The 71740-nt window shown below is 40.5% G+C and overlaps 2 protein-coding genes and 1 non-coding gene across 6 annotated transcripts; all 3 read right to left on the minus strand.

Moving 5' to 3' along the window:
- Positions 1-16945: 16945 nt before the first annotated feature.
- Positions 16946-17052, minus strand: LOC132542758 (U6 spliceosomal RNA). The gene has a single exon (XR_009553733.1). It is a non-coding gene; the product is annotated as a U6 spliceosomal RNA (small nuclear RNA).
- Positions 17053-17859: 807 nt separating this feature from the next.
- On the minus strand, positions 17860-45138 carry KAT14 (lysine acetyltransferase 14). Of its 2 annotated transcripts, XR_009548424.1 has the most exons (11): positions 44862-45138; positions 43165-43283; positions 38190-38311; positions 33885-34060; positions 32680-33096; positions 31999-32567; positions 23985-24121; positions 22876-23051; positions 20960-21150; positions 20428-20529; positions 18431-18560 (listed from the first exon to the last, which is right to left on the minus strand). XR_009548424.1 is itself a non-coding variant. In XM_007525636.3 (10 exons), the coding sequence occupies exons 1-10, from the start codon at positions 45118-45120 to the stop codon at positions 18387-18389; spliced, it is 2340 nt and encodes a 779-aa protein (XP_007525698.1). In that variant the 5' UTR covers positions 45121-45138; the 3' UTR covers positions 17860-18386. The 2 variants fall into 2 exon arrangements, 1 of the variants encoding a protein (XP_007525698.1); XM_007525636.3 differs by lacking the exon at positions 20428-20529 and having other exon boundaries at positions 17860-18560.
- Positions 45139-45454: 316 nt separating this feature from the next.
- On the minus strand, positions 45455-51506 carry LOC103115798 (protein PET117 homolog, mitochondrial). Of its 3 annotated transcripts, XR_009548426.1 has the most exons (4): positions 51319-51455; positions 49130-49236; positions 46396-46445; positions 45467-45604 (listed from the first exon to the last, which is right to left on the minus strand). XR_009548426.1 is itself a non-coding variant. In XM_007525644.3 (2 exons), exons 1-2 carry the CDS (start codon positions 51412-51414, stop codon positions 45458-45460), a joined length of 243 nt encoding a protein of 80 aa, XP_007525706.1. In that variant the 5' UTR covers positions 51415-51506; the 3' UTR covers positions 45455-45457. The 3 variants fall into 3 exon arrangements, 1 of the variants encoding a protein (XP_007525706.1); XR_009548425.1 differs by lacking the exon at positions 49130-49236 and having other exon boundaries at positions 51319-51450; XM_007525644.3 differs by lacking the exons at positions 46396-46445; positions 49130-49236 and having other exon boundaries at positions 45455-45604; positions 51319-51506.
- Positions 51507-71740: the final 20234 nt, after the last annotated feature.

Raw genomic sequence — 71740 nt, forward strand, 5'->3', positions numbered from 1 at the left:
TGATTCAGGGATCAGTGACACAGTTCACGGGGTAGTGCGCTTGCTTAGTCATACATGCAACCCAAGTTCAAGCCTGGCACCCACTGCATTGGGAGTAAACAAGTGCCATGATGTCTTTCCCTCTCTCTTGCTTTCTATCTGAAGAAATTAGCCCAGAGCGATGAAACTCAGACAGTAAAACAAATAAACACCTAGATAATTCAGGCTGTTTTTGTCTTTTCCTTATCCCAGTTGTGGGGTAGGGGCATAAATTATTGCTATCTAATTAATAATAAGCAATCTAATTATTGATAACTGCATGATAAAGCTAAAATAATATCCCATATTTCTACAACACAACCATTTTTAAAATTTACTTTTGTTTTATTTATTTTCCCTTTTGTTACCCTTGTTTTTATTGTTGTTGTAGTTATTATTGTTGTCGTTGTTGTTAGATAGGACAGAGAGAAATGGAGAAAGGAGGGGAAGACAGAGAGGGGCAGAGAAAGACAGACACCTGCAGACTTGCTTCACCACTTGTGAAACAACTCCCCTGCAGGTGGGGAGCCAGGGGCTCGAACCGGGATCCTTAGGCTGGTCCTTGAGCTTTGTGCCATGTGCGCTTAACCCGCTGCACTACCGCCTGACTCCCTACAACACAAACATTTAAAAACCTGCAATTGGATTAGCCATGGTTTTATTTTGCTTTATTATTCATTTAAGTAACACCTAGGACAGTATGTCCTAACAGTATGTGTTAACATTCATTAGGTGATCAATAAATATATGTGGAATAAATAACAACTTTATTCCAGATGCTGTGTTATCCAAGAACATGATTGAAGTTCAGTAAGAAAAAACTCCCACAGAACTTGACCAAGAGAAACATTTCTGAGAGTACATGTTCAATGCTAACATTTTTTCTCTCTAAGCCTCAAAGAAATTATCCATTTGGCTGAATATGGGTTTCTTTTCTTAGGAGACACTATAGAAAATGTTTGGATCATATTCTGCTCATTTCAGACTGCATGGTCAATTCTGGATCTTAGTTGTAGAATTCAAGGTGGGAAAGGTAATGGAACAAGATGGCAGGACACAGGTAAGGTTCCAGTGAAAGTAAAAAAGTCTGTAGCTAGAAGTTAGGCGGTAGCGCAGCAGGTTAAGCGCAGGTGGTGCAAAGCACAAGGACTGGCATTAGGATCCTGGTTCAAGCGCCCGGCTCCCCACTTGCAGGAGAGTCGCTTCACAGGCCGTGAAACAGGTCTGCAGGTGTCTGTCTTTCTCTCCCCGTCTTCCCCTCCTGTCTCCATTTCTCTCTGTCCTATCCAACAACGATGACACCGATAGCAACAACAATAGTAACTATACAACAATAAAAAACAACAGGGGCAACAAAAGGGAAAATAAATAAATTTTTTTAAAAAAGGCCCCCATCCCTGCCAACTCAGCCAGTAGGACTTGCCAGCTCATTTTTCAGGTTGTTGTTCCTATTGTTTTTTCTAGGATCTGCTTAATCTCAGTCCTTCCAGCACCATTTAAATCTTAATGAGAAGGAACAAGAAAGCAGCAGTTGGAGAAAGGTCTCAACCAGTAAGATAACTGGACTTGAATGCCCTGAAGTTCCTGGTTTGATAGCCAGCACTGCATGTACCAGAGTATGTTCTGGCTTCTTTCTCTCCCTCTCTCTGTATGTGAAATATGTGAAATAAACTAAAGCTTAAAAAAAAAAAAAAAAAAGGAGGAGAGGGAAGTGAGGGAGGGTAAGAAGAAAAAGGAGAAAGAGAAAGAGAAGCAGAGCAGCAGCAGGAGAAGAAAGAGAAAGCAAAGTGAAAAAACAGAGATTTTTCTCTGCAAGTGTTTCCTTAGTGAATTGGCTTGGACATGCAGCCAAGAAAAGGATACAGGATCCAAGAAATGTCACACTCCATCAAGACCTGTCACCCTTCAACTAAGACATTTTCTTCTTTTGCAGGCAGTGTTGGGGAAGAAGTTAGAAGCAGGTTTAATCTCAGTCCTAAAGTCCTCAGCTGGTAATTCTGTCTTCATGCATTGTAAACTGCTCCAAAGCATGAGACAGGGAGCTGCTGGGCATGTTTCCCATGGGAACTAGAAGAAAAAACAGGTGGTGTTCAGCAAGAAGCAAAACAAAAGTTCCAGTACTTTCTCCATGAGTCAGCTTGCAACTCAGAGAAAGCATTAAAGCAAGTGTGATGCAAATCCACAACCTACTCTTTGGCTGAAACTGTTTGAATTCTACCAGCCCATAAGGAATTGCATAACAAAAAAGGAATTCCTAGGATCATGCCAGGTTTAAAAATCAACTTGAACGTGGAACTTTTGCTATGCACTTAATTTTTTCAGCCATTGAAAGAGCTTGCTGCAGAAGAAGTATTGTTATAATATATTTTTTAAAAAGAATGCAAGAGACCTCTTGTGCATTTTTTTGTTTTGTATAATCTTTTATGTCTCTGTTTCTGGGAAACCATACACCATATGAATGAATGTACTTAAAAAAAATGGAATTGTGGGTCAGGCGGTAGTGTAGCGGGTTAAGCGCACTTGGCACAAAGCTCAAGGGACTGGCGTAAGGATCCTGGTTCCAGCCCCAGGCTCCCCACCTGCAGGGGGAGTCGCTTCACAGGTGGTGAAGCAGATCTATCTTTCTCTCCTCCTCTCTGTCTTACCCTCCTCTCTCCGTTTCTCTCTGTCCTATCCAACAACAACAATAACTACAGCAACAATAAAACAACAAGGGCAACAAAAGGGAAAATAAATAATTTTTAAAAAAAATGGAATTACAGCCCAGGGTGGTAGCACAGTGGAGACAATGTTGAACTCTCACGTGAGCTCCTCAGTTTGATCCCAGACATGGTCTATGCCAGAGTGATATTCTGGTTCTCTTCCTCTATCACCAATGAATATTAAAAAAAAAAAAAAGACAAAAAAACAAAAACATGACGGGGGGGGGAGCGGTAACGCAGCAGGTTAAGCGCACATGGCACGAAGCACAAGGACCAACATAAGCATCCGGGTTCAAGTCCCTGGCTCTCTACCTGCAGGGGGTCACCTCACAAGCGGTGAAGCAGGTCTGCAGGTGTCTGTCTATCTTTCTCTTCCTCTCTCTGTCTTCCCCTCCTCTCTCCATTTCTCTCTGTCCTATCCAAGAACAATGACATCAGTAATAACAACAATGATAACCACAACAATGATAAAACAACAAGGGTAACAAAAGGGAAAAAATAAAGCCTCCAGGAGCAATGGATTCAAGATGCAGGAACCGAGCCCCAGCAATAACCCTGGAGGCAAAAAGAAAAGAAGAGAAAAGAAAAGAAAAGAAAAAAAGCCAACCAACAAACAAAAAACAATGGTCCAGGAGGTGGAGCAGTAGACTCCAGAATTTTGGACTTTAAAGCATGCAGTCCTGAGTTGGATTCCTGGCATCGAATGTGCCAGAGTGATGCTCTGGTTCTTTCTCCGCTCGCCCACGTTAATAAAGAAATCTTTTTTTTTTTTTCCCTCCAGGGTTATTGCTGGGGCTCGGTGCCTGCACTACAAATCCACTGCTCCTGGAGTCTATTTTTCCCATTTTGTTGCCCTTGTTGAGCTTCTTGTAGTTGTTATTGTTATTGTTGTCATAGCTGTTGTTGCTGAATAGGACAGAGAGAAATGGAGAGATGAGGGGAAGACAGGGGGAGAGAAAGGTAGACACCTACAGACCTGCTTCACCGCTTGCAAAGCGACCCCCTGCAGGTGGGGAGCCGGGGGCTTCAACCGGAATCCTTGCGCTTTGCGCCATATGCTCCATTTGCGCTTAACCCGCTGTGCTACCGCCCAGTCCCCAATAAAGAAATCTTTAAAAGAAGAAGGAAGAGGTAGAGGGGGAAGGGGACAGCACAGGAGGAGGAGGGAGAAGAATTAGAAGTATAGACAGTTGGGAATCAGGCGGTGGCGCAGCAGGTTAAGCACAGGCAGAAATATCCTGTTTCAAGACCCTGGCTTCCCACCTATTGGGGAGTCACTTCACAGGCGGTGAAGAAGGTCTGCAGGTGTCTATCTTTCTCTCCTTCTCTCTGTCTTCCCCTCCTCTCTCCATTTCTCTCTGTCCTATCCAACAACGACACCAGTAACAACAACAATAAGAACTACAACAATAAAACAAGGGCGACAAAAGGGAATAAATAAATAAATATTTTTTTAAAGTATAGACAGTTGATATGGGTTAAATTATGTCCTTCTCTCATGCCATCCACAAAATATGCTAAAATTCTAACCCCTATATCTCAGATGTGTCCTAATTTGGAGGTAGTCTGTGTATTTATTGAAGTTGAGGTCATTAGTATTTTTATAAAAAGAGAGAACTTGCACACAAACACATACAGAGGGAAAATGACAACCCATACACACAGAGCATGCCATGGGAAGATGAAGGCAAAGACTAGAAGAATGCAGCTATAAGCCACAGAACACCTGAGGCTACCAGAAACTAGTAGACATGGACAATTCCTCTCTAAAGTTTCATGGGGAGCACAGCCCTGCCAGCACCTTGACTGCAGACTTTTGGTCTCCAGGACTGTGAGACAAGAAATACTTGTTGTTCTAAACACTCAGTTTGTGGCATTTTGTTATGGCAACTCTAGCAGCACTGTTAGGCCATGAGTTCACCACTGGAAAATTATGCTAACAAAACAGACTATAGGCTCTCTGAGGATCCCATAACAATCATCTACCTCCCAAGCCAGTACTCAGGGAGACAGACACACGTGTGTACAGATACAAGCTGCGTTATTTTATTTAGCTTTGTGACCTTTGGCATTTCCCCTAAATCTCTCTGAAGCTCTTCACCCTAAAAATGAAGCTTACAAAATCTTCTTCTAATTTAAAGACTAATTAAAATAATTTAAAAAAATTTGCAGGGCAGGATATAGCTCACCTGCTCAAGCGTGTGCTTTATCAAGCATGAGGTCCTGAGTTCAAGCCCCAGCACCACAAGGCAGCACTAAGAACGGTACCAGAGTCACTCCACAACCATGGAAAGTTATTAAGTCTCACCAAATACACTTTAAAAACATTTATTTATTGGGGCTAGCAGTAAAGCACACATATTATAATGCGCAAAGACCCCGGTTAGAGCTCCCACCTGCAGGGGTAGGTGCTCTGTTTCTCTCCCTCTCTATTTCTCTTTCCTTGTCAGTTTCTCTCTATCCTAGCCAATAAAGTAGAAAAGAAAAAAAAAGGGGGGGGGGAGTCAGGTGTTAGTGCAGTAGGTTAAGCACAGGTGGCGCAAAGTGCAAGGACCGACGTAAAGATCCTGGTTTGAGCCCCCCGCTCGCCACCTGCAGGGGTTTCCCTTCACAGGCAGTGAAGCATGTCTTTCTCTCCCCCTCTCTGTCTTCCCCTCCTCTCTCCATTTCTCTCTGTCCTATCCAACAATGACCACATCAATAACAACAGCAATAATAACTACAACAATAAAACAAGGGCAACAAAAAGGAATAAATAATTTTTTTTTAAAAAAAAGAGGAAAATAGCCATGGGGACAGGTAGTGGCACACCTGATTGAGTCCACATATTACAATGCACAAGGACTCAGGTTCAAGCTCCCGGTCCCCAGCCTACAGGGGGAAAGCTTTGCAAGCAGTGAAGCAGTGCTGTAGGAGTCCCTCTGCTTCTCTCCCTCTCTATCTCCCCGTTCATCTCAATTTATCTCTGTCTCTATCCAGTAAATAAATAAAGATAACAAAATTAAAAACAAATAGCCACTAGGAGTGGTGGATTCGTTGTGCTGGCACCCAGCCCCCATGATAACTCTGGTGGCAATAAAAGAAAATAAATAAATATTTATTTATTTAATGAAAGAGAGATATAGAACAAAAGATACAGTGTGGTCCGGGAGGTGGCGCAGTGGATAAAGCATTGGACTCTCAAGCATGAGGTCCTATGTTCGGTCCCTGGCAGCACATGTACCAGAGTGATGTCTGGTTCTTTCTCTCCTCCTCTCTTTCTCATAAATAAATAAATAAAATCTTTAAAAAAAAAAAAAAAAAAGATACAGAGCGACCAGAACATTGATCAGCTCTGGTTTGTGCATGTACTGGAGATTGAACCTGGGGTCTCAGAGCCTTAGGCATGAAAGTCTTTTATATAATCACTAAGTATCTCCTACACCCTAGTTGAGACATTTAAACAGGTGTTATTCACAGAAGAAATTCCCCCCTTGCTCACAACAATTTGCATTAAAGATTCAGCCTCATTTTCACAGAAGAGATTATTTCACAGATCATAGCAATTTGCATTAAAGGTACAGTCTCATTTTGAAGGGATTTTCTTTTTTTTTTAATTGTACTTTTTTTTTTTTTAAGATTTTATGTATTTATAAGATAGGAAGAGAGAGAAAGAACCAGACATCACTCTGGCACATGTACTGTCAGGGATCGAACTCTGGACCTCATGCTTGAGAGTCCAAAGCTTTACCACTGTGCCACCTCTCAGACCACTGAAGGGATTTTCTAAACATTCCAAGAAGAGTGGGGGGTCAGGTGGTGGTGCATCTGGTTGATAGCATACATTATCATGCACACTCCCTACCTGCAGAGGGGACACTACATGAACAGTGAAGCAGGTTTCCCTCTCTACCTCCCCCTCCTCTCTCAATTTCTCTCTGGTCTATCAAATAAAGAGAATTTAATATATATATATATATATCTTCCAGGAGGGGTGGATTTGTTGAGCAGGCACCGAGCCACAGTAATAAACATGGTAGTAATTTTTAAAAAGAAAGAAAGAAAATTCAGAGCAAAGGTCAGTAAACTTATTCTGAAAAAGGCCAAGCCTAACTGTTTTAGGCTTAGCAGATCATATGGCTTCTGTTGCAATCGCTTAACTCTGCCACTGTAGTGTGATCGAAGTCACAGATGATACATAAACCAATGGGTGTAGCCATCCATTGATAAAACCTTAAAGAAACATGACAACTAGGCAGTAATTTGAAAACACCCTGCTACAAAAGAAATTCATTACTATGGAAGGGTTTTTTAAAAAACATTTATTTATTTATGTATTTCCTTTTTGTTGCCTTTTTTATTGTTGTTGTAGTTATTGTTGTTGTTATTGATGTTGTTGTTGGATAGGACAGAGAGAAATGGGGAGAGGAGGGGAAGACAGAGAGGGGGAGAGAAAGACACTTGCAGACCTGCTTCACCGCCTGTGAAGCGACTATCCTCTAGGTTGGGATGGGGGCTCTAATCGGGATCCTTTTGCCAGTCCTTGCGCTTTGCATGCTTGATTGGCTAATCAAGGGCCACTATTTATTTATTTGTCTGTTTATTTATTTATTTCACTTAGAGAAGTGAAGAAAAGAGAGCAGTCTGGAGGTGGATAAAGCCTTGGGCTTTCAAGCATTTGGTTCTGAGTTTGAGCACCAGCAATTTTTTTTTTTTTTTGCCCCCAGGGTTATTGCTGTGGCTGTGCGGTCTCTATGAATCCACTGGTCCTAGTGGCCAATTTTCCATTTTATTGGATAGGACAGAGAGAAGTTGAGGGAGATGGGGGAGACAGAAAAGGAAAGAGATAAACACCTGCTCATGAACCCCGTCAAACGTCTCCTCATGAACCATCACCACTAGTGAAACGTCCTCCCTGAAGGCGGGTAGGAGGGGCTTGAACCCTGATCCTTGGGTGGATCTTTGCGCTTAGTAATTAATATGTGCGTTTGATCGGGTGTGCCACCGCCTTGCCCACAGAGCACCAGCATTTCATGTGCCAGAGTGATGTTCTGGTTCTTACTGTGTATTTCATTAACAAGTAAATCCTGTTTGGGGTGGGGGGGAGAATGCCACAGCACCAGTACCACTTCTGGTGCTCTGACACTCCTAGGTGGTGATGGGACTCAGCTGGGCTGTGTGTATATTAAAGGCAGGTGCCCCACCTAGTGAGTTATTCCTCTGGCTCAGTACTAACCAAACCTGCCACTGCTTAGCTTCCAAGATCAGATAATATTGGGCCCATTCAGGGTGGTATGGTTTAGATTATGTAACTCTTTTAAACGTCTATCTTTTAATCAGGAGGGATCTTAATGTATCGAGAAAAAAAACAACAAGATGTATAATAATATACAAAGAGTAATTCTATTTTTATAAAACAACAAGACCCTATACCAATTCGTATATGTCTGAGTATGGAGAAGGCATAGAAGGATACACACCTGGAGGAACAGAGTATGGGGAAGAAGTTATAAGTTTTTCCTTTTTTATCTGCTGAGTGATTTATGTTCACACCTCCATCCCTTACTCTTTCATTCTTTCTCTCACTCACTATTTCTCCGTGTATAGAGTCTCCTGATCCATTTGCGAGTAAGGCACATATACTGTGGAAATTTACTACTAAATACTTCAGACCGTTCTATTACATAATCACAGTACAGTATCCCTTCAAAAATTTAATACTTAGAGTCTGGCCCCCACATATTGAAAGAAGCTTTTGTGCTGTAGTCTCTTTCACAATACAAAGCATGTTTTCTGATCACAATAGAATTAAGCCAGATAGATGCATATCTTCCCAAGATAAAGAAATTAAAGAGATCATTACTAAATAAACTATATATTAGAGGTAATCATGAAGAAATTGTAATAGATTTTAAAGGAAGTGAAGGCAGGACCATGGGAAAAAACAAGAAAAAATATATGTATAGAGATAAACAGATATTGATAGATATGAAACCAACCCATACCTGTGACCTTGGGAGAATTACTTAGTTTCCAAGGGAAGGATTGGGGACACAGAATTCTGGTGGTGGAACAGTGTGAAATTATACCCCTATTATCTTGTAATCCTGTAAAACAATATTAAATCACTAATAAAATCATAAAAACATAGAAAAAATAAATTAAGATTTTTAGTGTAATGTTATACAGTAATGACAAGTCAATATAGTACCTATATAAAACACTTTCTGTTAGGGTTTGATGTAAAACCTTTACTTATAAGCTCATTGTACACTCATCCTTTTAAAAATATTTTTGTTTTTTAAATTTTGGATAGAGAAAGAAGTTGAGAGAGAAGGGGGAGAGAGAGGAGACACACACCTGCATCACTGTTTTACCACTCGTGTGCTTAACCAGATGTACCACCACCTGGCACCGTTCCACCACTTGGGAAACTTCCACCCTGCAAGTAGGGACTGGGTGCTTGAACTTGGGTCCTTGCACATTGTAATTTGTGTGTTCAACCAGGTGTGCCACCAGCTGGACCCCAACATCCTTTCCATAGATGAGGAAACTGAGTTTGTTACTTGCCCAAGGGCACATGGTTAATAAGCTATTAGGTTCTGTGACTTTGGACATGTTGCCTTTGGATTTCTGCCTAGATGAGACTATAACTGGTGTTGGTGGTGGTTTGAGCCAGTTTGAGTTGGAGCTTGTCTTACTTGCAGCTTTAAAATTCCTTGCCTAATCAACCTGCTGTTGATTTTCCAGTCCCTGGAAATCTCTGAGGAGCTTGAACCTTGAGCCTTACGTTTAAAAACAACACAACAACAAAAAACATTTTATATACAGACTGCTTCCAAGGTGGCCAAAGTGTTTAGACTTTTGGAGTTCAAAGGTGAAAAGAATAAATACTATTATTAAACAAAAGGAAAAATGATTGTAAAAATAAGATGCAGGGTGAGGGTGGATGTTTGTCTTCACGGGGCAGGGGTAGGGGGAGGATGGGTTGGGACAGTCTTCTGGTGGTGGGAATAGTGTTTATGTACACTCCTATTAATTTGTAGTCATATAAATCACTATTTAATTCATAGGAGAGGGAAAAATTGATTAAAAAAAGATGCAATCAGCCAGCTTCTACCTAAAGAAAAGAGAGTTCTGTTTGATTCAAAGTGGGCTAGTTATCAAATTCAGACAGGTTTGGAGAAGGAACACATTTCAGAAAATGAAATGAGGACCTCATACCTGGGAGCTGACTGAGGGTGTGTGTGTTTAGGAATGGTGTGAAATAAACTATACCCATTTGGGGGCTGGGCAGTGGCTCAGCTGGTTAAGTGCACGTTACCATGAGCAAGGACCCTATTCGAACCCTCACTAGCCACTGCAGGGGGAGGGGAGGTGAGACACTTCACCAGTGGTAAAAGAGCGCTTCAGGTGTCTTTCCTTCTAACCCTCTGTCTCCCACCCCTTCTCAATTTCTCTCTGCCCTATCAAATAAAGAAGAAGAAGAAAAAAAAAAAAGCTGGCAGGACCGGTGGATTTGTCATAGGCACTAATAGCCAGTGACAACTCTGGTGGCAAATAAATCAATACAGTATACAAGTTTCCATCCAGTCTATGAATGTTAGCCTTGACCATCAGTTAGAATCACCTGGCATATGAAGTTTTAAAAATAATTCATGTACCCAGGCTGTTTCTCAGGTCAACTTAATCAAACTCTCTTGGGGATGGAATCTGGATAAAGGGTTTTTTTTTTTTAACTTTTAAAAAATATTTATTTATTGTGCTGCCAAGAACATATGTGTACACAGATCTTTTTGGATGGATGTGTTGGGTTCCTTAGGATATATCCCCAGGAGAGGAATTGCAGGATCAGAGGGTAGGTCCATTTCTAGCCTTCTGAGAGTTCTCCAGACTGTTCTCCACAGAGGTTAGACCAATTGAAATTCCCACCAGCAGTGCAGGAGGGTTCCTTTGACCCCACACCCTCTTCAGCATTTGCTGCTGTTACCTTTTCTGATGTATGACATTCTCACAGGAGTGAAGTGATACCTCATTGTTGCCCTGATTTGCATTTCTCTGACAATCAGAGACTTGGAACATTTTTTCATGTGTTTCTCAGCCTTTTGGATCTCTTCTGTGGTGAATATTCTGTCCAAGTCCTCCCCCCATTTTTGGATATTCTTGGATATTTGGATTTTTGTAATAGCCAAAACCTGGAAGCAACCCAGGTGTCCAAAAACAGATGAGTGGCTGAGCAAGTTGTGGTATATATACACAATGGAATACTACTCAGCTGTAAAAAAATGGTGACTTCACCGTTTTCAGCCGATCTTGGATGGACCTTGAAAAAATCATGTTGAGTGAAATAAGTCAGAAACAGAAGGATGAATATGGGATGATCTCACTCTCAGGCCAAAGTTGAAAAACAAGATTAGAAAAGAAAACACAAGTAGAACCTGAAATGGAATTGGCGTATTGCACCAAAGTAAAAGACTCTGGGGTGGGTGGGTGGGTGGGTGGGGAGAATACAGGTCCATGAAAGATGATGAATGACATAGTGGGGGTTGTATTGTTAAATGGGAATCTGGGGAATGTTATGCATGTACAAACTATTGTATTTACTGTTGAATGTAAAACATTAATTCCCCAGTAAAGAAATAAATTATAAAAAAAATATTTATTTTCCCTTTTGTTGCCCTTGTTGTTTTATTGTTGTGGCTATTATTGTTGATATTGATGTTGTCGTTGTTGGATAGGACAGAGAGTAATGGAGAGAGGAGGGGAAGACAGAGAGGGGGAGAGAAAGACAGACACCTGCAAACCTGCTTCACCACCTGTGAAGGGACTCCCCTGCAGGTGGGGAGCCGGGGGCTCGAAGTGGGATCCTTACTCCAGTCCTTGGTGCTTTAACCCGCTGTGCTACCACCCAACTCCTGGATAAAGGGTTTTTGTACAGCTGAAGCACCAATACAATTGGGGCTTTACAAGTTTGGTTGTAGTGGAAGAAGAACAAACAAACAAACAAACACCATGAACTGCCAGAACCATTAATGTGGGAATGGTTGAAGGAAATGTGATATTGTCCACATGTGAAATATACAATAATAACAATAATGCCAGTCACCCCTAGGGAAATGGAGGAAACCTTAGTTTAAAAGCACTTGGGACTTTTTTTTTGTTTTGTTTTATTACAGTCATTCTAGTAAGTATAATTAGAATGTCCCTTATGACTGTGTGCCTATTTGCCATCTGTGTAGTATCTCCTTTGGAAAACAATCTATTCAAATCGTGATTCCATTTTTCACTTGGATTGTTTTTTTTTAATCTTTTTGTTTATTACTGGATAGAGCAGAGAAAATTCGAGAGAGAAGGTAGAGAGAAAAAGAGAGACAGAGAGACACCTGCAGTCCTGCTTCACCACTCGTGAAGCTTTGCCCCTGCTGGTGGGGATCAGGGGTTTGAACCCCTGTCCTTGCACACTGTAATGTGTGTGCTACTGCCTGCCCCCCTGAACTTTTTTTTTTTAAATATATTTATTTTATTTATTTTTTCCCTTTTGTTGCCATTGTTGTTTTATTGTTGTAGTTGTTGTTGGATAGGACAGAGAGAAATGTAGAGAGGAGGGGAAGACAGAAAGGGGGATAGAAAGATAGATACCTGCAGACCTGCTTCACCGCTTGTGAAGCGACTCCCCTGCAGGTGGGGAGCCAGGGCTCCAACTGGGATCCTTACATCAGTCCTTGTGCTTTGCGCCACCTGCACTTAACCTGCTGCACTACAGCCTGACTCCCCTGAACTGTATTTTTTAACAGAGTATTTTTAGAGCTGTTTACATCAAAATTGACCTGATTTTGATTGATAGCAATTTCCCATATATAACTACTGTCCCCCATATAGAGTCCCTATCCCTCTGTTATCAATATCCTACACCACAGATATTTGTTATACATTGACACTTTATTATGATCCAAAACATTATTAGAGTGCATTCTTGGTGCTGTGCATTATGGGACTGAACAAATGATCTACTCATCATTATGCTATCACACTAAGTATTTCACTATACTAAAAATCTTCTGTACTATGCCTATAATTCTTCCCTCCCTCTCAATAATCTCCAGAAACCACTCACTCATTTACTGTCTTCAGTTTTGCTTTTGCCAGAATATCATAGAATTAATGTATTATCTAATGCTTTTAGAATAGATTATTTCATTTAGTAATATACATTTAGTTTCTTTCATGTCTTTTTATGCTTGGTAGCCTTTTAGTGTGAGAATAAATTCCATTGTCTGAATGTAGCACATCTTATCAGTTTATCCACTAAAGGGTACTTGAGTATTTAGATTCCCCTGCTCCCCTCCCCAAGTTTTGGTGTTATGAATAAAGGTTCATGTGCAAGCTTTTGTGTGAATATGTTTTCAACTCATTCATGTAAATACTTGGGACAGAATGTAATGTAAATATTTGATGACAGAATTGTATCATAATTTGTCTATTTAAAAATTATGTTTTATTTATTTATTAGGTAGAAACAGTCAGAAATCGAGAGGGAAGGGTGTGATAGACAGGAAGAGAGGCAAAGAGACACCTGCAACACTATTTTACCACTTACAAAGCTTTCCCACTGCAGGTGGGGACAGAGGCTCAAACCTGGGTCCTTGTGCATTGTAACATGTGCACTCAACCAGGTGCGCCATCACCAGGTCCCATTTGTTTACTTTTATAAGAAGTCTTCCTTCCTTCCTTTTCTCTCTCTTCTTTCTTTTTTTTTTTTAAATTATCTTTATTTATTTATTGGCTAGAGACAGGTAGAAATCGAGAGGGAAGGGGATGATAGGGAGGGAGAGAGACACCAGCAGCCCTGCTTCACCACTTGTGAAGCTTTCCCCCTGCAGGTGGGAACCAGGGGATCCTTGTGCATTGTAACATGTGCGCTCATGTGTGCCCCTTTCTCCTTTCTTTTTACAAGATTATCTTACAAATGACTATATCAAGCCAGGGTGATAGCATAATGGTTCTGCAAAAGCCTTTCATGCCTGAGGCTCTGAGGTCCCAAGTTCAAGCCCAAACACCATCATAAGCCAGAGTTAAGCAGTATTCTGGTATAGAAAAAGAAAGTGGCCATACCATTCTGCCTTCCACCAACAATGAATGGCAACTCCTGTTGCTCCACATTCTTGCCAGCATTTGGTGTTACCAAATTTTTATCTAAATTTAAAAAAAAATATCTTTATTTTTATTAGATACAAACAGCCAGAAATTGAGAGGAATGGGGAGATAGGGAGAGAGATGGAGAGACTCCTGCAGCCCTGCTTCAACCACTTGTGAAGCTTCCCCCCTGCAGGTGGGGACCAGGGGCTGGGGACTGGGAGCTTGAACCCAGGTCCTTGCTTGCTGTAACATGTGCACTCAACCAGGTGCATCACTACCCGGCCCCTTACCGGTGTTTTTGAGCTGAATTTATCTTATAGGTGGACAATGACGTCTCACTGTTGTTTTAACTTGAACTTTCCAGGTGAAATATGCAAAGCATCTCTCTTCATATGTATATTTGTTATTTTCTGTCTGTATATCTTCTTTGGTAAGATGTTTGTTCAGGTCTCTTGCCCATTTTTAAATCTAGTTGCCCACTTCCTAATGGAGTTATTTTATTTATTTATGGCTAGAGACAGAAATTGAAAGGGAAGGGGAAGATAGGGAGGGGAGAGACACCCGCAGCACTGCTTCAGCACTCTTTAAGCTTTCCCCCTGCAGGTGGGGACCTGGGGGTTGAATATAGGTCCTTGTGCATTGTAACATGTGCACTCCACCTGGTGCACCATCACCCAGCCCCTAATTGTTGAATTCTATTATATATTTTTGCAAAGATTGCCCCCCGCCCCAGTTTATGGTTTACTTTCCCAGTCTCTTAATAGCATCCTTCACTGGGACAGAGGCTTTACATTTTAATGAATTTCAGTTTATTAAATCTTTTGTGAATTGTGCCTGTGGTGATATACATGAAGTCATCACCATACCCAAGATCACTTATGTTTTCTCCTCTGTTAACTTCTAGAAATTTTACAGCTTACATCTAAGTCTGTAAGTCATTTTGAGGAGGTTCAAACCGGGATCCTTATGCCGGTCCTTGAGCTTCACGCCATGTGCACTTAGCCTGATGTGCTACCGCCCACCCCCCCTTTTATTATTGATGTTCTTCACTTAGTTGATAACATTCCCTTCTATTCCTACTTTGCTTATAGCTTTTTTAAAATCATGGTTGTTGAATTTAGTAAAATACTTTTTCTGTATCATGAGCTATGACTATGTAGTATGACCAAGTGATTTTCCTTCTTGTCTATTTCCTTTTTCTTCTCTTTTTAATTTTATTATTGGATAGAGACAGAGAGTAGAGAGGGGAAAGGGAGATAGAGAAAGAGACAAGAAGCAGACACCTGCAGTCCTGCTTCACCACTTCACCACTCCTGAAGCCTTCCCTCTGCAGGTGGGGACCAGGGGTTTGAACATGGGTCCTTGTGCACTATGTGAGCACTTAACCAGGTGTGCTACTGCCTGGCACCCCTTGTCTGCTGGTTTTCTAATGTTGAGTCAATCTAATATGCCTGGGATAAAGTCCACTTGGCCATGGTATATAATTCTTTTTATATATTGTTGGGTTTGATTTGCTACATTTTTATTGAGGATTTTCTGCAGCTAATGTTTGTTCATATTAGATAATGGAAGAGTTTTCCATTCTCAGGTCTGATTTTAGTGTTATGGCAATATTACCCTCATAAAAAATTAGAAAATACTTCGTTTCTAATATCTTGGAGAAATTATATAAAATTGCTATCATTTCTTGCTTGCTTAAGTGTTTTGTATAATTTGTCAAAGTATATGTGGTAGTTTTTTGTTTTTTTTAAAGATTTATTCACAAGGAGAACCATAGCCATCACTCTGGCATGTTCTCTCCCTTCATATTAAATAGATAGACAGATTGTTCTCTCTGTATAATTTTAATCAAAATAGGGTTGATGAAATGAATCACTTGGATATTATGCTACTGTGTCATGTATTCAAGTCTGGTCCCCACCACACTGAAGGAAGATTCAGTGCTGTGGTCTCTTTCATGTTCTCTGCCCCTAAAGAATTTTTTTAATGAATCACTTATACATTTGGTGTGGTGTCTAAGAAATCACAAAAATGTAATCCTGGAGGGACCGGGTGGTGGTGCACCTCGTTGAACGCGTATGTTACAGTACTCAAAGACCCGGGTTTGAGCCCTTGGTCCCCACCTGCAGAGATGGAAGCTTTGCAAGTGGTGAAGCAGTACTGCAGATGTCTCTCTTTCTCCCCTACCGTCTCAATTTCTGGCTGTGTTTATCCAATAAATAAAGATAATAAAATTTAAAAGAAAAAAGTAATCTTGGGAGTCGGGCAGTAGCGCAGTGGGTTAAGCACACGTGGCGCAAAACGCAAGGACCGGCCTAAGGGTCCCATTCGAGCCCCCAGCTCCCCACCTGCAGGGGAGTCACTTCACAGGTGGTGAAGCAGATCTGCAGGTGTCTGTCTTTCTCCCTCCCTGTCTTCCCCTCCTCTCTCCATTTCTCTCTGTCCTAACAACGACAGCATCAATAACAACAATAATAACTACAACAATAAAAACAACAATGGCAACAAAAGGGGAATATTAAAAAAAATTTTTTTAATCTTCAAAAGTGTAATCCTATGCTCTAAAGGTTGATGGTTTTAGTTATTATATTTAAGTCTGTACATATACTGAGTTTTTTTTTTTCTTTCAGGTAAGAGGGATAATTTTTTGGCATAGGCTATCTACCTGTCCCAGTACTATTTCTTTCTCATTGACCAGCTGATTATAAATGGAAGGGTTTACACATAGGTTCTTGGGCTCGGGAGATAGAGAACAACACTGGAGCACTGTACATGTATGTTTGAGGCCCTGTAGGCGCCAGCTTCAATCCCTAAGATTGTGATATATTACAGCTGAGTGTGGTTGGGCTGACACACACACACACACTCTCTCTTTCTCTGCCCCAAATTAAGTAAGTCTTTATATACATTCTCAACTCTACTCCATGGTCTTAAATGATCCATTTTGATCACTAAAGTTTTGTTGTAAATTTAAAAAACAAGAATTATAAATTCTACAATTCTTTTCTGGGATTATTCTTGAACCTCACATGTTGTGTTTAGCACTAACAAAAATAAGACTTATAGATGTAAAAAAAAAAAAAATGGGATTGAACCACAAATGTGTTTATTTAAAATTGGAATGCTTCATGAATTTGGGCATCATACTTGTGCAAGGGACTTGCTAATCTCCTCTATATCATTACATTTTTAGTGTATGTGCTACCAAAGCAAGTACTCAACAAATGTGTTTAAAATACTGCTTGGGATGGGAGAAATAGCTTTATAATGGTTATGCAAAGAGTCTCATGCTTGAAGTTGCAAAGTCCCAGGTTCAGTCCCCTGCACCACCATATGCCAGAACGAAGCAGTGCTCTGGTAAAAAACAAAAAAACAAACCATTGTGTTTAGTTAGAAGTGAAAATTCGGGAGCTAGAGTGCTTGGGCTTTCTGTTATTTTTAGGTTTGTCAACTGTGACAATCAATTCTAAGAATGTTCTATTGTGACTAGAAAACAGAGGTGGCTAGCAGAGGTCCCTTTATATCATAGCACATTTTAAGTACAATAAAGAGACAGGGTGTAATGGCTTAGTAAAGAAAATCAGTGTGTGTGTGTAATTTGGGGAAAGTGAAGCAGCTATAAGGTACTAAATATTTTAATTAAAAGAGTCTGAAAGCAAATTGCAAAGTTTAATGCTCTGGTCATAGGTTATTGCAGAGAAAGGTATTATGAGAATATATTCTTTCAAAAAATCTGCCTGTTTTGGATCCAAAACAAACAGTAACAACAACGAAACACCCTAAGAGTGTATCCCCAATACCCAAAAACACAGCAAAGAGCCCGAGTCCTACAGAGAGTATGGGTGTTGTACACAGCCAGCTCCACCTTTACCACCCCACACCTCTATCCAGGGTGCAATCTAAATGAAAGGCTGTTCAGCTGCACAGACAAATCAACATCTCAGGTACGGGGAGGATGAAAGCCTCCGTTCTCAGACCAATGCTCCTGGAGGAAGATGCTAACAGTAAAACAGATGAAGCAATGTGTAGACACAAACATTTTATTTTAACTATGATCAAAGTCAGAGACAAAAGCATTTCAGTGTCCTTGCAGTCCTCTTGGAGTAACAAAACAGCAATGGCTGGGGAAAGGGTTGGCCTCCCTTTATATAATCATCTCATTATCTTTCATCATGACTGAAAGGCACGATTTTTCTGATATGTTCTTCAATAGTTATCTCACTTTCTGTGTCCTTTAAATTACAACCAAACCTCGTTTGCTGAGACTATTCACTTAGATATTCTTCACTCCTACAAACTGTCAGGAGGAAAGAAGACAGCAGTGACTTTGAGTTTTAGCTGACTGTGGAATCCCAAAATGTAGGTCAAAGGCCACTCCAGGAAGAACAGAAGCGGTTCCCTACTCATCCACTGCCTACTGCTTTTCTCATCTCACTGAAAACTGAATGAATGTCTAAGTACAGCATATACTGGGATGCAAACAACCAGAGATTTATGTGAAGATCAATCTCTAAGAGCGCATGTATTTCTCCACAAAGAGCTGCATTCACATCAACGCCGGAGCCTCAAAAAGAATGCATGTTTACATTCTGTACTCTCCAGGGGGTAGTACTTATCATAAAAATCTAAAACATATTCTTCAGTCTTGAATCCAAACTTCTGGTATAGCAGCATGGCGGGGTTGCTTGCTGAGACGTGAAGCGTTACATCCTTGCCCATGCAGGTCTGCCAAAAGGGTGAAAAAAAAACGAGACAAAAATGAAAAAGCCCGAGGGAAAATGAGTAGGTGAAGAAACTCTTTTAAGTGTAGGTAGTTGGTTATGAAAACTAGACCAATCAGAGTCTACAGTTGAGACATTGCAACACGTAGCAACAGCTGGAAAGACAATGACATTTTTCTGCTGATCAAAACATTCATCAAATCTATGCAAAGTGATGGCATTTGTGTGTGTGTGTGTGTGTGTGTGTGTGTGTGTGCTGTCTTTTTCTCTGAGGCACAAAGCCAAGGGGATACTGGATTGTTAACTTTACTATTTGATTTATAACTCAAATTACATTTAAATGTCAAATGTCAGTATCAAAAACTATGATGAGAGAGTAAAACGAGAAGCCCTGCTTTCCAGAACTATGTTTTCCTGCACCCCTGAATTTATAAAGGTTTTCTTCTTAGACTTATATAAAAAAACGTAAAATGATGTGGCCAGATATGAAATATGAAGCCTCTATTTTATTGTAAAACCTGAATACCTTGTATAGACCTTAAGGCCCCAAAGTTCATTCTCTATGCCTCCCAAATCAACAACATTAGCTTCTCAGAAATGAGATTTCTAAATTTAGCATCAGCCTAAGAAAAGAGTACTCTGTACAAGTTATCCAGGGTCAGGGAGTTGGCTCTAGCCTTGTATGTGTGGTCCTGGGTTTGATTCCTGGCATTGCAGAAAGATAAGTACAAAACAATCCAAAAGTCATTTAAACATAGATCTTGCCTTTTAATGAAGAAGGTGCTGAAATACTGAAGTTGATAGGGTTCTTAAGATTTTGTAATACATAATTCCACAAGGCTTCTGTTTAAGAATCCCTCTGTTGAAGGTAGACAGCAACCTTCCTTTATCTGTGAAACTTACATTTTGCATACTGGTATTTTTAGGACAAAAAAGAACTACTAGAATACCAAAGATAAGATAGAGTGCATAGGGGCTGGGTGGTGGCACACCTGGTTGAGCACACACGTTACAATGCACAAGGACCCAGGTTCAGGCCTATGGTCCCCACCAAAGAGAGGGAGGGTAAGAGGAAAAGCTTTATAAGTAGTAAAGCAGAGCTGCAGGTATCTCTTTCCCTCTCTATCTCCCCTCTCAATTTCTCTCTGTCTTATCAAATAAAAATAAATAAAAAGGTGTGTAGTGAGTGTGTAATATGTATCTCACGCAGTGATGCTAGTATTCCTTACACTGTGAATAGGCAGGGTCATCTATTATAATCACTGAGTACTGCTGACTGAGTAGTGCTCTGTCTGGACTTGGGACTTATGGTTTGGCTGAGGGCCAGGCACCCACGTACAAAGAACACTCTTCTACCCACCAAGAGAATATTCAGGAAGGACTGAATGTATCAGGCACAAGCATCAAAATGTCATCTCTGCCCTGCCCTCAGGCCCTTGAAAGTAAAGAAAAAGGCAGCAATCTCTAATATGTACTGCTTGGACAGAAGATGAAAACAAAGTACAGGCTTATTCCGTGAATGGGGTGTGGTAGAGAAAGGGAGAATGTGTGAGAAATAACTGAGAAAGGAAACTAAGACAGTAATGCATTACTGTATCAAGAGAGAAGAAAGCAGTTTCAAGAAGACAGTTCTAACGTTCCTACCAACATCTGGTAATTATTGAGCAAGTTTCACCAACATTTGGACAACAGATTTTATCATATTCACCCTCTAATGAAAAGGAATTTTGCCCGCATAACACATTCCTCCATACCCAATACCAAATGGTTTTAAAGAAAAGTTGCCAGAAAGGTTGGGGGTGGGGAGGATAATCCTCGAATGTTTATATCTAATCATTTAATAAGACAAGCAAGTCTCAGAAGGTTCATACCACCTTTGATAGTGAATGTCAAATCCAAAACAATCAGCAACAGCAGAATTTGTACTCCTGATGAACACAGTTCTACTTCTCAGAGTTGTGGCAGCAGTGATTCTAAGTGCAGCAACATGGTGAATTTAAGTGCTCTAGGCTTTAAACTTTTAGTAATTTCTCATATGACTTACTACCACTTTCACACTAGTTTCTTTAAAACCTGGGTCTAAACAGTAATTTTATTTACAATGGTGAAGATTTTATTATTATTATTATTTTTATTTTTTAACCAGAGCAATGTTCAGCTCTGGCTTATGGTGGTGCGGGGGATTGAACCTGGGACTTTGGCGCCTCAGGCATGAGAGTCTGTTTGCATAACCATTATGCTATCTACCCTCCGCCCGAGATTTTTGTTTCTATGTTTAGTCAACCCCATGAGTGAAAATGACTGGCTATCATTTGGCTTCCAAAGTGACCAGCCCAGTTCTGTCTCACCATTGAGTCTTCCAAAGGCGCTCAGAGGCAAGCTGGTAGCAAGCATACAACTTACCTGAATCAAGTGATAAATCATGAAAGTTGCAATTCCTGCTCTTCTCCATTCAGGATGAACAAAGAGAAATGAAATGTAAGCTTCATTGTACTTCACATCGGGAACCATGAAGCCAAAAGCAATGATGACTTTTTTATAAAGAACAACAACACTGAAGTCTGGATACTGCAGGCACTCAGACAGGTCAATGCCTACAGAACAGAGACAACCGAAGATTCAAATTCTGTGCCTTCTGGAATTACTGAATACTAAGCTGTTCAGTCTATGCTTAAGAGCTATACCTGGATGCTTAAAATAAAAAAAAATAAAAAATAAAAAAAAACAGAAACAAAACTGGAGACAAGATTACCATAACTACCACACATTCAGATCATAAAACTAAAAATGAATTTTAGAAAATATCAAAATTAACATCATCGTTTCTAAAGCCATATGTTAAGAGAGAGAGAGGATAGGGTAGGTAGGTAATAGAGAAAGCTCATGTTCAGAACTGGACGCACCTGGCTTTGAACTCAGTCTTCTTAGCCATGTGTGTTGGCTGGCACATTTTTAAATGTCTCAGGTTATGCACCGTGTAAAATGAGTAATGCTCAGACCTCATCAGGCTGGAGCAGAGATCTCCTGAGGATGTCCATATTGCTGTATTACTTACCTCATATACAGTTTAAAGTTTTTTCTACAAACACTTATTTTATAACAAAAAGGTTAAATAAAGAGTGAGTCCAAGGTGGTCTGGGAGGTGGTGCAGTGAATAAAGTGTTGGACTCTCAAGCATGAGGTCCTGAGTTCAGTCCCCGGAAGCATATGTGCCAGAGTGATGTCTGGTTCTTTTCTCTCCTCCTATCTTCCTCATCAATCAATCAATCAAATAAAATATTACAAAAAAAAAAAAAAAAAAGAATGAGTCCAAGCCCAATAAATGGAAAGTATCTACAGGAAGGTCAGGAAGCGGATGCTCTCAGAACCTTCCTTTCAGCCCCCATTTTTTCCCTAGTGGACAAGGGGGTTGGCAGGTCAATCCATACATCCAGCCTGTTCCTATCTTTCCCTAGTTCAGCCCTCATTCTAATATCAAAAGAACAAATGCAATGATCCACCACATGCAATACGAAACATGATTATCAGATAATAGATGACACAGCTCTTACCCTGATGAGGCTTTATCTAACATTTAGAAGACATGTGTTATTTCCTTTATTTTTCAAAGCAGAATAATAAAGCAGATTCACAAAGGATGCATTCATATCTAGCTATGAAAATATGTTCTTTTAGTTGATGGCTTTGGTCTTCAAAAGACTGTATGTTTAAGGTGACTAAAGGGCAAATCATGTTAGGTTTACTCTATTTCAAAGTCTGTAATTGGATGGCTTGGGAGGGAGCTCAGGGACAGAGCACATTCCTCACAAGCATCAGGTCCTGGGTTCATCCCCAGCACTACAAAAAAAAAAAAAAAAGTCTATGACTGGAGCATTTGGATTAAAAAAATCTTTTGACTGTACTAACATTCCCCCCCCCCAAAAAAAAGCTAAACAAATATACAAAATTATTTGGAAAGAAAAAAAATAGTGTCTAAACATGCCCAAGTTACCAGTCTGTTTATCTTTGATAGACAGTACCTGTATCTAAACATATGTAGAAGCAAAACAGGATGAATCTTTTATTCTGGAAACAGTGACAAACAGGGAAGAAAACAAAACAACAACAAAACCCTGTTTATTTAGTTTCTGGCTTCTTTTTCATCTTAGGAAAGAAAGGCATTTATACTTAATAATTTTTATGTTAGTAGAAACAAATTAAGTGACATCATGAGTATAGATTTTAGGTTCACATGACAAACACCAATTAAAAAAAAATCACTAGAGTGAACAATACAGAAAATGGATCTGCCCAGTTTGGGAAGTAGGGTACATACATACCAGGCCAGAAAAATTCCTGACACATAGAATTTATTGTTGGGATGTGATTTGGCCGGACGTAGCAATAATCGAGAGGCGCATCTGGCTCTGGTGTCCAGTGAGGGTCACTCTTGTGCAGGTGGGATCGAATCTGTGACAGGAGCTGTAGTTTGGGTGGCTTAGTTTCATAATCACGCCTCCAGTACCACAGGAAACAAACAAATTCATGTCAAGAAAAATATCCAGTATTATCCCTACCATTTGATTCACATAGTCTTTGATTTGCTTGACATTTTAACTAACTTGAACCATACAGCATCTACCTTGGTAACAGTTACAAAACTTTTCTGGCGAAAAAATGAACATGAAAATTCACCTTTACTAACATCTGTGCCCCCTCTGTAACTGCCACAAGTGCTAGTAGTGCCGATCATGAACAAAGGGAAGGAAAAAAAGCAGCATCCTCATCTAACCCTCTGAGTACTCAGAACAAGGAAAAAAAGGGGGGGGGCTTAGATGAGGGGGACAGTAGGGGCGAAAGGAGGGAAAGTCAAGCTCTACCCAAGGCAGTTAGGAGTACCACAGATGAGAGAGACTAGAGTAGGCTGAAATACTGGAAAGTGCTTCATAGCAGTAAAACACAGCAGTGCTGGACAAGGAGAACCATTGAATCATGAAGTTGTAGGGCAGTGCAGTCAGCACAGCCATAGCACGGGAGAGCACTAAGAACGTCTCTTCCATCAGTACCTTCAGCACTGCCTAGACTTATCACTAGAAACTATATCCACTCCAACCCAAATACAGGCCTGATTGTGGCTTTTTTCCCCGTTTTTGCTACTTTATGAACTAAATACACACAGCTTTAAAATGTAAAACAGTGAGTGTTGTGATCATAATGAAATCTAACAGTTAAGTTGCCCTTGCTTATCTTTCTTTTCTTTTTTTTTTTTTTGGGGGGGGGACAGCTGAAAACAAGTCAGGGAACACAGAGCAGCACAGACATTATTGATGGCAATGCCCACTCTCACAGGTTTTGGTCTATGCTCATTTCTATATGGGAAGGGGGCACAGACACCTTACAAATAGAATTACTCACAACACACTTGCCATCACAGCTCTTCTCTGTGTACCTGATATAAGGTTTCAAGATCCGAGAAGTATAAGGGCTGACAATACTCTGGTCCACAGCTATATCTTCTGATCCCACCAAACGATACAAAAACTTAGTGGTCTGATGCCGAAATCCTTTCCGAGATGGCAATGAAGTCTGAGAAAAAAATTAGAAACAGCACCCCCCCCCCCAGGAAAGAAAATAAAATAAACAGTGGTTACACAAAAATAGTCATTCTAAGAATTAGTTTAATTTCCACAGACAAATAGTACATATGAAAGTAGATCTTTCAACCCAAGAATACTCTTTCTATTACTGTTGAATGTAAAACATTAATTCCCCAATAAAGAAATAATAATAATAAAAATAAAAAAAGAAATACCAAAGGTAGGGAAGATGGAATAATGGTTATGCAAAAAGACTTTCATGCCTGAGGCTCCAAAGTCCCATTTCAGTCCCCTACACCTCCTTAAGCCAGAGCTGAGGAATGCTCTAGTCCCTTTTTCTGTATCTCGATCTGATTTAAATACACACACACACACACACACACACACACACACACACACACTTCCTTTCTTTTTTTTTTTTTTTACAAAAAGTGGAAGAAAAGAAAAAAAAAAAAAAAGCAAGGGATTAAGCAAAGTCAAGTGAAGGCAAATCTTTGATCCTGAACTGCAGAAATGAGTGTATCAAGGGGGACTGGATTGTAAGGGTGTAGGGGGTCTAGTAGACTTTGGTGGATGGATATTGGTGCTTTGGTGCAAGGCAAGATATGGCAACACATTTCGAATAGGTATGAAATAGTACTTCTGAAACATTTAAGAGTTTTGTATATCAAAGTAACCTCAAAAACAAACAAAACTTGGGCAGGGAGGTGGCATAACGGTTATGCAGAAAAACTTTCATACAAAACATGATTATCTGACTGCTCCAAGGTCCCAGGTTTAATCCCTAGCACAATCATAGAGCTAAACAATGCTCTGGTAAATCAAGCAAACACTTATTATTTATTATTATTAGAAATTTTTAAAAAAATCATGGCCTGGGAAGTGACACGCTAAGAGTTGGATTCTCAAGCATGAAATGTTGTTTGAGCTCCAACATAGCATATGCCAAAGGCACCTCTGGTTCTCTCACTCTTCTCTCCTCTCTTGTACTTTCTTACTAATAAATAAATTTTTTTTCAAGAAAGTAGATCAAAATAAAAAAAAATCACAGGTATCTTTGCATAAAACCCTATATGAATAACCAATCCAACTATAGTAGTTTAAAAATCAAAATAATTAAAAATATTTAAAGTCATCTGAGTGAAATGCAAGGCTGAACGCTGGATTTATAATCTCTCTAAATTTGCCTATTATCTTTTTTATTCTTTTTTTTAAACTTATTTATTATTAGATAGAGACAGAGAGAAATTGAGGGGAAAAGAAGATAGAGATGGAGACAGAGACACACCTGCAGCCATGCTTCACCACTCGTGAAGCTTTCCCCCTACAGGTGGGGGCCAGGGGCTTGAACCCGGGTCCTTGCACACTATAATGTGTGGGCTTAACCAGGTGCGCCACCGCCTGGCCCCAGATTTGCCTATTATTAAGCCTTCAATTTATTCACATGCTAAGTAGCACTAGTATCATGCAGGTATTATATACATGGGTCCTGTTTTCAATTACCCGTTATCTAGAATCATTGAGGTCAATTATTCTTCTCTGTGTAGATTTATTCAAATGTTTCTTTTCTAATGAGTAGATATGACAAAAGTAGGATTCGTGCAGATTATCATCCTCAAATAAGTCATACCGGCTCTACCAGAGGTTCAATGAGGATGTCGTCTTTATTCCTTAAGAAGATGTCCTAACAGAACTGGTGGGTTTTGTCCTGAAAGCCTGACTAGAGGAGTCTGTTCTCTGAGTGCTCCAGGGCTCCCTCCATCATGTAATAACAGAAAAAGTGCAATTAGGATTGTATAGCAGAGAGCCCAGATAAAAAATTAAAAGGTACATTTATAAAGTGGTTTGCCTGGGTTGGAAGAAGTTTAAAAACTGGAGTTGTGGGGCTGGGTAGTGGCACACCTGGTTGAGCGCACATATTACAGTGCACAAGGACTTGTGTTCAAGCCCCCGGTCTCCACCTGCAGCGGGAAAGCTTTATGAGTGGTCAAGCAGGTTTGCAGGTGTCTGTCTCTCTCCTCTCTGCTTCCCATCTCCTCTCAACTTCTGGCTGTCTCTATCCAATAAATAAATTAATATTAAAAACAAAAACTGGAGTTGTTTTTGTAGAATCAGTTTGCTCTTAATCTAGAAAATAAGTATTGGAAGAAGAGCAATAATTCTGTTCATAATTAGCTCTCATTTTTTTCCCAAACCAGACACCAAGACTTTCAAAGACCAACTGTGAAATTCTTCCATGACCTTAGAGGAAGTTCCAAAGTGAAATTCAAAGCTGTGGTATATAGCTTTCAAAATACAGCAAGCAGGCTGGTGCCATAGCTCATCTAGTGAAGCACCTTGGTTGCCATGCACATGACCCCTGCTGCCATGGCACTGGGGAATACTTGAGTGCAACAGTGTTTCTCGCTTTCTCTCTCTGTTTTTGTCTCTCTGGTTCTACCTGAAGAAAAGTAAGTCAGGAGCATGTAAGTCCTGGCAGTGACAAAAACAAACAAACAAACAAAGCAAATATAGCTACCAACACATCTTCTTCATATGTGTCTCCTCATATGAAAAGACAATTTCCCTTTTACTTGGTGATATCTCCTCTTTCATTTAGTATCCAATTTATTTGGGTCTTCTCCCTTTTTTGTTTTGTGAGTCTGGCTAAAGGTTTGTCGATTTTGTTTACTCTTTCGAAGAACCAACACTTACTTTCGTTGATCTTTTATATGGTTTTCCTATTCTCAATGTTATTTATTTCTGCCCTAACTTTAGTGATTTCTGTCCTTCTGGTTGCTTTAGGATTCCTTTGTTGTTCTTCTAGGTTTTTAAGATGTGCAATCAGGCTGTTTATTTGTGCTTTTTCTTGTTTCCTAATGTGTGCTTGTATAGCTATGAACTTCCCTCTTAAGACTGCTTTAGCTGTGTCCCAAATATTTTGATACCTTGTGTCTTCATTTTCATTGAACTCTTGAAACATTTTGATTTCTTCCTTGATTTCCTTTTTGACCCAGAAGTTGTTAAGAAGTGTACTGTTGAGCTTCCACATTTTGGCAGTTACTAATCTTTTGTTGACTGTAAAGTGTTAGTTTAATTCCACTGTGGTCTGAGAAGATGCTTGGGATGATTTCAATGCTCTTGAATTGGCTGATGCTGTCTTTGTGGCCTAACAGATGGTCTATCCTTGAGAATGACCCATGTGAACTTGAGTAAAATGTGTATTCCAGTTTCTTGGGATGAATGACTCTTAAAATGTCCAATAGTTCTAGTTTATCTATCTCTTTATTTAGCTCCCTTATGTCTTTATTGATTTTCTCGCTGGATGATCTGTCAAGTTGAGAGAGTGGGGTGTTGAAGTCCCCTACTATGATTGTGTTACTGTTAATATATTGCTGTAGCTCTTTCAGTAGAAGTTTGATGTATTTAGATGGCTTCTCATTGGGTGTATAGATGTTAATAATTGTTAAGTCCTCTTGATTGACTGATCCTGAGCATTAAGTAGTGTCCATTCCTATCTTTTTTAATCTTATCTATTTTAAAGTCTATCATGTCAGATATGAGAATAGTTGCTCCTGCCCTTTTTTGTGAGCCATTGGCTTGTATGATAGTTTTCCATCCTTTCACTTTAAGTCTGTGTTTGTCTTGTTGAGTTAGGTGGGTTTCCTGTAGACAGCATATTGTTGGGTTGTGTTTTCTGATCCATCTTCCTACTCTGTGTCTTTTAATAGGTGAATTCAGGCCACTGACATTTACTGATATCAAAGATTGAAGATATTTTAACGCCATTCTTGTAGAGTTTTAGAGTGTTTTGACATATATCCTATTTGTGGTGTTCTGATTGTTTATAGACCTTTCAGAACTTCTTTCAGGGCAGGCTTGGTGATGGTTGCTTCCTTCAACTGTTGCTTGTCTGAGAAGGTTTTGATGCCTCCATCTAGTCTGAATGACAGTCTAGCAGGATATAGTATTCTTGGCTGAAAGCCTTTCTCATTGAGCACTCGATAGATATCTTGCAATTCTCTTTGGGCCTGTGGTGTTTTTATGGAGAAGTCTGCTGCTAATCTTATGGGTTTTCCTTTGTAGGTGACTCTTTGTTTTCCTCTTGCAGCCTTCAGGATCCTTTCTTTATCCTTATTCCTTTCCATTCTAAGTATGATATGTCTTGGTGTCTTTAGGTCTGGGTTAATTCTGTTTGGGACCCTCTGGGTTTCTTGAATCTTTATGTCTTTGATGTTGTCTAGACTAGGGAAGTTTTCAGCTATTATGGACTGGAAAATGCTTTCTTCCTCTCCTTTTCTTTCTTCCTCTGGTATGCCAATAATGCGTATATTGTTTCTTTTAAAGTCATCCCATAGGACTCTGTTGTTGTTTTCAGCATCTCTTAATCTCTTTTTGAGATCTCTTACTTCTTTTTTAGTTGTCTCTAATTCATCCTCAATCTTGCTAATTCTGTCTTCAGCCTCATTTATTCTATTCTCTCTGCCCTCTACTGTTTTCTGGAGTTCATCTATTTTGTTGCCCTGCTCTGATACTGTTTTAGCTTGTTCAGCTAGTTGCATTCTTAGCTCAGCGATTTCAGCTTTCAGCTCTCTAATAACCATGAGATAATTAGTATTTTCTTCCATATTCTCATTTGTTGTTCCTGTATTTCTGATTACATTTTTTTCAAATTCTTTACTCACTCCTGTTATTATTTCCTTAGCTAATGTTTGGATGTTGAACTCGTTATTTTGTGCTTCACCCTCTGGAGGACTTTTAGCTGAACTCTTGTCCTGGTTCGATTCTCCAATATTTTTTCTTATTGTTTTAACCATTTTATATATTATGAGTTCCCTTTATCAGTATTTTTCAAATTATTGATCACTATTGCCTGGATTGACTTGTGTCTAAGTTAATTAAAGGGTTCACAGTGGTGGAAGTTAACAGTTGTTTCAATCCCTGAGTTGGAGCTCAGTGGTTTAAAAGCCTTTGTTTTTTTCTTCCCTGTAGGCTATGGGAGCCTGAGGGCTTTTAAACTATCAATAGGCTTCTTAGCTTAATCACTAACTCCTGACCAAGAGATAAAAAAGGGTGTGGCAGAGATAATCCAGTGGTTATGCAAAGAGACTTTCACAGCCCCTCAGCTATGCCACCAAGGTATAGGTCTTCTGAGTTTCCTGGTTAGATCTCTGTCCCCTGGTGTCCCTTCCTGTTACTGCTCCAGATTGAGGGTAGTAGCAATGGAGACTCAGAGCTGCACTTGGTGAGTCTCTGGGGAGTCCTCTCCTTCCTTAAGCTGTCCCCTTGTTGGTGGAGCAGACTGGAGGTGGTGTCTCAACTGATAAACTGCTGAACTGTTAGCAGTCACTTAATCTCTCCTTAGGCCCCTCTCTCCTCTCTGTCACCAGCCACATGTGTTTGTACTCACTGGTGATTTACTGAGTTCCTGTGGTCATTCTAGTCCTGTCTTGTTTTGGTCCCGGGTGGTCTCCTTTGGTATTCCTAGTTGATCTGGGAGAGGAGAGGAGAGGAGAGAAAGCGATCTGCTGCTCATAGCTCCGCCTCCGGAAGTCGAATCCCCCTCCCTTTTACTTGGATGTGGCCCTTATGACGGGCTCTAACCTACCAGAAACTTGCAGAAGTAATATTCTGAGATCACCAAGCCTATGTCTTATGTGGACTGTCAGTTTCTATCTCTTCCTCCCCAAATCCAAATAACACAGTGTGGAGACTGGGCCACATGGAGACAGGCTCTGGAAGGAGAGGCCATCCTGACCATTCCAGTCCTAAGTCAGCTCCCAGCTGAAAGCAGCTACATCTGTGACCCCCTACCTACAGGATATGAAATAGTTGAGTCCAGCCACTTCATAAAATCAAAAGCATTATTGTTCAAAGGTACTAAGTTTTGAGGTGTTGATATCATTTGTAACAGGTGTCTGTAATACCCAGTCTGAACCATGAACTACTTACCCAAGAAATGCTATTTGCCTCAAGGTGGCTTCTGTGGAATTACAGATATTAAGCAGCACCCCAAGTTTTTCCCATCTCCACTACTTTCTAAACTCTGCCTAGGTCATCATGCCAGCTGCCCACTCTCACACTGCATCATCCATTCTCTACAGGGAGCAGGTTCTTCTTTGAAAAACTAACTGATGCATTTCCCTTGACCAAAAACTCTTATGTAGCTTTCTGCTGTATGTGCAGAATGTGATTCAAATCCTTCACCCATGACCTGCAGAACCTGACCACATTACCTCTTGTGGGCTCATCTCTCACCACCTAACTGCTTCGTTCCCATACACCAAACTAACTCTTGCCCTAGGGTGTTCTATCCTTAGCTTTTTTTCTTAAAAAAAAAAAAAAATTCTATGGTCTATTGCACCAAAGTAAAAGACTGGGGTGGATGGGTGGCAAGGGTAGGGGTGGAGTGTGTGTGTGTGTGTGTGGCGGGGGAGTTCAGATGCTGGAACAGGATGGCAGAGGACCCAGTGAGGGTTGTATTGTTGTGCGGAAAAATGAGAAATGTTACGCATGTACAAACTGTAACCATTAATCCCGCAATAAAGAAGTAAAAAAAAAAAAAGAGAAGAAAAAATTCCATTTGTTTTTTATTTAATTTTAACGAGGCGAAAATACACAGAAAAAGATACCAGAGCACTATTCAGCTCTGGTTTATAGTGGTACTAGGGACTGAACATGGGACCTCAGAGTCTCAGACATCAAAGTCCTTTGCTATCTCCCCAGGCTCCAGAGCTTTTTTCAGCTTGGCTCCTCACTGTGGATCAGGACTTGGTTTAAGAGCTAGTGCTACAGAAAGGCCATCATAACTGCCCCGTCCAAAGTGGTGCTACTGCTCTCTACTCCTCCATTCCATCACAGAACTCCCCATTGTGGGAAGTGAGCCTGCTTGATTAGGGAGCTAGTCCTGTCATGTCTCTGCTTACTATGCCAGTTCCATATGGTAGGGGATCTTCTCTGTCTTAATTCACAGCTTGGTACATATGAAGTACTCAACTTATATATGTTGAATATGTGGGGGTTGGGGGGGAAGGCAAGAGTCTCAAAGTTAAACAAGTATGAGAAATATCAAATGAGCTTCTTCTAGGTTCTGGTTCTAAACAAAATGAAACACTGGGTGGACTGCAGGGACTCTTCCCCAAACCCAACTGGGAGATGCATGGAAGTGAGAGGGAAAGAGAATGGAGCATAAAATCTGTAAGAAGCCTTGCAAGAAGATCAAAGATGACTGGATGAGGCAAAGGGCAGCAGAGAGAGGGTCTCCACTACAGATGGGGGAGAAGGAAACTCCTGGTAAAGCCATTTCCAGGTAGATTTCTGCTACTCAACTTTGCTAATAAGGGTCAGGTAGAGGGGTAATGTCAGGACATTTTCAGAGATGGGGAGTTGATAGCATCGGGATAACCCCATAGCACTCAAAGACCTCAGGCCGTAACAGCAGAGGGAGGTAAAAGTAGCACTGAGACAAGTGTCCTGGGAGCTTCCCTGAGAAGTAGTTGCCCGAATGTGGAGAAAGATGGATCAAGGTTCTGGTTGAGCCCAGAGCCTCTCACTTCAGAAAACCTGCCCAAAGCATTGCTCAGCTCTGGCATATGGTGGTGTGGGGGACTGAACTTGAGTTCTGACAACCCAATGTGTCTTTAGATCCTGTTCATTAGTGTCTAGTACATTCTATGTCTTCAACAAATCTAAAGGAAGATGGGGAGATATAGAATGCATTAAGTAGTATTTTTATATTCAACAATTAAATATTTAGTTTTGGTATTATACTCTTTGATTTTTTTTTCTCTCTCTCCCAAAATTTCATGTCACAGCACAAATCTGTCTTCTTAGTACACTGCATCTCTTTTCCCACCCTAGAGTTTGAGAGGATGCCCTGACACTTACCTGGTATCGATCAAGGATTCTGAAGTCCTGACAGGTTGTTCTGTATGTGGCTTGCCCTGGTTGAAGCCGGGAAACTCCTCCTTCTTTGGCTCCATAAATTCCATCAACTAACAGAAGAGCAGCATTAACAACTTGATCCAAGTCAAAGAGTGGCAATCCCCGATCCCTTTTTGCTTGTCTGACAATCAATTTTCGTTTCAGTCTCCGAGCTTCTGGTGTCATGGCAACAGCGGTCGGACAGGCTTCCAGTCTCTTGAGGAGCAGCTTTTCCTCATAGATACTCACAGGGGTGTACCTGGGTCCTTTGGGTTTCCTGTCCTTCTCCACTTGAGGCTTCCTCTTTTCCCGAGCCCTTGTTTGCAAAGATGTGTTGGAATCTGTGTCTTCACTGTCAATGTCCATTCTATCAGGCTTTTCCTCCTCACTTTCTATCTCCTGCTTTATCTGTTCAGGAGCTCTGACCTTTTTTCTTCCTCCAGCCACTGTCCCCGAAGGGGCTGACCCTGCTGGTGGCGGAATGTACTCCATCCCTGGGTCTATGACTCCATCTCCTTCCATCTCATCATCATCTGTGCAGAACACAAAGCAGTGTGATCAAGACACCAGCTACAAAGTGAAAATTTACACAGAGGTGTGTCATAACCCACACATAAATAAAAGACCCAGGAAAGTAAGTCTTACCATGAAACAAGGCTTGTGGTGGCATCACATCTGGGATCAGATCTGCTTCTGAGAGCAAGCTAGGTGTGGCTGAGTGAGAGGCAGGGGTCCCGGGGGCTGAGAAGTCCAGAGAGGGAGAAGGAGATGGGCTTGTCAGCGGGGTGCGGTCAGAGGAGCTCAAGGACGAAAAGTCAATCACTTCTCCTTTTTCCAGTATAGAGTCAGTCCTACGAACTCGGCTTATGAGCTTTACAGGGGTAGAAGAAGTGCTTCTGTCAAGGAAGCCAGCAGCTTCCTTCTGGGCTCTTCTAATATCTTTGGCTTCTTGAGTTCGAGACCGTTTCTCTTTTAATTCCATGGCAGATTCTACAGGATTCCGACTGGCTCGTTTTCTAAGTCCCTCCACGGTAATGATGGGATCTAATGTTGGTTTTGAGGCTAAAAGGGCGGGGTAGATAGCATAATGGTTATGCAAAGAGATTCTCATGCCTGAGGCTCCAAAGTCCCAGGTTCAATCCCTTGCACCATCATAAACAAGAGCTGAGTAGTGCTCTGGTTAAAAAAAAAAAAAGAGTGAATATCTTTGGGTGGGGAGACTGTATAATAATTATGCAAATGACGATCATGGCTGAGGCTACAAGGTCCAAGGTTCAATTCCCACACCACCTTAAGCCAGAGTTGAGCAGTACTCTTATAAATAAATGAAACAAAATATATTTATAAAAGAAAACTAAACAAAAATAATCCTACTGCTTAAAGATACATTCAAAAGAAACACTGATGCCTGGGACTTGCTTCTAAACAATCCAGGGTAAGGATGGGTATAGAGTTGGGAGAAAATTGTCAGGAAAGCAAACCGGTTGGCAATTAACTTGCTAAAAGAAGGAGAAAGTACTTGGGGTTTCATTATATTACCTTCATCACATCTGTGTATTTTAAAAAATTTTCACACTAAAAAGCTTAAAAACAAAATCATATTGAAAAGAGAAAAGCTTTCAGATTCCAAAGGAAATTTATAAAACTGGTAACCTGATCAAGAAGTGATAAAATAGCTCTGATATTTATTTATAGCATATACAAAATGTGTCCTAATAAAATTGCTAAAGCAAAGTAGCTACAGAAAGGCAGATGAACTATACCAGGAAAAGTAGCACTGTCTTCTAAATGCACACCTATTAGGCTTTAGTCTGGCTAGCACAGCACCTCTTAAATTGCTCACTCGATACCTTTCACTTTCAAAGTTGACAATTTCTCTCCTTCAGGTTTCATTGTTGGGGGCCTGTTGTGAACAAGTTTCCACCATCCTGGTTCTCCAAATTCCTGAGCACCTGATCGAAAGTACATAGGACTGCCCACACTCAGGCAACCGGCTACAGTGCTCCACCAGGTCGATGTCTTTTTCCTGCAGAGTCCAAGAATATAAGAATTAATGGCTGGGCTGCGGAGGTAAGCATGATGGCTATGCAAAAGATTTTCAGGTCTGAGGTTCTAAGGTCTCAGGTTCAATCCCTAGAACCACCATAAGTCAGAACTAAACAGTGCTCTCTGGTAAAAATAAAAAGAAAAATAAATAAAGAGGTGGGGAGTTTAAATAGTATAATGGTTATGCAAAGAGACTCATGCCTGAGGCTCCAAAGTCCCAGGTTCAATTCCCCCACACTACCATAAACTAGAGCTGAGCAATGCTCTGGTAAAAACAAACAAACAAACAAAAACCACAGGCTTTTAATTCTACCATCATTATGTAAAATATATAATCTAAGACTCCTTCCCTGTGGTAGGTTCTAATCATGGAAGGAACAGAGAGTACCAGAGACTCGAGAGAAAGGCTCTGTCTGGCTTCAAATTCAGGCTCTACCATCTACTAGTTGCCTGAGTTTCTTTTTGTCTTTAAAACCAAAACAACGGGCCAGGGGAAAGCTCAGCAGCTGAGCAGTGGACTTAGAAGCCTGTGGTCCCAGGGTGATCTGTGGCACCACTATATACCAGAGCTGAACAGTGCTCTAGTCTCCTCCCCTTAAAAAAAAAAAAAAAAAAACTTTCGGGAGTCAGGCGGTAGCGCAGGTGGTTAAGCACAGGTAGCGCAAACCACAAGGACTGCTGTGAGGATCCCGGTTCCAGCCCCCGCCTCCCCACCTGCAGGGGAGTAGCTTCACAGGCGGTGAAGCAGGTCTGCAGGTGTCTATCTTTTTCTCCCCCCCCCATATGACCCTCCTCTCACCATTTCTCTCTGTCTATCCAATGGCGACAACATCAACAATAAAAACAAGGGCAACAAAAAGGAAATAAATATTTTAAAAAATCTTTTCAAAGTAAAATAATAAAATCAAAACAATTGGGGGGCTGGGTGGTGGCACACCTGGTTGAGTAAACATGTTATAGTGCGCAAGGACCCAGATTTGAGTCCCCGGTCCCCACCTGCAGGGAGAAAGTTTTGCAAGTGGTGAAGCAGGGCTGCAGGTGTCTCTCTGTCTCTCTCCCTATCTCCTCCTCTCCTCTCAATTTTTGGCTGTCTCTATCCAATAAATAAATAAAGGTAATAAAAAAATTTAAAAAAGAAAAAAATGGAAAAAAAGGAAAAAAAATCAAAACAATTATTTATCTTATAAAGTTACTATAGAGATTAAATAAAACATTTTACACAAGTCTATAAAACATTTCTAATCATGATCATCGTGATTATGGAGTTCTACAAGCTACTTTTAGTTTACTTGAATTCCTTTTATATGTGAAGTAAAATAGCCCCCTGGAAAGAATATGAAAGAATCATCAGCCCTAGTGATGATTCTATCTGGTGAGTTAAATGGATACATCTCTCCATCTGTCCCTATTTGCCTCTACATAGTATAATGGTAATATATATAATGTTCCACAAAAGGGAAAAAAGAAAAGAGAGAATCGAAGCTGAGAGACAAAAAAAAAAGATAATTTTTGCCCCCTAACAAGAGCAAGAAGAGCAAGTATTCCAGAATAACTATACAAAAATGTATACAACAAAAATCTTGCCACCGATACACCTCCCCATACCCTAAGCCTTGATTACACTTCTACATATTTAAACCTTAGAAAAAATTAAAGGAATAAAAGAAAAACCTGTGAAGAAGTGAAAGAAAATGCATCAAATTCAGAACTGCCTTATATAGTACACTATTAGATCTATTAACAAATAAGAAATGGTGGGGCAGGGTGGTGGTACTGCATATGGTCGAGCACATATGTTACAATGCACAAGGACCCAGTTCAAGCCTCCCAGGTCCCACCTGTAGGGGGAAAGCTTTGCGAGTGGTGAAGCAGTGCTGCAGGTGTCTCTCTCTTTTTATCTCCCCCCCTCTCGAATTCTAGCTGTCTCTATCCAATAAATAAAGATATTAAAAAAACAGTTACAAAATGGCTATCATTATTAAGTATAGCACGTGGATTACTGCCTCCATATGCCATGGAACCCAGCTCGTGTAACACTACTTTATTTTTAGTGGATTTGTTTTTACAGTTTCATCCTATTTAAGCAGTTAACAGGAATTCTCCAATTGCCATGGTGGTATGAAGTTTCTTTTTAAAATAAATACATATTTTTTGAAAAAGTGTCTTGATGCATGCAAGCTAGTAAATGATAATTCAAGTGACACACTAATCCGATCCAAATTCTCTAATTTAGTGGTTAAACTAAGTAGAAAATGGAGAGTAATTAATGCCTTTCAAGTAGAAGGTAGAAGTGCTAAAAAGAAGAAAACCTTAGATGACTCCTCTTAGAACATGCTCTAGAAATGAACAAATGAATCAACTGAACAACTTGTTAAAATACAGCAATATTCTTACAAACTGGCAATTTAAATCCAATTTCTTCCAGAAGACAATCTACTAAACAGAATAGCACTGATAGATCATGAAAACATTCCAAGATCTAATTTTATCAGTTTTCTTCCTTCCTTGTCCCTTATAAATGGGGCATATTAAGTTCCATAAATAGTGCTAAATCATTAAGCTAAGACAACAGATTTTCTTTCTTTAAGAAAAAGAACCAGTTATACTGTCAATTCTTTTCTTAGTATTACTAAATATCTCAAGAACAAAAATAACTTCTTTTGTAAAATATTCAAATCTATTTTTTTTCTCTCACAGCAAACCTTCAAAAGGTACCCCTTCTTTCATGGCCCTCCCTAGGCTCTGGCAATATCTGTACAGCTATGACTCTTCAGCACCCAAAGAAACAAGAGATTGAGTGAGTTTAGAATGAGGACAAGTACAAACTCCTGGTTTGATAGTGAGGCGCTCAGACTTTATCATGTTTACACCAACCCAATTATGGAAGGGCTAGGAATTTCACACAAGACATCAGAAGGCAACTAACAATCAAAATCTCAAAAATAATTTGCCAAAGAAGTCATACACTCACTAATCACTGATAGCAACGAAAGAGCTTATTGCATTCACATGGTCCTTTAATTACAACATGCCTGAGGCTCCAAGGTCCTAGGTTCAATCTTTGGCACCACCATAAGCCAGGATTAAACAACGCTTTGTGGTGAGTCAGGAGGTAGTGCAGCGGGTTAGGGGCACATGGCACCAAGTGCAAGGATCCTGGTTCGAGCCCCTGGCTCCCCACCTACAGGGGAGTTGCTTCACAGGTGGTGAAGCAAGTCTGCAGGTGTCTATCTTTCTCTCCTCCTGTCTTCCCTTCCTCTCTCTATTTCTCTCTGTCCTAACAACAACGACATCAATAACAACAATAATAACTACAATAAGAATAAAAATACAAGGGCAACAAAAGGGAAAATAAATTTAAAAAATTCTTTTAAAAAAAACGATGCTCTGATGGAAAAAAAAAGTTCCCAACAGCATCCTTAAATACGAAGAACCAATGAACTAAAGCAGTCAATGAAGACTGCCTAGCAGTAAAATCAAAAAGCAATAGTCATGAAGAGGAATGAATACAAATGCATCATATGTATTTGAGTGTGCCTAGACACTACTAAGCATACTGTAATACCAAAATGATAAAAGTGCCAATCTTCAAGAATTAAGAAAGATAAATACTAATGAAATGAAACTCCACTGATGAAGAACAATTAAAATGAATGCAACCGGGAGGGAGAGATAGTGTGATGGTTATGGAAAGGGAGGGACTCATGCCTGAGGTTCCAGAGTCTCAAATTCAATCCCCTGCACCACCATAAACTAGAACTGAGAAGTGCTCTGGTTTAAAAAAAAAAAAAAAAATGCAACTAATGAATATGACTATTTGGGGCCAGGGAGATAGTAATCTGTTAGGGCAATAATTAGCATGCCTGAGGCCCTAGGTACTTCAAATTCAAACTCTAGTTCTACTTCATGCCAGAGCTTTGCTCTAATCACTTCTCTTTTCCATAAAAAAATTAAAAAATTTAAAAAACCTAGGGTAATATATTCTAGATTTAAAGTATCTATAGTTTTCACAAATATTAATCTAATTCCCTAATTAGGTTATCTTAAATATCATATACTTTTTCTTTTATACCTTCATATAGTTATAAGATTTTTAAAACTTCCCTTACCTATTCCCTAGTAAAAATGTCCAGTGTTTTTCAATGAAAGCACAAATATCTTCTTTCCACCTGAAATAACCTTGACGTCCACTTCCTTCCAGTGACAGGTTGTACATTGCCAACATGACAACCTGAAACACAAAGGAGATAAGGACTAGGGAAAAAAGCATGATTAAGGCTAGCAATGAGGGGAGGGGGAAGACAGCTATTGTTTTATATTATGAGGTGGAATGGTAAGAGATAATGAAGGAAGGCTAATATATTTGGAATATTTTCAGTATATAATTTTACTTTATGTTTTACTTTCATTAGATGACTATTACTAATTCACTTAATGATGTATAGTTTTTCTTTAATCTATTACATATGCTGGACTTCTGCCTGTTTGAATTGATTACGATAAACACTGTCCTAAGCAACTCCCCTTCCCTATATTCCTCCATCATACACAAGCAGAATGCAGGAAGACTAAATAGAGTGTTAAAAATCATTAGGGGATTTCCAGGTGCCTACATTTTCTGACTAAAATTTTTTTTTAAATTTTTTTATATTTATTTTATTTATTTATTCCCTTTTGTTGCCCTTGTTGTTTTATTGTTGTAGTTATTATTGTTGTTGTCGTCGTTGTTAGATAGGACAGAGAAATGGAGAGAGGAGGGGAAGACAGAGAGGAGGAGAGAAAGATAGACACCTGCAGACCTGCTTCACCGCCTGTGAAGCGACTCCCCTGCAGGTGGGGAGCCGGGGTTCGAACCGGGATCCTTATGCTGGTCCTTGTGCTTTGCGCCACCTGCGCTTAACCCACTGCGCTACAGCCCGACTCCCCCTGACTAAATTTTTTGAAAATCACCCTAACATATACTTTCCAAAGGTTGAGGGTAGAAACAAAAAAACTCAATTGCAGACCTGAAAACAATAGACACTACCTATACTCAGTGTTTAAGTTATCTTTAGCTGCAAAAACTTCAGTTCATATTTAGCCAGTGCTATAGCAGGGACCTAAAAGGCTTGGCTATTTAGTCCATTCTCAGATAACTAACTCGAAGACACTCCCCAGAGTTTAACATTAAAACTCCTAGTTTAGTCCAACCCAGCTATCTTACAGCTAAGGAACTCATGACCCCAAATGAAGTAATTTCCAAAAATACAAGCAATACATACTTATCAAAAAGATTTTAATGGTAGAGAAAAGAGCAAAGGCAAAGTAAAAATCATTTTAAATGTACCATCAAAATACCTCAATTTAACATTTTCAGTGATTGTTCTCTCATTTTTCGTTGTTACTCTATGTAATTTCATATGAAATTATAATCATGTAATGTGATATATTCAAAACTATTTATTTAACCTAATAAAAATGATTAATTTGGGGCCAATATAATTGAAACAAGAGAGAATCTAAAAAAAGGAAGAATCAACCTTAAATAGAACTTTTTCTGCCTCCAGGGCTATCACTGGGTCTTGGTGCCCATACTACGAATACACTTCTCCTGGCGGCCATTTTTTTTCCCTATTTTTTTACTGGATAGGGCAAAGAGAAATTGAGAGGGGAGAGGGAAACATAGAGGGGAGAGAAAGATAGGCACCTGCAGACCTGCTTCACCACTAGTGAAGCCAACCCATGTGGGTGGGGGTGGGGCAGCCTCAAAGCCAGATACTTTCGCCTGGTCCCTAAATAGATCTTCATTCCACTCTACAAGGAATACCTTGAAACTAACTGTAAGGAATACAATGAAGTATAATTCATGTTCCCAACTTTGATAAACACAAGTGATAGATAAATGTAGTTAATGAATATAAATTGCAGTTGATGCTTCTTAGCTTTAATTCCCTAATGTTCTAATGGGAAGACAAAAAGTTTAAAAGGTAATTCTGACGTCTCTACTAAGTTTAAATTTCCCCCACAGTAAAAATCTATCAAACTTGCAGCTGGTCAACTTAACAAAAAGCAATATCCAAAAAAGTCAACACTGGTAAATATCTAAAGTGTTTGTTACCTTCTTTCCAAAAATATTTTCTTTGAAAAATGTCAAGACTTTAGAAAGTTACAGCATTAGAAAACATCTTTCCCATTATCTTAGTATTTACTGAGAAAACTACAAATTCAATATGTGAAATATTTGTAATTTGAAGGAATAAGACCCAGTTTAGTTTTTTGCTCTTATACTGCCAGCTTTAACTCTGTGGCTTTTTTTGAGCCAGGCCCTGGGGCTCATTCCTATTCTTATTGTCACCCTCTATCTAAAAAAAAAAAAGTTCTCTAAATTCACTACTGCAAATTTCACTAGGAAACTTCCTAATAAAGCACTGATTTATAATTGTTTAAGGCTGTTATTACAACTGCAATTTACAAAGAAAGCCTTAAGATAGCATAATCTAAAATTCTTTCTAGGGTCAGTGTAATCATTGCTTTGCGGTGTGCATGACCCAGGTTCAAGTCCAGACCAAACTGTATTGAAGGTAGATCAGTGCTTTGGTTTCTTTCACTCTCTCTGTTTTCTGCTTCTTTGTCTCGACTGAAAAGTAATTAATTAATTAAAAAAGAAATCTTTCTTAATACCTTGCATACTTTATTCGTAGCAACAAATGCTTAGGAGCTGGTCTGTTTATTTGTTTATTTGCTGTCTAAAATAAATATCTAGAATGTCAGCTGTCTCATGCCTGAGGCTCTGAAGTCCCAGGTTCAATCCCCCACACTACCATAAGCCAGAGCTGAACAGTGCTCAGGTTAAAAATAATAATAATAATAAATTTTAAAAAAGAGAACATTAAAAAAAAAAAAAGAATGTCAGTTCTCTAGGACAGGAATCTTGGTTGTCTCATTCATCAGTAATCTCCAGACATAGAACATGAATAAACTGAATAAATAATGTCTACTTCATTCATTTTCATAACTTAAAAGTCTATACTTTTGAGTACTTTGGCACCCTGCTCTAATAGAGACATTAATATGAAAACTAAAAAGGAAATTTAACCTGAAGATGAATACAAAATTATTGTTCTGGCTATAGTTGATTTGGATTGAGGTGCTGGTATCAGGAACAGTTGAAAATTGACTTAAGTTTCCATCAAACAAAAAAATATTCAAAATATGTCTAAGTCCAAATGCAGAAAAAGTTGGATTTTGTTGGTTTCTGTAATCAAGCACATTAGGTTTTCTAAATCTATTCCCAATAAGGACATCTTTACATTTAAAAAAAAAAAAAAAAAGTTTATTAAAAAGGCTGTGGGTGGGTGGGGAGAATACAAGTCCAAGAAGGATGACAGAGGACCTAGTGGGGGTTGTATTGTTATATGGGAAACTGGGGAATGTTATGCATGTACAAACTATTGTATTTACTGTTGAATGTAAAACATTAATTCCCCAATAAAGAAATAATAATAATAAAAAAAAGGCTGTCAAGGATCAGCAAAATAGCTCATCTAGGTAGTGTGCCTATTTTGCCAGTCATAAGACCTATCCATGCTCAACCACCATCACAATGGAGGAAATTTTGGTGCTGTGCTGTTTTCCCCTATCTTTCTTTCTTTTTTTTTTTTTTTTGTATTATTTATTTATTTTCCCTTTTGTTGCCCTTGTTGTTTTATTGTTGTAGTTATTATTGTTGTTGGATAGGACAGCGAGAAATGGAGAGAGGAGGGGAAGACAGAGGGGGTAGAGAAAGACAGACACCTGCAGACCTACTTCACTGCTTGTGAAGCGACTCCCCTGCAGGTGGGGAGCCGGGGGCTCAAACCGGGATCCTTATGCAGGTCCTTGGCACTTTGTGCCACCTGCGCTTAACCTACTGCGCTACCGCCCCACTCCTTTTTCCCTATCTTTTTATCAGAAAAAGTGAAGTCTGGAGAAGTAAAGACTGTCAAACCCAGAAAAATGTGAACCCCAGGGTGTCAGTGGTACATCTGACAGAATGTCTGTACTTTATCACTACCAAGGCCCTGAGTTCAAACCCCAGTCCCCCAGTCCTCACCTGCAGGGGAAGGCTTCACTAGTAGTAAAGCAGTGTTGCAGGTATCTGTGTCTCCCTCTCTTCCCACCCTTCTCTTTTAATTTCTCTCTGTCTCTATCAAATAAGTAAATATTTTTTTAAAGTGAATCAGGATAGGAGAAAATAGCATGATGGTTATGCAAAGAAACTCTCACTCCTGAGGTTCCAAAGTCTCAGGCTCAATCCCTCATCATAAAGAAGAGCTGAGTAGTGCTCTAGTTAAAAAAAAAAAAGTGCATCTTATTTTAAAGTCAGTTTAGTATCACAAATGAAATTGTGTTGCAATTTTCAAGTATCTCAAATCCAATCTACTAAGTTACTAGTAAATCTTTTTTAAATTATTTATTTATTTATTTATTATTGGATAGACACAGAGAGAACTTATGAGGGGAGAAGGAGCTAGAGAAGGAGAGAGACAGCTAGACACCTGTATCTCTACTTCACCACTTGTGAAGCCTTCCCCTGCAGGTGGGGGCCAGGGGCTTAAACCCAGGTCCTTACACACTATAGTGTGTGCACTTCACCAGGTGCACCACCACCTACTCCCGGTGAAACATTTTTTTTTAAATAATTTATTTCTTTATTGGGGGAACCATTTTTTTATAACTGCTTTACTATATTTTTAATATATATATATATATATACACACACACCCCATGTATTTTCGTTGCCTTTTCTATTATTATTGTTGTAGTTATTGACGTCATTATTGTTGGATAGGACAAAGAAATCAAGAGAGGAGGGGAAGACAGAGAGGGGGAGAGAAAGATAGACACCTACAGACCTGCCTCATGGCCTGTGAAGCGACTCCCCTATAGGTGGGGAGCTCAAACCAGGATCCTTACCCACACCATGTATTTTCATTGTGGAAAAAAGTGACTCAAAGCAGTTCAAAAGATCCTATGTTAAAATTCCTCATTATCTAGGAATTACAATAAATTCCTTGAGGGGAAGGAAAGTTAACATCATGAATTCGTGAAGAACTTTTTACTTACTTGCTGCCATGTCAGTTTCAGCCTTTCATACTGCTCCTTACCATCTTCTGAGCAATCTGAACAAGTAAATCTAAAAAAGTTATCGCCCTTAAGGTAACTTAGCTGTTCCCTAAGCTGACCTAGGAGAAAAACAAAATGAAACAAAAATGTCATATAGATTTACTTAGAGTAGCAATAACTCAAAGGTCTAATTCACAGAATTAGGATATACATGTCTGCAGGGGACCTGACAAATAGAAATGGCGAAGTGAAGAAAGATGTTTGTGTGCATGAGGGAGGGCTTGAAGGCTATAGAGAGGTAGGTTGCAAAGAGGAAAGAAAAAGTGTCATATCCTAGGAGTAAGAATCGTGCAGCACTGACAGCCCATCCTACCTACAAAGTTCTGTCTCTGTATAGGGACAGACGGGTACTAAGGAGGGAGGATAAAGTTAGTAGGAGGGAGTCAGGTGGTAGTGCTGCGGGTTAAACACAGGTGGCACAAAGCGCAGGGACCAGCATAAGGATCCCGGTTCGAACCCCTGGTTCCCCACCTGCAGGGGAGTCACTTCACAGGCGGTGAAGCAGGTCTTGCAGGTGTCTCTCTCCTCATCTGTCTTCCCCTCCTCTCTCCATTTCCCTCTGTCCTATCTAACAACGACATCAACAACTACAACAACAATAAAAAACAACAAGGGCAACAAAAGGTTAAATAAATATTTTTCAAAAAAGAAGTTAGTAGGAGCCCTATCATGAAGGACAGTTTAAAATCTATACTGTGAGATCAAGGGGAAAAGCCACTGAAATTTCAAGCAGAACTCTGAATTAATAAAGCAGAGACAGCTCAGGAGCAAACACTAGCTAATAAGAAATCCTAGTTTTGATTTCTATGAAAATATTATCTATTAACAGTAACTCCTAATCTGAATAGTTGAATTCGTCTTAAAAACATTCCTATGTATAATAAAATAACACACACATAATTACACAATATTCCTCCAATATGTATTTGCTAGTCTCTGCCCAACAGAAAATCCAGTTTGGTAAGATATATGATAGCTAGCAAAATATACTACTTAATAGTTAGCAAGCTGGTGGTTGAAAAGATCGAGCTGAAAGATTAAGACTATCAGAGGAGTGTGTGAGTATATAACTCTTATAAGAGAGAACATTTTAATCTGCTAATTCTGATCTTTCTATAGTAACGTCTTTCCATGTAAGTTAAACATTAACACAGTGATTTGTATTAACTTGAACTTCAATTCTACCCTAGGCCTTGAATTTAGCCCCATATAGAATGATCTTGGTTAGAAAAAATGTGTTTAATGGGCTAGGGAGACAGCCTAATGGTTATGCAAAGGTACTCTACTTGCCTGAGGCTCCAAAGTCCCAGGTTCAATCCTTAGCTCCATCATACCTCGGTAGCTAAGTACTGCTCTGGTAATAATAGATGATGATGATAAATGTGAAGTAACACAAGATTTATATTTTTCTAATTATTACATTACCACCATCAAGAACACTCACTGAATAATGTGATAGAGGTTGAGAGTAGTTTTCATGAGCACAAATGAGTGTTTTATATAACTTTGCAGTTAAACAAGTATACTAGTATTATCTTTTGTTTTGTTCTGTTTTATATTTGTGTCCTTTTTACAGGTTAGAAAAACAAACCTTCACATAGGAGTTGACAAAACAAAGGAATTGGGAAAATCCTTACTGGCTGGAATCCATTTTTGGCACTTGTCACAAAAGTAGGACAGCTGCTCTTCCATCCATGACCCCTCTCCTTCATCACTGTTGAGGGAGTCCCCACTCTGATCATGAGATAAGTCCACAGAAGCCTGATCTTCTGATTCCACAATCAGGAGAGTCTCCCCTTCCACTTCCCCTTCCTCCAGCCCCTCTGAGGTAGATGTTCTTGTGGCTTCATCATCATGTCGACTGATTAAACTACTCAGGTGAATGCTACTATCCATCCCGTCCTTCTCACAGGTTCACAGAAGTGCTTTTTAGTAGCAATCTTCGGCTTTGGACACCAAGCTTCTATCACAGTCACTCAAACAGAAACTCTTCAGAAGAATATCTGTCACTTCTTCACGCAGATATAAAGGACTTCTAAAGCAACAATTTAGTATATATGATCCATTGTCCTTTTTGGGAAGCAGTTTGAAAGGACAGTGACACCCCCACCACACACACACACACACACACACACACACACACACAGTTGAAGATCTCACTTTGCTATTCTCTGTCAATACACACACACACTCTGCACCAACTGTCCCACCAATAATTCATGTTCATTTCAAGTCATGTTTCTTGAGATCCTTTTGCCAAAGACATCTCTCTTTCCGCTTCAAGTTGCTCAGTCAAAATAATCTGTTCTCCCAAAAGACGAATGTTTTCTTTTTTCCGGTTCTGTCTCTCAATGTCTCTGATTACTCCGTCATGAAGCCTCTATAAACATAAGAAACAGATTTTAGTAATACCTTTAAAAGGTGGTTCCCATACTTGTGCCATTCAAATCTAAAGAGCAGTATTACCAAAATTAGCTTAAAATGTTCAAATTTCCCTCTCTCTCTCATTTTAACTAGAACACAGCTCAGCTCTGGCTTATGGTATACCGTACCTTAGATTGAACCTAGAACCCTGGAGTCTCAGGCATGAGAGTCTTTTGCATAACCAGTATGCTATCTCTCAACATAACTTTTCAAATATCCAGTTACTATTTTAACTTTCTGTAGAAAAAGGTAATTTTGATTTATGTAAATATAATAAAGAAAACCTTAAATATGGCTGTATAATCACTAAAATTACTATTTACAGTACTTTGAGAAATATTAAATATTCTTGAATACTCAGTACAGAAAATCTTGAATCTTCAGTATAGAAAACTAAAAAGCAAACAAAAAAAAAAAAAAAGAAAGACAAAAATGCCATCATCTTGAAATTTAAAGTGTAATCAACATATAATGCTTTAAAAACCTTTGTTCTGGGGGCTGCGGTAGTGCAGCGGATTAAACGCACACAGTGTGGAAGCACAAAAACCTGCGTAAGCATCCCAGTTTGAGCCCCTGGCTTCCTGCCTGCAGGGGGGTCACTTGACAAGCAGTGAAGCAGGTTTGCAGGTGTCTGTCTTTCCCCCTCTCTGCCTTCCCCATCTCTTTCAGTTTCTCTCTGTCCTATCCAACAACGACAGCAATAACAACAACAATAATCAATAAGGGCAACAAAAGGGAAAAAATAACCTTCAAGAGCAGTGGATTCATAGTGCAAGCTCGGAGCCCCAGCAATAACCCTGGAGAAAAAAAAAACTTTGTTCTAGGGGTCAGACGATGGTATACCAGGTTGTGTATACACATTACAATGTTCAAGAACCTGGATTCAAGCTCCCACCCCACCCCCTGCAGAAGGGAAGTTTTACCAACAGTGCTCCAGCCACATGTGTCCGTGTGTGTGTGTGTGTGTGTGTGTGTGTGTATGTCTTTTTCATCCCCTAACTCCCCCATCCTCAATTTCTTTCTGTCTCCCTCAAAGTAACAAAACTTTGTTTTTAAGTCTCGTGTCAGGAAAGGAGTTCAAGGCCTCACATATGCATTATACCACTGAGTAGCCTTCTTGATCCAATTCTTTTTTTCTCTCTTTAAAGAGGAAAAGGGGGAGGTGTAGTGCAGCGGGTTAAGCACAAGTGGCGCAAAGCACAAGGACCGGCATAAGGATACTGGTTCGAGACCCCGGCTCCCCACCTGCAGGGGAGTCACTTCACAGGCGGTGAAGCAGGTCTTTAGGTATCTTTCTCTCTCCTCCTAGGTCTTCCCCTCCTCTCTCCATTTCTCTGTCCTATCTAACAATAACGACATCAATTACAACAATAATAAAAGAAAAAAAAGAGGAAAAGGGAGAGAGGTGAAATGGAGAGACAGAGAGAGGAAAGAAAGCATGGTATTGTCCCCTACTCGCCATCAACAGAGATCCCCTGGTACTATCTATGTTGCTGGGAACCCAAAATAGCCTCATGAGTACAAGGGCTGTGCTCTACTGGGTGAATTACCTCCTGGTCCCAATGCCTTAGTAGCTTACAAGAATTATTATAGCAACTGTGAATTACCTTCCCCTTAATAGCTATCCTAGCTAAATATTAAACAAAGGGGGGAAGTACTATACTTTAAACTATACGAATGCATTAGACACCTGTTCCTTCTAGTATGTAAAGAGAGAAAGTAGAAATTAGGCAGAACTAATCAATTATGTAATTCAGAAATGGGATGGGGCGTAAGAAAGAATGTTACTACCAGAGGGGAAAGTAAAAAGTCCTTCAATGGAGTTAACTTTGACAAGCATTTAAACAGAAAATTCCAGAACACGAGCACAGTACCTAAGACGAGATTTTAAAAAATTTATTTATTCATGTATGTATGTATTTATGAGAGAGAAGCAGAGTGTCACAAATGGTTCAGGGACTAAACCTGGAACATATGGGTATGCAAGTCCAGCACCCACCTTTAAGTCCTTCAGATGAATTTTTTTTTATCAATTCAGCCAATTACCAATAACTAGCATTTTATAGTTTATAGTCACAAAAATACTCTAATAAGCTTTTAACAACCACCTTGCGACTTAATAGGGTTATGGCTGAGGTGTGGGTAATTTTTTAATTATTATGTTTATTTGAAAAACTCATTCCCAAGTGCATGTTTACTATATGTTCTCTAGACCTATAGTTTCATTCACTCTAATGGAAAAATTGAGAAATTTAAGAGTCCTAGGCAGATAACAATTTCCTTGAATTCGGAGCTCTTGACAAGGATTCTTCTTCTTTTTTATTTTTATTTATTTATTAAATAGAGAGCCAGAAATTGAGAGGGAAGGGAGAGAGAGAGAGAGAGAGATACCTGCAGCCCTGCTTCAACACCTGAAAAACTTTCCCCCTGCAGATGGGGACAGGGGGTTCGAACCCAGATCCCTGCGCATTGTAACATGTGCCCTCAATCAGGTGCACCACCAACCGGCCCCTTTGGCAAGAGTTCTAAGGATAGAAATGGAGGTTCTCATTCCACTTCTCCCTGTTCTCTGCTTTCACCAGAGCATCCCAGCATACCCTACCCAACACCTGCAATCATTCCTTCCACATATAAGCCTCTGAGTCTCTCCCTTACACCTTTTCAGATTTCAAAGGGAAGGGTTAGTCTCTTCCATCATTCACTGTCTTGTCTTCCCCTAAGGTTTTATGTCTTTTTTTTTTTTTTTTAAGATTTTACTTATTAGGGTGAAAGGAGCACTCGGAGAAAAAGAAATAGACATTCCTCTGGCACATATGCTGCTGGGGCTCAAACCCAAGACCTCAAGATGCTGGAGAGAGTCCAACATTTTACACACTGTGCCACATCTTGGACTGCTCAGTATCTATAATGATCACCTGTCACATCCATTCTGTGACTTCTACTTCAAGACTTTACTAATCACTTCCCTATCAAGATCTCTCCCCCTGTTGTAACTCTAACACCTAGAACTCTGGCTCCTGTATTGTTGGATTTCTCTGAAGATTAAAGACAATGAATATAAAGTGCTCAGTAGTCAAAAAGGATATGAATTCATTACTTTATTTCTTGCTTCTTTGAACTTTCCAAGACACACACTGTGTCGATCACTTGTCCTACTCTTACCCAATGCTAGAAAGTAAAGTCCACAATGTCCAGATGTAATGTAAATATTGGTTACTATGGTCAACCCTCATCTATCTCTCTTTTAAAATATTTTTTATCTTTATTTACTTATTATTGGACAGAGAGAAATAGGGAGGGAGGGAGGGGGAGAGGGAGAGAGAGAGAGAGACCTTCAGCCCTGCTTCACCACTTGTGAAGTCTCCCTCCCCACCCCCCACAGGTGAGGACCAGGGGCTTGAACCTGGGTCCTTGTGCACTGTAATGTGTGCACTTACCCAGGTGCACTACCACCTGGCCCCCACCTCTAACTTTTAAATACCTCTTTGTTTCTCCATTCTTTTATCACTATGATTTTCAACTCTTGAGTGCATGTTAGAATCCTCTGGGTGGCTTTTCACATCTCCAAGGTATTCTGATTTAATAAGTCTGGGGAGGGAGAGGAAGTACCGCATCTATAACATTGTAAAATCCTCCCAGGAACCTCAGACTATAACCAAGATTCAGAATCAAGATCCCATTCCAACCCCAGATTCTAAATCCTCCTTTGGACTCTGGATGTAAGTCAGTGGCACAGTGCAAGTTGTGCATGTATTAAGTGTTTAATTTGATCCTCAGTCATAAAATTAAAAGCCTCACTAACCTCAGAGCAATATTTGACAGAACATCCTCTACTCCATGTCAGTTTTTTCCCCCTGGATTGTCCTGTCTTTCTTCCTTTCTTTTATAGGAGATATTTGCTGTCTCTATCCCAAAAGCTTGCCCCCCCCCCTTAAAAGTTAATCCCTTATCTACAATCTCTTCCTGCCCTTTCATCACTGACACTCTTAATTTCCTGCTATCACATTTTTTTTTTTCTGATTCCTACCAGACTGTAAACATCAAGGACAAAGACCTCATCTGCTTCATTTCTGTATACCGCACAGATAAACAACAACAAAACAGACTGCTTATTCTTGATTACCCAGTTTATGACTTTCACTGTTCTCAAACTAGGTTCAAATCTCAATACCTGCATCTACTCAACTGCCTGTCTGCACAACACACAGCCCTACTCATAAGCAAACATGTTCTCTCCCCCACCCTCGCAAAGTGCCTGGTATATGTTATCTGTTACACGGTGATCAATCATTGAAAATCTCGATCAACTTGAATAAGAAAATATGAGAGATACAGAATGGACACTGGTTGGCAATGAAAAGCACTGGCCAAATTTTGGAGTCCGGATACTTTATCATTCCCTACACCATAGCAAACTGGGCCTTAAAAAAATATAATAATCCTAGTAATAAACGGGACTGAAAAGAGCATACTGGCTACGCAGAAAGACCTTCGGGGGCTGGGCGGCAGCGCAGGGGGTTGAGCAAAATGGCACAAAGCGCAAGGATGGGCATAAGGATCTGGGTTCGAGCCCCAGGCCCCACACCTCCAGGGGGTCGCTTCGCAGGCAGTGAAGCAGGTCTGCAGGTGTCTTTCTCCCCTCTCTCTTCCCCTCTTCTCTCGATTTCTCTCTGTCCTATCCAACAACAGCTATGACAACAATAACAACTATAACAAGTCCTATAACAAGGGCAACAAACTGGGAAAAACGGCCTCCAGGAGCAGTGGATTCGCAGACAAAAAAAAAAAAACAACACAGAACTTTTTAGAGTGAAGTACCAAAGATTCAGGTTCAGTCCCCACCAGCACTACTGTAAACCTGAGCTAAGCAATGCTCTGGCTAAAAAAGTGTTAATTTACATTAAAAAATAATAAAAGAGTGGGGGAGACAGCGTAATGGTTATGCAAACACTCTCATGCTTGAAGATCCAAAAGTCCCAAGTTCAATCCCTCGCATCTCCATAAGCCAGAGCTGAGCAGTGCTCTGGTGTTTCTATCTCAAACATAAAATATTAAATAATAATAATAATAGGGTGGGGTAGCATTATTGTTATGCACAAAGATTTCCCTGTCTGAGGCTCAATCCTAGCACCACCATAAACCAGAGCAGAGCAGAGCAGTGTTCTAGTTAAAAACAAAAACAATTTTTGAAGGAAAAAAAAAAAAAAAAAGCAAGAATCTCCCTCAAATTACTGTGGTCAAAGATACGAAAGCGGGTGGGGGGGTCGACTTCCTTGTACCTTGAGACAAAAACCTACAAGCGTTAAAAACAGTATCCTCAAAGCCCGGACCTTGGCCCGGGGAGCGTGGCGCAGCAGGTCTGGGGTGGGGGACTCCACCGTAGCCTGGCGGCCCCGGGAGATGCCAAGAGCTGGTCACACTGCTTGGTGGTCTGACCAGCAAACTGACCACCCTCCCCGGGGCTGTGCGCGCTCGGTGGCGCCGGCTTGGCCTCACAGGCGGCGGCTGCAACGCCCCGGTTGCAGCGGGGGACCGGGTCGCAGCGGTCGGGCTGTCCGGTCGCTCAGGAGCCACTCGAAGACCTGGAGCGGCGCGACCCCTCACGCGCGGCCCTTCCGAGGGCCCCGGGGTATCGCGCGGGCCCGGAAGAAAGGATCACGTGACACCGACCTGCAGGTCCAGCCGCTGCTTCACATGCACGCCGGCCACGGTCGCCGCCGTCAGCAGCACCGAGAGGCCCAGCACCACCTTCGAGCCCCTAGACATCCCCGCGTCTGTCGCCGCCTCCGCCCACCCGAGGACCCCAGGACAGACGGCGCGCCCAGCCACCTGTGGCGGCCAGGCCCGACTCGTTGAGCGCAGAGCTCCAACCGTCTCTAGCGCCGCCCACATCGAACAGGCGCGAGCAATCGAAAGTCGACGCGCCCGCTCTACTTGGCGGGGCTCCTTAAGACAAAGGGGCTCCCACCGTACCCTTTCCGGGTGACAGTAGTAAAATGCCTCCAGTTCAGAGAACTTATACCCAGAGCGTTTCCAAGCATATTGCAAGGGTCCCATTACCTGAACCACTTCACTCTGAGCTTCCTTCCCTGCAGCAGGAGATGTCCTGGGGTATGGAGGAGGGAGCCTATTTCCACGGGGATACCTTACTTACCCCTCTGCCACACTAGGCTGGTTCTGATGGAGGACTGATCCTGATGCTTTCCTCAAGATTAACTTCACCAAACGCAGCCCTCACTACTTTTTTGGCAAGGGAAGAGGTGCCACCAAGAGAGGAGTTTTTGCTGGAGGATTCATATTTATCTTTTTAAATTATTTTATTATTATTATTTAATATTTATTTATCCCCTTTTGTTGCCCTTGTTGTTTTATTGTTGTTGTTATTGATGTCGTTGTTGTTGGATGGGACAGAGAGAAATGGAGAGAGGAGGGGAAGACAGAGGGGCAGAGAAAGATAGACACCTACAGGCCTGCTTCACCGCCTGTGAAGCAACTCCCCTGTAGGTGGGGAGCCAGGGGCTCCAACCCGGATCCTAACCCATCCTTGCGCTTTGCGCCACGTGCCACGTGTGCTTAAGCAGCTAAGTTATGAGATTCATTTTTTAAAGGTTGTCCAGTTGATATGACTTTTTATTCTTTGCTATTATTCTTTGTTGTTGTGATGCCAGGGTGTAGCACATGCACTATTTCACTACTCTGAGCTGATTTTCACTCTTCTTAATAGAGAGAGAAAGAGCACAGCACTGCTAGTGCTCCAGGGGAAGGTATGCGCGCGCGCAAACACACACACACACACACACACACACACACACTCAACCATGGTGAGGCATGTGCCCTATCAGATAAGTTATCTCCAAGTCCCTTTAATTGTACTTAAGAAAAATCTAGTATATGATAAAAACATACCATTTAAAAGTGGATTATCTGCTTATATAAATCTAAACAGGATGTTTTGTATATTGTCACACAAATGATAGAGTTCTGAGAGATAGCCTGCAGCCCATCAAAATTTGAAAATCAACTGTTTTCCATTAAAATAATTTTCATTTGGTATCTGAAGGCAAATAATGAAAATATTTGTCAGTCCCAAGCTTACAATGTTCTCACATAATTTTAACTAGCTCTCACTAGACGACAGCCGCTGCCCCTTTAGAACTGATGTAAATTTTCCAATTCACTGCAACCTTCATCATTGATTATATGTCCAACTTGGAATTGGGCTTTGGTTGCCTTGTATTAGGCATAGTTGCTGCATTTATTGTAATAAAGAAGTGCTTTATTCACTGTATATATTATCTTTGTCAAAAAAAGGAGAAATGGAAGGTATGCCTGGGAACTAATAGTAATAATGTCTACCTAGTCAGTACACTTTCAGAATGTGTAGTATATTTGAAAAAAAAAAAAAAAAGGAGTTTTTCCAAAGAGCTTCTACAAATGAATACATTTCCAAAAAGACCAGGTGCATTGGTCATATAATGGTAAGCACAGCTGCCTTCCAAAAAGCAGAGTCTAGGCTTGCTGACTGATTCTTTTCTGGTATTGCTTCCAGAACTCTTCAGACAAACTTGGATTGAATGTGCCAAGAGCTGGGTAACCTTTCATTCTTTGAGCAGCTTAATGCATGGAGTTAAGACACAGAGGTATATCAAGATTATCACAATTTTTTAAAAAAAAAGAGTGTGACATTTGACAAGAAGCAGCTACTGTTTGCATGCCTGAGTTCTTCCTAATTTGTGTATATATTTATTTGTTTTGAGAGAGAGAGAGAGGCAGAGAAAGAGAGAGTGAAAGAAACTACAACACCAAAGCTTCCTTCAATGTGGTAGGGGCAGGGTTCAAATTTGGGTTGCATACATGTCAAAATAGTACACTATCGGGGCCAGGTGGCAGTGCTCCTGGTTGAGTGCACATGTTATAGTGAGCAAGGACCCAGGTTTGAGCCCCTGGTCCCCACCTACAGGGGGAAAGCTTCATGAGTGGTGAAGCAGGACTGCAGGTATCTCTTTGTCCCTCTCCTTCAATTTCTGGCTATCTCTAACCAATAAATAAAAATAGATAATAAAAAATAAAAATAAATAGTACACTATCCAAGTGAGCTATTTTACCAGCCCAGGTTCCTCCAAATTCTTATATTAAGTTCATAACCTCCATGAGATGGTATTAGAAGGTGGAGCCTTTGGGAGGGAACTGGGTTTAGATGAGATCATGAAGGTGGAGTCTTATGAAGGGATTAGTGTCCTTATAAAATGAGAAAGAGGCAGAGCTTGTTTTCTCTACCATTCTCTTACATGAAGAAGATGACTGTCTACAATTCAAGAAGTGGGCCCATCTAGAATATGACTATGCTGGGACCCCAATCTGCAATGTCCCAGGCTCCAGAAATGTTATAAGTAAAGTTCTATTTGATCTACCCAATCTGTGGCATAGCGATGAACTATTACCCCAAATTAAATCTGGATCTACTGCTCCAGAGTCTGTATTACCCAACACAGAAGTCAAGACCCAGTTCTCTTATCCAGAAATCAGATAACTGGTTACTGTTGACTTCATGTTCTTTCTTTTCAGAGTAAATCATCACTAATTCCCACTAAATGGAAAAGTCCTCCTTAACCAGTGGAGACTCTAGCTGAGAAGTGCTCCTGAAATAATTTCAAAAGAAATATAGACATATACCTTTCTACAAGGTGTTAAACTTAAAATTGAGGCCACTCCCCCACTGGGAGGGTAAAAACTTTATGATTATTAGCAAGCATTTAGCATGATCAAGCATCATGAATTTTTGTGTGTGGAAGCAGGCCTTGTACATGCACAATCACTGCAGTCACTGGTCTTTTCTTTCTTTCTATTTATAAAAAGGAAACACTGACAAAACCATAAGATAAGAGGGGTACAACTCCACATAATTCTCACCACCAGAACTCTGTATCTCATCCCCTCTCCTGATAGCTTTCCTATTCTTTAACCCTCTGGGAGTATGGACCCAAGGTCATTGTGGGATGCAGAAGATTGAAGGTCTGGCTTCTGTAATTGCTTCCTTGCTGAACATGTGCATTGACAGGTCATTCCATACTCTCAGTCTGCCTCTCTCTTTCCCTAGTAGGGTGGAGCTCTGGGGAGGCGGAGCTCCAGGACATATTGGTGAGGTTGTCTGTCCAGGGAATTCTGGCCAGCATCCTGCTAGCATCTGGAATCTGGTGGCTGAAAAGAGAGTTAACATACAAAGCCAAACAAGCTGTTGACTAATCATGAACCTAAAGGCTGGAATAGTGCAGATGAAGAGTTGGGGGTCCTCCATTTTGTAGATAGCTAGTAGGCATATTTTAGTTATATTCCAAAGAGCCTGGGTCTATACTAGTTTTTTTTTTTTTTTTTCCCTAAGCCTGAAATCTGATATATAGGTGGATCCAATTTATTGTCTGGGGAGATGATGTCAAGGCTGGAAAAGGACCAGAAAGCTGGATCTGGGAAGAGAGTAGCTCCCTATTATGGGGAAGGTGTATAGATAATGTTGACTGTAAACCCCATCTATTTGATGTGATTTGGGGCCCATATTCAGCTCAGGAGCCTATGTGACCTCTGCATCCCTGTAGATCTGAGCTCACATTCTGTGGTCATGAGTAGGAACATTCCAAGCTGCCCCAATATCAGGACCCATCTTCCTCAGATGTAGCATAGAGTATGTTGTCCATCCTCCCTTCGGAGGATGGGACATTCTCTAACATTGTTGATCCAAGTTGAGGGCAAGGTCCTATGGGGGCCCACAAAGGGGCCTACTTTGTTGTTCCTGATAGAGATGATCTGTAACAAGGCAAGAGGGATTTGAGGTCTAGGCCCATCATGTCTGTTCAGGAATCTCAGGACTCTCCAAATATGGCTCCAGCTGATGGGGTGGCCTGATAGTGACTAAAAAGTCATCATTAAAGTATGCCAGTCTCTTGCTTATTGAGCTTTTGCAGTCCTTGCTTTGCTAAGGTTAACTTTGGAGTGAGTGAGATAACTGAATTGGAAGTAGGTGAGGAGGGTATCTAAGTCTAATTAGATATTATTTCATTAGGAACTTTATACTGACTCACTGCAGATTATTGTGTACTTTTGCTTTCAGGTATATATTTTGCCCTAATTTATGGATACATGTGAACATATGCTCTATCTCACAGGACCTGGCCTATATCTAGGTTTTGGGACTTCGGTAGGAAGTGAACCACCTGGAATGGAATTAGAGAATACTATGAAAGGAAAGGTCTCACTGGAGTAATGGGGGTGAAGGGTTGACATTCCATGCCTGATGTCTCTGGACAGAGTCTGAAGTGAAGCATGCTGGGGTAGTACTGGTTGCATTGATCAGGTTGGGATCAGCAGATGCAAAATCATTTGGTATGAACTGAGAGAAGCACGCAGGAAAGTGAGCCCCACTCTAGAAGTTCCAGGATGGGGGAAATATAGGCTCTATAGAGGAGGTGGGAGGTTCCTGCTGTCTTAGGGTTAAGAAGACAATAGATAGTTATTGCTATAATCACATTATTTGGTAATTGGGTTAACTTTGAAGAATCCCTTTGTTAGGATTTTCTGTATCATACACAACATCACCATAATTTATGTCCTTTGACATTATTTGTATATAGCTGTGCCACCGGTTGCTTCTGTTCTCCCTGGTCTAGGCTTTTGACAGAGTCAACATATCAAAGACTCATCCTATGTATTAAAAAGACTCAGTATGTGCTTTAAAAAGTTTGAGACATAGAATCAATTTTCCCCTTTCATATTAATTAGTGATTTATATGACTACAAATTAATAGGAGTGTACATAAACACCATTCCCACCACCAAAAGACTGTGTCCCATTGCATCCACCCAACCCCCCACCCCAGGAAACCAAACATCCACCCTCACCTTCACCCCAGCGTTTTTACTTTGGTGCCCTACTCCAAATTCAGTCAAATACTGCTTTTAGTTTCCCTTTCTATCCTTCTTTCTCAGCTTCTGTTTATGAGTGGGATCATCCCATAATCATCTTTATCTGTCTGACTTAGCTCACTTAACATAATTCCTTCTAGCTCCATCCAAGATGGGTCAGAGAAGGTGGGTTCATTGTTCTTCATAGCTCTGTAATACTCCATTGTATATATATACCACAGCTTTACCAGACACTCATCTGTTGTTGGGCACCTGGGTTGCTTCCAGGTTTTAGCTATTATGAATTGTAATAGCTAAACATAGGTATATGGTCTTTTCTTTTCTTCTATCCTTCCATTCTTCCTTCCTTCCTTCCTTTCTTTTTGTACCTGTTTTGTTTTGTTTTTTCATTCAGATACAGAAACCTAGAGGAGCGAGCAGCACATCCTTTAAAACTTCCTCCATTGCCATAGCGCCCATCCTATGTGATGCTAGGGTTTAAACCTGGGTCCCACACATGGAAATACAGTTATCCTGGGAGGCTGGGCGATGGCACACCAGGTTAAGTGCACATAGTATTATGCGGAAAGACCCATGCAAGGACCAGGATTTGATCCCCTGCTCCTCACCTACAGGTGGTCTGCTACACCAGTGATGAAGCAGGTCTACAGGTATCTATCTTCCCCCCCCCCCAATTTCTCTCTATCCTGTCAAATCAAAATAGAAAGGAAGATAAATGGGGGTAAATGGCCTCCAGGAGCAGTGAATTCATAGTGCAGGCACTGAGACCCAGTGATAACCTTGGTGGCAAAAAATTAAAAAGAAAAGAAATATAGGAATTATCTCACTGGCTCACCATGCCCATTTTAAAACTGTTCATCCTTTGACTAGCATCTTCCTATTTCCTCCTCACCCTATATCCCCCAGCAACCAACATTCTACTCTCTGCTTCTGTGAGTTCAACTTTTTAGATTCTACTTTTAAGTGAAATCAAATAGCATTTGTTTTTCAGTGTCTGACATGTTGCTTAGCATAATGTCTTCTAGGTTCATTCCTATTGTTGCAAATGGCAGAGTTTCCTTATTTTAAGTGGCTGGATTACATATACTAATTATACATAATAATATACCAATCATATAATTATATATAATGCTATATGTTGATGACTGAAATAATTACTGCTGTGAGCGAGTTCAAAGATAAGTAAAAACAAAATTTATTAAAGAGATGATTCAGAACCAAATTGAGGTTCCCTAGAAGTAGAGAATAGCCAACAGATTCCCTTGAGTGACTGACCTGCCTTCACAGGTTTGGTTTCAGTTTACATAGGTAAGTTACATGCACAAAAAGAATGCATAATTGTTCTTTAGAAAAGAAGACATCTAGTTAATTTCTAACATTTCCAGTTCACTAAAAGAGGTTGGTTTCTAACAGACTTAGTTAATTGATAAAGGAGAACTGTTCATAACTTCAAAGCAATTCCTTGACCTTACAGAGTTAATTTCACCAGAACTATTTGTGTTTCAGAAGATATAAGGACCAGAGGTTATTTGAGTCTCTTATTTTAAAAGTATCTTTATAGACATGAAGACAGGCCATTATCTCCTATTATCTTTTCTAGTTATATAAGTAACCTGGGACTGTGGGCTCTCTGGAAGGTTCTTATGCCTTTCCTCCCAGTGTTTTCTTCTCCATTTCTCTCTCTTTCTCTCCTTTTTAACTTAAAAAAAATTATTTTGGGAGTCAGGCGGTAGCGCAGCAGGTTAAGCACACGTGGCATGAAGTGTAAGGATCTGGAAGGACCATAAGGATCCCAGTTCAAGCCCCTGGCCCCCCACCTGCAGGGGAGTTGCTTTATAGGCGGTGAAACAGGTCTGCAGGTGTCTATCTTTCTCTTCCCCTGTCTTCCCCTCCTCTCTCCATTTCTCTCTGTGCTAACAATGATGACGACATCATCATCAACAACAACAATAAAAATCAATAATGGCAACAAAAAAGGAAAATAAATAAATATATTTTAAAAATTAAAAAATTATTTATTTATTGTTAGAGAAGGAGAGAAATTGAGGGGAGAGATAGAGACAACTACATCACTACCTCACCTCTCCTGAAGCTTTCCCCTAGCAGGTGGGGATCAGGGGCTTGAACCTTCATCCTTGTGCACTGTAATGTGTGCGCTTAACCAGGTGTGCCAGTCTTGGCCCCTCCTCCTAGTGTTTTCTACTAAACAAAAGTCATTGTCTTGTTGCCTGTATCAGTCTCTGATTCACCGTGTCAGGGCAAAGGTAGATGTTATCAGTGGAGCAAAATGTAGAATTTTCATTTTTGGCTGTACAATATCAATAATTTGTAGTGTGTTTTATATGTGTATGCTATTATTATCCCCATTTTACATGTGAGGAAATTGAGGCACAAAGAGGTACATACCTTGCCCAATAACCACAGTTATACATTACAGTTTTTTTTAAAGAATTCTATCAACGTTTATGCTACTACTCTTTAATTTATTATTATTGTTATTTTTTTCCCTTTTATTTCCCTTATTTTTTTTTATTATTGTTGTAGTTATTATTGTTGTGGTTGTTGATGTCATCGTGTTAGATAGGACAGACAGAAATGGAGAAAGGAAAGAAAGACAGAGAGGGAGAAAGATAGACACCTGCAGACCTGCTTCACTGCCTGTAAAGCGACTCCCCTGCAAGTGGGGAGCCAGGGGCTCGAACCCAGATCCTTATGTTGGTCCTTTGCGCTTTGCACCACATGTGCTTAACCCGCTGCGCTACTGCCCGACCCCTACAGTTTTTTTATATTCTTATTAGTGATTTAGTGATGACTGACAAGATTGTGGGATAAAAGGAGTACAATTCCATAGAATTGCCACCACCAGAGTTCCATAACCCCTCCTCCCCTCTGGGAGTATGAACCAAAGATCTTTATGGGGAGCAAAAGTTGGAAGGTCTGGCTTCTGTAATTGCTTCTCTGCTGGACTTGGATGTTGACAGGTCATCCATAATCCCAGTCCATTTCTATCTGTCCCTAGTGGGACAGGGCTCTGGGGAGGTGGGGTTCCAGGACACATTGGTGAGGTGTCTGCCCAGGGAAATCAGGTTGGTGTAATGGTAGCATCTGCAATTTGGTGGCTAAAAGGCATAAACATATAAAACAGAGCAAACTGATTAATAATCAGGAACCTAAAGGTGAAAATATGACAGGTGAAATTTTGGGTCTTCATTATGGAAGAATCTAGGAAGTCTATTTTAGGTATATTCCAATGGGTCCATGACTTTACTAATTTTTGCCTGAGCCTGACAGCTAACATCCAGGTGGTCTAAGAGTATTATTTGAGAAGATGGTGTCAGAGTTAAGAATAGGCCCAGAAAGCTGGATCAGGGCAGACAGTAGCTCCTAAATATGGGAAAGCATATAAATACCTTTAACTGTAAACCCCATCAATTGGACCTAGGATCCATATCTACTCATATTTAACACAGGAGCCTATCTAACCTCTGCATCCCTGTCAATCTACGCTGGCATTCCATGGTCATGGCTAGGAACATTCTAGGCTGCACTCATTTCAGGACCAGTCTTCCTCGAGTAGTAAAGTATGTTGACCCAGCCTCCTTCTGAGAGTGGGGCAATTTCTACCAGCGTTGTTCTACTTTGAGGACAGTGTCCTGTAGAGGCCCACAAAAGTGTTTATGATGTTGTTCCTGATGGAGATGACCAGTGATGGTGGAGAGAGGGATCTGTTAGCCGTCTAGGCCCATTATACGTATGTGGGAATCTCAGGATTCCCTGAGTATGGCCCTCGATGATGAGGTGGCCTGGTAACGACCAAAAAGGCTATCATTAGTTTACCAGTCTCTTGTCCTTATCCAGTTTTTGTAGTCCTTACTTTATCTGACATGGCTAGATTCTGAGTGATTGAAGGAATTGAAATAGGAAGGACATGAGGAGGATATCTAGATCTAAGAAGAAACTATTTGATTGAGTACTTTATGGTATCTTTTTTAGGTCTTTCTACTTGCCTATTGAGTCACTGTAGACGTGTACACTTTTATTTTAACATATATGTTTTCCTCCAGTTTATGAATGCATTACAGTTTTTAGTTTTATTTTTAAAAACCTAAAAGATTAGGGTAGGGGGAGACAGCATAATGGTTATGCAAACAGACTCTCATGCCTGAGGCTCCAAAGTCCCAGGTTCAGTCGCCTGCACCACCTAAGTCAGAGCTGAGCAGTGCTCTCGTGTTTCTCTTTATGTGTGTGTGCCTCTCTCTCTGCAACTCTCTCAAAAATAAAATAAAATATTTAAAAAAACAATTAAAAAACCTAAAATATTAAATTCACCTAGCTTAAATCAGATAATATATGCCTTTAGTTAATAGATACAAAAACAACATGCATGTCTAGAATCTTCTACCTTCAAATTCTGGCAACTTTTAAAAAAATGGGAGGAAAGAAGAGGCAGGACTGGACACACACAGAAAAGCAAACAGGATTTTTTAGCTGGTTCTAAGTTAATGACATCTGTCTGGTGAGTTTGCTCACTGAAATTAGACTTCAGAGGGATGCCTTATTCAGAAGGCCCTTTGGATTTTGAGGTCTTCCACTCACCTCTTTGAAACTACAGAACTCTGCTACCTGCCAGTGCAATTTTGTTCCCAGATTTTGACTTCTGTGCAGTCAGGGAAATAGAGCACAAAGTTTAAGTATATGAGGTTCCAGATTCTTTCTTTTTTGTTTCTTAGCAATAGGCCCCTCTGAGCAAAGTTCTGCTGCCCAGAGTGTAGAAGCAGGACTAGGTCTCACCTTCCTTAGCAGCTCACTTACTGTCAGACTTTGGGGATAAACCTCTACCTTTTGGAGACTCAATTTTCTCCTCTTTGCTATTGAGATAATTATATGTCTGCTACCTCCTTGATTTGCTGGTTGAAATGCTTAACTGGTAGCATGACTACCTCAAACTAAGTCACATGGTGATAAGGTATCCCAGAGCATCCTAGACAATGAGGCTCCAGTGGTCTCCTATATGTCAGAAAACAGGGACCCCCCCTTAAAGGAAGGGGCGTTTTTAAAATTTAAAATCCAGTCACATTATCAGGAAAAACAAAATAGTAGTTAACTTTTAATGGAAGAAAATAACTGTTCAATCCTTTAGATATAATATTGTTTGCTCTAAATCTATGGATCATTGCTTAAAAAATAATGGCTTTTACTCACAATGCCACATGTTGGCAAGACATGAAATAGCTGGAACGCTCTGTACTCCTGGTGGGAGTGTCACTTGGAACCATTTAGCTTGTAACTGATGGAGCTGAATGTGTGTGAACCCCATGACCCAGTAACTTTGCCCCCAGACATGGGCCCAGTGGAACTCCATGCAGGTGTGCTCCGAAAGCATGTACATACGTACAAATTCCACTTATAGGAGTTGGCACAGTGGCCACTTTGTTGGGAGAGAAAAACATTTGTTGGGAGAAAAATGATTGAGGCTTCTGGGGTGCTAGTTTCTGTGTCTGGATAAAGGCGCTGGTACTGTCACTAAACAAGTCAGTTGTCATGCTTGGATTTTTATGTTCGTGTCTGTATGCTTGAACGAATTCCATACAAAATCTCAGGTAGAACAATGGAATACTACTCAGCTATTAAAAATGGTGAACTCACCTTCTTTGTCTCATCTTGAATGGAGCTTGAACAAATCATGTTAAGTGACATCATCCAAGAAGATAAGGAAGGATATGGGAGGATCTCACTCATAGACGGAAGCTGAAAAATAAGATAATAAAAAAACTCCCCACCTGCACGGGAGTTGATTCACAAGCGATGAAGCAGGTCTGCAGGTGTCTATCTTTCTTTCCCCTTCCCTGTCTCCCCTCCTCTCTCAATTTCTCTCTGTCCTATCTAACAACAAGGACAGCAATGACAACAACAATAATAACGACAACAACGATAGGCAACAAAAAGGAAAAATAGCCTTCAGGAGCAGTGGATTCATATAGGCACTGAGCCCCAGCAATAACCTTGGAGGCAATAAATAAATAAAATGTCTTTAAAATAAATATTATTTTATTTGATAGGTCAGAAGGAAATTGAGAGGGAAGAGGGATAGAGAGGGAGAAATAGATATCTGCAGCACTGTTTCACCATTTGTGAAGCTTTCCCTCTGCAGGTGGGGACCAGGGTCTGAACTAGGTCCTTGTTCTTGGTGACATGTGAACCTAACCAGGTGTGCCACTGTCTGGCCCTTTAATAAATACTTTTAAATAACTTTTACTTATTTTTCTTTATTTGTTGTTAAGGACAGAGAGAAATTGGGGGGAGGGTGAGATAGAGATGGAGAGAAAGAGAGACACATGCAACACTTCTTGACCCCTCATGAAGCTACCCCCTCCAGGTGGGGATCAGAGCCTTGAACCAGGGTCCTTGAGTTGGATAGCACGTGGGCATAATTGGGTGCACCACCACCTGCACCTCAAATATCTGTTTTCATACTTATTGGGATGGGACAAAGATTATAAAACATACTGTTGGGAGTTGGGTGGTAGTGCAGCAGGTTAAGCGCAGGTGTCGCCAAGTGCAAGGACCTGTGGTGTAAGGATTCCGGTTTGAGCCCCCTGCTCCCCACCTGCCGAAGAGTCACTTCACAAGCGGTGAAGCAGGTCTGCAGGCGTCTGTCTTTCTCTCCCTCTCTCTGTCTTCCCCTCCTCTCTCCACTTCTCTATGTCCTATCTAACAACAACAACATCAATAACTACCACAACAATAGGAAAACAAGAGCAACAAAAGGGAATGAATAAATAAATATTAAACAGTCTTTAAAAAAACATACTATTAGCACAAATAACTTTGCACATCAGAATTTCTTTACCTTGAGTATATGTCTTTATTCAAGGTTATTTTTTCTCCAGAGATCATGCCAACTCTCTTTTCAACTATGAACTGACTCAGATGTGTCCAAAGTGATCACTACTATCCTGTAGGGGACAATGGCATCCCATTAACAGCTCCTATTCTGTCAATGCCACTTTTGATGGTAGGTGAAGAAGGAGCTGGCAGTGACATTAAAACAGGAAGCCTTGCAAGTGTGGGCCCCCAAAATCAATCCCTGGCTCCACATATGATGCAGCAGCACTACATTCTTTCTCTTCCTCTATGTGTGTGTCTCTCTCTCTCAAAATAAATAAGCAAGCCTTTAAAACGGGAAGTCTTAGATGTATATCAGCCCAAATGCTGGAATATCAGCTCAAATACTGGAACCCTGGGGGATTCAGGATAAATTCTCCCCTCTCCATTACTGAGTTATTTTTAAACCTTGATATCCCTTTGAAATTGATTGCTTGTATGTAAAATCACTGAATCACTGTGACCACTGCCACCAGATTGAACTTACTTATCCAGACACAATTTCAAAGCTAACTTTAAAAACCTCTCAGTCGTTCCAAACTCCTGAGTGACAAACTACCCTCTACCTCCCCCTTCAGCCTCTTCTTCTAGCGTTTGCCCTTCTTCTGTAGCCAGTCAACAGCGTCAGGTTGAGCCTGATGTAAAGACCTCCTTTGAATCTGGAGAGGTGGCAGTCATTGACTATGTGGGTCATAGTCTGTCTGGGATGCATTAGATCGACCTTCTCATGGTGCATCCCGTGAGTACCCATTCATTGGGGAAACTGATGATCCTTCCTAGCCGGCTGAATCCACATGGATCCCAGTCACTTTCAAAGCCAGCAACAAGCAGCTCCTGACAGCTTTCAACCTGATGCTGTTGACTGGCTACGGAAGAAGGGCAAACGCTAGAAGAAAAATAGTCTGTCTGTAGCCGCAGGGGCAGTTCTGGCCGTCTCTGGCTCCCCAGCGATGGAACATAGCAGCACACCGGCCATGGCCTGTTCGATAGCGATTGAGGAGGACCCAATCATAACGTGCTAGGTCAAAGCCGGGTTGACGCTTACAGGGGTCTGTGATGGGGTGTTTGTGTTCAGCCGCTTTGAAGTAAGAGGAAACCAGAAAAAGGAGGAAGAGGAGGAGGAGGAGGAGGAGGAGGGAGAAGGACACAACAGCAGTTGAAAATCAAGAGCTTTGCAACAAAAACAGTTGGAAAATTATAAAAAAATAAAAACTGGGGGCCTGGCAGCGAAGCAGGTTAAGCTATGTGGTGTGAAGTGCAAGGACCCAGTTAGAGCCCCTGCGGCGGGGAGGGGGGGGAAGGTTGCTTCACAAGCAGTGAAGCAGGTCTGCAGGTGTCTTTCTCTTCCACTCTCTGTCTTCCCCTTCTCTCTCGATTTCTCTCTGTCCTATCCAACAACAATGCCAGCAATAACAACAACAACAATAAACAACAAGGGCAACAAAGGGGGAAAATAGCCTCCAGAAGCAGTTGGTTCATAGTGCAGGCACTGAGCCCCAGCAATAGCCCTGGAGGCAAAAAAAAAAAAAAAGAAAGAAAGAAAGAAAAAGTAAAGAAAAGAAAAGAGAAAAGAAAAGAAAACTAAGTGGAAAAGAGAATAGTCATATCCCTGTATTTGAACAACGTGGTCCTAGTTTCATGCTAGTTTCATCTTCACTCATACAAGGGTGGGACTTGAAAAAATGCCTTCACCACTGAGTGTGTAACTTGGCTTGTACTATGTGGGTTTGAATCAAGGCCAGTTCCTCGCAGCTATGATAGGGATCAGGGTTTCAAAGTCACTTCTTAGGGAATATTAATCATCAGGACTCTAGTATGAGGTATTAAAGAGAGGAGTAGGTTTAAAGTGGAATATATGGTTAGTATGAACATTAAGAAGTGAAGTCAGAGACATAAGGCAATAAATCAAAAAGTTGCTTGAGGGTGAAGCTGAGAATGAAAGAGAAGGCTTATGTGGAAGTGGAGTGTTTAAGGAGAAGGTGGAGAGTGTCCACAGAATTGCCACCAATGACCACTTTTATACAAATGTTCCAATCTCAGGTGGGGGTATAGCATATGAATGGCTATGCAAAGAGACTTTCATGCCTGAGGCTCTCAAGTCCCAGGTTCAGTCCCCCAACCACTGTAACCAGAGCTGAGCAGTAAAAAACAAACAAAAAACCAAAATCCCCTAATGTTCTAATCTCATCACTACAGGATTAGAGAAATATCATAGCACATGGCACTACATAAAGCACTACTATGGTTGTTTAAAAAACACATAGCCCTGCTTCCCAAATAGGGCTGTAATAGGTCCTAGGCAGATAGTTAATGAAGTTTCATCTTCCTTTTGCTCAAGTTCTAAAGTTGTACAACAATTTGTAAGGAGAAAGTCACAATGCAAACTATAATACTGAAAATCCCTTATAGGGTAGGAGATAGCTCAGGTGGTAGACTGCATGCCTTAACATGGATGATGCCTTGGGTACAAGTCCCTACACAGCTGGGGAGCTCCATGAGTGGTAGAGCAGTATTTCTCCTTTCTCTACCACTTTCCTAGCTCACTCTAGATTAAAAAAAAAAAAAATGCTGAAGTCTTGTAGACTGCAGGCCAGTCTTGAACAGTTTTTGTCCCTGCCCTAGAATCAATTATTTATAGAATAGTAGTTATACAAAAGACTTTCATGCCCGAGGCTCCAGGGTTCCAGATTGCTCACTCCATGTATGGCCTTAAACCAGAGCTGAGCAGTATTCTGGTTAAATAAGGATAGTGGCCTGGGACACGATGCAGTGGATTAAGTGATGGATCCTTAAGCATGAGGTTCCAAGTTCACTTCGTGGCATTGCATATATTAGACAGACACTCTGGTTCTCGCTCTCCTCTTCTCCTCCTCCTCTTTCTCTCCCTCCCCTTCTCTTCCCTCCCCTCTCCCTCCTAATCCTCCTCCTCCTTCACATATAAATACAAGGAAAATGGTTGTTTTAGGTGCAGAGATATGTTATGTGTTATGAAACATACTGTCAAACTGCTACTGTGTTATAAAATGATTTAGATATTAATCTTCTTCCCTCATATGCTTATAGTATATAAAATCTCTCCACCAAGACCCAATCACTGGACTGGTTTTTTTTTCAGAACAATGTGAGAACTGTTCCCAGGTTCGAGTCCCTCCTAGACTGAAGTCTTCAGTTGAACTTGGTTTTTTTACCTAGAGCACTGTTCAGCTCTGCCTAATAGTGGTGCAGGGTATTGAACTTGGGACTTTGGAGACTCAGGCATGAGAGTCTGTTTGTATAAAACATTATGCTACTTACCCACTGCCTTTCAGTTGAACTCTTTAACAAACTCACCTAAGATCTGTGTTTGTCTGATTTCCACTACGAATGCAAATATCTTTAAGCAGGCTTACATATGACCATCAAAAAAAAAAATCAATTATTACTAATGTCTCTTACTCTTATCTCATTCTACTTGGGTCATGCTAGTCCCTTCCCCTAGTTAGAGATAACTCTAAATTCTCCAGTGATAGGGGAGGTGACTTGATAGAAAAATAGCAGGACTTGCAGGACCCTGGGTTCAAAACTTAGCACTGAATATGCTGAAGCCATTCTCTAGCCTTCCATTATGCCCTCATGAAATGAATAGATCTTTGGGAGGAAAAAAAAAATTCTGGGCCAGTGAAATCACTCAGTGTGCTGCTTTGCCATGTACATGACCCAGGTTCAAGCCTGGTCACCACTACATTGAAGGGAGCTTTGGTCCTGTGGTCTCTCACTCGCTTTGTCTCTCAAGCTCCTTGTCTCTGCCTCTAGTTCTATCTTCAAAAAAAAAAAAAATCCGAGTGAGAAATCTGGCTACTATCATGCATCATTACATAGTTGTTCAATTTCATTTCACAAGTCCAACAGTCTGAAGATCACTAATCCATTATCTTTATGGGAAACCAGTTTCTCAACTAGAGTAGCTTAAAAAAACTTTTTTTTTTTTTCTGGTTCTTGGCTGTTAGTCTTATAGACTTCAAGAGTTTCCAAAGTTACCCAGTCAGCACCCTTTCCTCCACCCTCATCAGTGAGATTGTTTCAGACTTTTGCAACACAGTTAAATACTCCTGTCACAACCTGCATTTTTCCCTGGGAATATTCCTGAGAGGGTTCTCTTTTTTCTCTCTCTCTTCTCTCTCTCTCTCTCCATTCTATCATCATAACAGACCCAGCAAAAGTCTTTTCTTTCCACCACCCAAATGTAATAGATTCCTTTTTTCTTTTAACCAGAGCACAACTTAGCTTAACCGTTGCCTTTATAGCTTGAAGCATGTTTAGATTTCTGTGCTTTATTTATTAACTTTAAATAATATTTCCTGACTGCCAGATCTAGACATTGAGAAAACCAGGGTATTTATGACCTTTCTCAAATTTTGTTAATTACATATTTTGTTATCATCAGAGTTCATACTTAAAGTCTGTCCTGTGGCCATAATTTCCACAATTGATTTCATTTCAGTCCCATATTTACATGGATTCTATGGTTTGATTACTATTAAATTACCAGCTCTTTCAGTGTCAACAAATTGCTGAATATTTTCTGAATTCTCACATATTCAATAAATTCTTGTGTGGTCTCTGTACCTAGGCACTGTTTGGCTAGATATAAATTTCTTGGGACACACCTTCTTCTCAGAGGTACTTTAAAGACTTTGCTCATTTGTCTTCTGACATCAAATAACTGGAGATTCAAAGCAGCCCAATTTTCCTTCGAAACTATTTAATTACTTTGCATACCTGCCTAAAGTATGCAAAAAAAGTATTCAATAAGTACTTGAATAATGTATTTTATTTCAACAGTGTCTCATTATAACTGAGAAAATAAAAAAAAACCCTGCTCAATGTTGATCAAAGAATCTTCTTTTATTACATACAGATCATTTTGCTTAAAGTCACTGTTTCCAATGGCCTATCAACAGCATTGAGTGAGGAGTTACTGCACTTTCATTGTATTTATTTATTTATTTATTTATTTATTTATTTATTTTATTTTTATAACCGGGACACTGCTCAGCTCTGACTCATGGTAGTGTGGAAGACTGAACTTTCATTGTATTTTATGTCCAACAAAATTACTAAATAAAATTGTTTTTCAGTCAGCTTTTTTCTTGGACATGATGCATTCATTAAGCTGTATATTGATGTTGCTTTTACTTCAGAAACATTTTAAAATATGTCTTGTTTTAAGCAGAGAGAGGGAGTGAGAGAGAGGAGAGAGAAAGAGAGAGAATTATTCCAGCAATAGTACTGGGGATCAAACCTGTGGTTCCATCAATGCGAGTTCTAAAATATTTCTTAAATTTTATTATTAAGCATTTTTTAAAGTTTTTAAAAAATATTTATTTACTCCCTTTTGTTGCCCTTGTTGTTTTATTATTGTAGTTATTATTGTTGTTGATGTCATTGTTGGATAGGACAGAGAGAAATGGAGAGAGGAGGGGAAGAAAAGACACCCATAGACCTGCTTCACTGCTTGTGAAGGGATGCCCCTGCAGGTGGGGAGCCGGCGAACCTGACCCAGGATCCTTATGCGGGGATCCTTATGGCTGGCTGGGATCCTTGGGGATCCTTCTGCTTATTCGGGGGTACTTGCGCTTCACGCCATGTGCGCTTAACCAGCTCTGCTACTAACCGACTCCCTGAACCTGGATTCTTGCACATGGTAACACTTAGGCTCAACAGGGTGCACCACCACCCAGCCCCCTCATTTTTGTTTTTAAAAATTTGCTTATTTATTAAGGGGTTGGGGAGAGGGAAAGGGAGAGGGAAAGAGAGAAAGAGGGAGAGGGAGACGGAGAAGAAGTGGGAGAAGGAGAACAAATTAAAGCCTCACTCTAGCAGAGTGCCAGGGATCAAAGTGGAGAACTCACAGCTTTTGTACTCTGTTAGTGTGCCATCATGTATATTGTTTTCTTTCTAATTCTACTTTTTTTTTTTTTCCTGATAGAGGGCAAGGGCTGGGAAGATAACAATGGTTATGCAAAAAAAAAAAAAATCATACCTGAGATTTTGAGGTCACATGTTCAGTCCTCAACACCACTATAAACCAGGGCTGAGTGGTACCCTAATTAAAAAAAAAAAGTTGAGGTAGAGGGCAAGAAATATAAATGATAAAGATAGACAAATAAACAGATAGTTACCATAGCACTGTGCCATAGCTCATGAAGCTTCCACTTTGTGAAGTACTCCCAGTGATGACCAGGCATTTGAACCTGTGACCTTACATACAGTAAAGTGTACACTCTTTTGGATGACCTATTTCTGGGTCTCTCTTCCTAGATTTTTTAAATTTTATTTTTTAATTTTTTATTGGATAGAGACAGAGAGAAATTGAGGGGGGAAGTGGAGATAGAGAGGGAAAGAGACAGAGAAACACTGGTAGCGGTAGCCTTACTTCACCACTTGTGAAGCTTTCCCCCTGCAAGTGGGGACCAGGGGCTTGAACCTGGTTCTTTGAGCACCATAATGTGAGCACTTAACCAGGTTTGCCACCACCTGGCTGCCCTAGTCTCTTTTTTAATTCTGGCAATTTCAATGACATTTTCCCTACTTTAATCAACTTTGTTTTACTTATTTATGTTTAATATTTTTATTTCTTTATCAGATAGAGACAGAGAGACATTGAGAGGGGGAGGGGAGATAGAAAGGGAGAGAGACAGAGAGACACCTAGAGCCCTGCTTCACCACTCATGAAGCTTTCCCCCTGAGAGGGAGAACCAGGGGCTTGAACCTGGGTCCTTGCACACTTTAATGTGAGCTCATAACCAGGTACTGCCTGGTCCTTTATTTATTTACTTATTGGGTTTATTCTCCTTCTTCTCCTTCTCCTTCTCCTTCTCCTTCTCCTTCTCCTTCTCCTTCTCCTTCTCCTTCTCCTTCTCCTTCTCCTCCTTCTTCTTCTTCTCCTCCTCTTCTTCTTTTCAGATTTTATTTACTAATGAGAAGGAAAAAACAGAAGGGAGGGAGTAGATAGCATAATAATTACTCAGAGACTCCCAGGCTTTAGGGTCCAAGGTCCTAGGTTCAATCTCCCACCCACCATAAGCCAGAGCTGAGCAGTGCTCTGGTAAAAAAAAAAAAGAGAGAGATGTGTACTCATATGTTCATAGCAGCACAATTCATAATAGCTAAAACCTGGAAGCAACCCAGGTGCCCAACAACAGATGAGTGGCTGAGAAAGCTGTGGTATATATATATACAATAGAATACTATACAGCTATCAAGAACAATGAACCCACCTTCTCTGACCCATCTTGGACAGAGCTAGAAGGAATTATATTAAGTGAGCTAAGTCAGAAACATAAAGATCAGTATGGGATGATCCCACTCATCAACAGAAGTTGAGAAAGAAGATCTGAAAGGTAAACTAAAAGCAGGATTTGACTAAATTTGGAGTAGGGCACCAAAGTAAAACCCCTGTGGTGAGGGGTAGACATGAAACTTCCTGGGCCGGTGGGGGGGTGGGGGGGTAGGTGGGATGGGACACAGTCTTTTGGTGGTCAGAATGGTGTTTATGTACACTCCTAATAAAGTGTAGTCATATAAATCACTAGTTAATTAATACGAGAGGGGGGAAATTAATTGTATGTCTCGAATTTTTTAAAACACAGACTGAGTCTTTTTAATATATAGGCTGTGTATTTGATATGAGGACTCTCTCAAAAGTCTAGACCAAGTAGATCAGAAGCAATCAATGGCACAGCTACATACAAGATACTGGGTATTATACAGCAAACTCTAACAAAAGGACTTTTCAAAGTTAACCCAATTACCAAATAATGTGATGATAACATTAACTATCCACTGTCTTTTTGAACCCTAAGACAGCAGGAACCTCACATCTCCACTAGAGAGCCTATATTTCCCCCAGTCCTGGGACCTTAGGATAGGGCCCACTTTCCCGCATGCCTCTCTCAATCCATATCAAATAATATCGCATCTGCTGATTGCAACCTAATCAACACAACAATAGCTACCTCAACATGCTTCAGCTCAGACTGTGTCCAGAGACTTCAGGTGTGGAATGACCACCCTTCAGCTTCATTACTCAGGTGAGACCTTTCCTTTCATAGTATTCTCTAATTCCATACCAGGTGGTTCACTTTCTAACAAAGTCTCAAAACCTAGATATAGACCAGGTTCTGTGAGAGAGAGCATATGTTCACATGTATCCATAAACTAGTGCAAAATATATACCTGAAAGCAGAAGTACACTACAGTTTGCAGAGAGTACCCCCTAACACTTCCTCTCCACTATTCCAACCTTTGGGTC

Source organism: Erinaceus europaeus, chromosome 1 (assembly GCF_950295315.1).
Source record: "Erinaceus europaeus chromosome 1, mEriEur2.1, whole genome shotgun sequence".
NCBI classification, from domain to species: domain Eukaryota; kingdom Metazoa; phylum Chordata; class Mammalia; order Eulipotyphla; family Erinaceidae; genus Erinaceus; species Erinaceus europaeus.

Excerpts from the sequence above, each read along its gene's own strand:
- KAT14 (XM_007525636.3), bottom strand. The coding sequence starts at position 45,120 with ATGGATAGTAGCATTCACCTGAGTAGTTTAATCAGTCGACATGATGAT. Across the intron at positions 33,097-33,884 it reads GTCAACTTTGAAAGTGAAAG|CCTCAAAACCAACATTAGAT; the intron begins GTATCGAGTGAG and ends CCGCCCTTTTAG. Across the intron at positions 32,568-32,679 it reads ACCACAAGCCTTGTTTCATG|ATGATGATGAGATGGAAGGA; the intron begins GTAAGACTTACT and ends TGTTCTGCACAG.
- LOC103115798 (XM_007525644.3), bottom strand. The coding sequence starts at position 51,414 with ATGTCTAGGGGCTCGAAGGTGGTGCTGGGCCTCTCGGTGCTGCTGACG. Across the intron at positions 45,605-51,318 it reads AGCAGCGGCTGGACCTGCAG|AGGCTTCATGACGGAGTAAT; the intron begins GTCGGTGTCACG and ends TTATGTTTATAG.